This window comes from Eutrigla gurnardus (assembly GCF_963514095.1).
Source record: "Eutrigla gurnardus genome assembly, chromosome: 10".
Classification (NCBI taxonomy): Eukaryota; Metazoa; Chordata; class Actinopteri; order Perciformes; family Triglidae; genus Eutrigla; species Eutrigla gurnardus.
This window is the reverse complement of record NC_139924.1, coordinates 16,770,316-16,827,338: the sequence shown is the minus strand read 5'-3', so window position 1 is coordinate 16,827,338 and position 57,023 is coordinate 16,770,316. Positions and strand designations below refer to the sequence as shown.

The following is a 57,023-nucleotide window of genomic DNA, read 5'->3' as shown; positions in this document are numbered from 1 at the left end:
CGGTCAGAGAAGCTGAAACAAAAATATTTTTTTTAATTAAAATTAAAAAAACATACATTGTTAACATTAAAATAATTGTCAGGAACTGAATGTACATTTTTGTAGAATAAAAAAAAACACAGATGCCATTAAAATATCTTAAATGGTTGTTTTGTGATACTGACAACTGTCATGCTCACTCTTTAATTTGAAGCTCTCACTGAATGTGGACTGCAGCTTCATCTCATCAACAGGCTTTGTGAGTGATGGAAGCAGTGAGAAACAAGAACGAGACCGCCAAAAAAACATGGCACACTCTATGAAGGTACATGTTTCCTGACTGACATCTACTGCAAGACACACTTGACCTTTTGACCCTTGTGTCAATTGTCTTGTTGTGGATCAAATGCCCTTTCGGGACCAAGTGCAATCATTTAATACAGCCCGAATTAAGTGATTGGAGAGCCATATTGCCTGTCTTCCACCAGCTACTATGTTTAGTAGGACTCCATATTGGGGTATATAAATAACATATTTCATAATTAAAGCTGCATGTTGAGAGTTCCAATGTTCTTTGTGTTTGACTAAGATCAACTGTGATGTTACCTGAGACAGTGAGACTCAGTGGCTGGCTCTCAGCAGAGAAGTTATGGGAGAAAACATGGAGGTGATAAATACAGCGGTACTCCCCTCGGTGGGTGGAGTCGGTACTAGAGAACAGGAAATGAGCAGAGTGATTGGCAGCTGGCAGGGTGTAGTTCTGTGCTGTGTTGGAGGTGGTGAAGATGAGCTGGAAGGAGCCTCCTGGATACTGTGGTTCGGTAGAGCATTTGATGGTGAAGTCAGAGCCCATGAGCACCCGAAGCCCCTGCTGCTTGGCCTTGGAGACCCCGTCAGTGGAGGGAGAGAGGGAGATGTTTGGCTGAACCAGCAAATCTGATAGCAAAAAGGGAGATTATTTTCCAAACTAAGCTGTGAAAATAGAGCCCAGAGAACTGAAAGCACACATTTTTAAAGGAATTCATCCTCAATGACAATTGTGAAAAAAAAGCTTGATTTAATCCCTCCTGTCTAAAAAGGGATAGTGACAGTGGACACATACATTATTCATACATCAGGAACAAGACAAGACTATTTAAGACGTTGGTGGTCAGTATTACCTGAGCATATCACTTCACAGCCAGAATAGCTTTCGTTAACATGAGTCGTTATTACACACTCCAACAGTGTAGATGCTGACTGGACACAGGAGGACTTGATCCACCACACAAGTCTCTCTGACAAACTGTCTGCTATATCTGTTGAAACAGCTGAACCACAATCCAGTTGTCTACAGATTGCAGCTGCAGACTTCTGGTCCCATTCAGAATCCCAGTCAACCACTGGTCTCCACTCTCCCTGGTTTTTCATCTCCAGTCTACCAGCGCAGCGGCTGGCCTCTCCCACCAACCTGATATTGTTTGGACCTGAGCAGAGTCGGGAGAATTCTTAGTAGATGAAGTAAGAGAGTACGTCAAATTACAGCTGTAGGTCCTCTTTTACCTAAACAGATGAGTCCAACTTGTGAGCAGGTGTCTCTAGTCGATGCTGAGCTTCTACAGTCCAGGAGAGCAGACTCATTGCCTCCACACTGGAACTCATTGGCCCATACTTGAGCCTCCAGGTCTCCATAGAGTGCACCCTGGAGGACTGAAGGAGCCCCACAGCCAAGCTCCCTGCAGACCACCTGTGCATCCAGCTGGTCAAAGTCATCTTCACACACTGAGGACCACGACTGGTTAGACTGGTTCGGCTTCACCTCCAGTCTGCCTGAACAACGGCTAGTCCCATTCACCAGCCTGACATAGTCTATATGGCGTGAAATGGAATGTTAGTTAACAAAATGTTCTGTACTCTTGTGTTGCCGGAAGACAATGGTGTAAACGTGAGTGAGTGAGAGGAGTGGTGGTGTTGTCAGAGTTGGAGCACAGAAAGCACAGATTTGTGGTTCTAAAAGATTTTCCAGGTTATGGCTTAACACTTGCCGATTTCAACAATGTGGATGTGATACAACAAATTAATGAATAAGGATTCCTGTTAAAGTTGTTTGCCATTTATAGCATTACCTGAGCATGTGACCTCCCAACACTTAGAGGAACGACCACTCCATAGTAATGCACATTGCCTAAGTGCAGATTCAGACTGACCACAGGAATATGAGACCATCCATGAAGGGCAGGAAAGTTCGTCTCTTCTTTCTATTGAAAGAGCAGAGCCACAGTCCAGCTGTCTACACACTACAGCTGCAAGCATCTGGTCCCACTTATAAAAGGATTCAGCCAATGGCTTCCATTCTCCAAGATACTTCATCTCAAGTTTACCGACACAGTGGTTGGTTCCACCAACCAACCGGACATCATCAGCCTCTGAACACATACAAGAGAGTAATTAGTAAGTGAAGCAAAGTAAGTTAGGCTCAAAGTTAAGCAGAATCAAAGCTGCAGCTCCTCTTCTACCTGAGCAGGTGAGTCCAACAGCTTTGCCAGGTGAGCAGGTGTTTCTATCTGAGCCTGAGCTTCTACAGTTCAGGAGACCAGACTCATTGCCTCCACACTGGAACTCTTTGGTCCACGTTGGAGCCTCCCCTTCTCCATAGAGCGCCCCCTGGAGGACTGAAGGAGCCCCACAGCCAAGCTCCCTGCAGACCACCTGTGCATCCAGCTGGTCAAAGTCAGCTTCACACACTGAGGACCACGACTGGTTAGACTGGTTGGACTTCACCTCCAGTCTGACTGAACACAGACTAGTCCCATTCACCAGCCTGACAGAGTCTGACGATAGCCAGCAACAGAAATAATTAAACAATTTTCAGGTTTATTTATTCTCTACAATCAGTTAGTGAGCTCATGCATAGCAGACAATCTCAATCCTCTTTTCTGCTGTCTTCTCCCACGGTGTCTGCTTAGGCTATATAACACTGCAGAGCTTACCCTTGATGATTCTGTACATTTTTGCAGCTTGTTCCACTGGCCCAAAGTGGCCAACAAATCAATTATGGTTCGTTTTTTAATCTATTTCCACTCCAATTGAAACTTCTTTTTTATTATTTTATTTTTGAAAAGCTCATTATTTTACAGAACAGAAACAATTAACAACAGATTAAGTAATATGGTATTGGTGGCTTCGAATACATATTTATATATATTTTAACTAAGAATTTTAAAATTCTTCATGGATATCTAAAAATGACGTCTGATAATTATTTCAAGCAAAGGACATAAACTTCAAGCAGTAGAGCATCAAAACATTCAGCATGGCTTCCTTCAAAATATTAACAACAATGGACTTATGATTAGCTTTCTTCAATGATATAACTCTCACCAATATTCTCATCTCGTTTTCATACCAAGAATATCATTGACAGACTGATCACAGACAAGAAGAGCAAGATACAATCTCTGATGCTACACTGTTTGTCTCTGTGAGAGCCGAGCAGTCCCATCTGGATATGGACCGTGGAGATCTCACTCTGTCTCCTGGGCTCCCGCCCCTTCACTCAGCAAGTCTTCGGCTCCACCAAGGTGATTTAGCCCAATCATTTCCTCTCCTCTTGGTTTCAACCCTCTGCTGACCTGGTGAGGCGTGAAAGAAAATGTCTTCAGGTAACAAAATGATGACATTTGCCTTTTTATTCCTGTTGCTTTCACGCTATCGTCAGTGGAACAACTGCATTTTCCAGATGTTTCAAATTAAAAGTACTATTTAAGAGAGGAGTGAACCACTAGCCATGCTTTTAATGTGGAACATCAGTGTTAAGTGTGATACATGCAGCTTCTTTTCCCCGCAGTATTAAACACATATCAAATTCTTGTCCCAAAGTATATTAAACACAGAATTTTCTTCCACTGATGTGTACAGTACCTTGTAAAACACGGCAGCACTGAACACCACCATCAGCACCAGGACAACCAGTCTGATGATCAGATGTGTGACAGAGTCTGAAATAGATTCCCAATCATCACATAATTTCATACAGCAGCTGAAGATGCTTTATTAAAATGATTTACTGTGCTGCAGTTTTTAGGCCCTTTTCACAGCAGCCATTTTGACATGGCGTTGCAGGGTACACACAGGTGTAATTAACTGACATTGATTATGGCCCTGTTCCATTTAGGTGCATCAGGGCCCTATTGTGCACGTTAGCTCACTGGATTGGCTGACACTAAATAGAAGGGCATTTCAAATTGGCTGCTGTGAAAAGGGCCTATTAGCTCTCTAGCCTGAAACTGACATTAGCAGCACTTATCCCCCAATGAATGTGTGTTTGGTGACTCGCTAAACAAGCTAAGGTGCAGGGCAAGATGTGTTCATGTTGGTTCTTTAGAATGAAGGCTAATGTGGTTGTTGTTCAGAGTTTCTAGCTACGGTGTTGTGTCGATGCAGTGTGTGTGAGGTATGATAGTGTTGACGTTACTGCCTTATGCAAATGTGGTTTATTTCACTGAAGGTGCACTTCTCATCCTCTGTCATATTTAAAGAGCCCTTGGTAAAGTGATCCACTCTATAGTCTTGGACAAAAATCACAAATCAGCAAACTGCTGGTTTTCTGAATGGAAGTGAAGACTTGTGATTAACACTAAATGTGTTGCCGTGCAACACAGTGGCATGACAGTATGTGAAACTAAATTTAATCTATTGGTTTCATGCTGAGTGACAGGAATTGTCCTTTTTTTCACGTTGCTCTGCAGCACTTTTTTTTCTGTCTAGACAACATTACACATCAAAAAAAAGTTTGGTTCAGGCAACAAAACCTCTTAGTTAGATTTAGGAAAACTGACATCAGACAGATAATACTAGTCTGCATGTGTTGTCAGTGTCACATTCCCTTTTTTGACTGGATTGTCTGTGAAGTTACCTGAGACAGTGAGAAGGAGCGGCTGGCTCTCAGATGACAACATATGGGAGAAAACATGGAGGTGATAAACACAGCGGTACTCCCCTTGATGGGTGGAGCCTGCACCAGGGAACAGGAAATGAGCAGAGTGATTGACAGCTGGCAGGGTGAAGTTGTGTGCTGTAGCTGAGGTGGTCAAATTAAGCTGGAAGGAGCCTCCTGGGAGCTGTGGCAAGATGGTGCAGCTGATGGCGAATAGGGACCCCAGGAGCACCTGATATCTGTGCTGCGTGGCCTCAGAGAACCCGTCAGTGAGCGTAACAACGGAGATGTTCGGCTGAGCCAGGAACTCTATTAACACAGATGAGAAGTTAAAAGGTATTTTCCATATTTTTCAAACTGGCCCCCTATTTTCCTATGTTTTTGTGTTTAAGTGAGTAACAGGGATGAGAGTGGTTAAATTGGTCTACGGCTGCAATGTCATCGCTCAGACCCCACCATCAAAGTTTGTATATCTCGTGGGGGGCATTTGAGGGTTTTGGCAACAAAACCAGTTGGTGATTTTGAGGACAAATATCCTGGTTGGGCTTAAAATAAGTATGTAAACTTAAAACATAACACTAACATAACTTTAAAATAACTCTTTGGTACATGAACACCAGCTGTGAACAGCAGTCGTCTGGTTGAAAGTCCTGAGCGTAGCATATTCATACGTTAACATTGCAGTCAGTGAAAACTACATGGCGTGAAATGGAATGTTAGTTAACAAAATGTTCTGTACTCTTGTGTTGCCGGAAGACAATGGTGGAAACGTGAGTGAGTGAGAGGAGTGGTGGTGTTGTCAGAGTTGGAGCACAGAAAGCACAGATTTGTGGTTCTAAAAGATTTTCCATGTTATGGCTTAACACTTGCCGATTTCAACAATGTGGATGTGATACAAAAAATTAATGAATAAGGATTCCTTTTAAAGTTGTTTGCCATTTATAGCATTACCTGAGCATGTGACCTCCCAACAGTTAGAGGAATTACCACTCCATAGTAATGCACATTGCCTAAGTGCAGATTCAGACTGACCACAGGAAGAAGAAACCATCCATGAAGGGCGGGAAAGTTCGTCTCTTCTTTCTATTGAAAGAGCAGAGCCACAGTCCAGCTGTCTACACACTACAGCTGCAAGCATCTGGTCCCACTTATAAAAGGATTCAGCCAATGGCTTCCATTCTCCACGATACTTCATCTCAAGTTTAGCGACACAGTGGTTGGTTCCACCAACCAACCGGACATCATCAGCCTCTGAACACATACAAGAGAGTAATTAGTAAGTGAAGCAAAGTAAGTTAGGCTCAAAGTTAAGCAGAATCAAAGCTGCAGCTCCTCTTCTACCTGAGCAGGTGAGTCCAACAGCTTTGCCAGGTGAGCAGGTGTTTCTATCTGAGCCTGAGCTTCTACAGTTCAGGAGACCAGACTCATTGCCTCCACACTGGAACTCTTTGGTCCACGTTGGAGCCTCCCCTTCTCCATAGAGCGCCCCCTGGAGGACTGAAGGAGCCCCACAGCCAAGCTCCCTGCAGACCACCTGTGCATCCAGCTGGTCAAAGTCAGCTTCACACACTGAGGACCACGACTGGTTAGACTGGTTGGACTTCACCTCCAGTCTGCCTGAACACAGACTAGTCCCATTCACCAGCCTGACAGAGTCTGACGATAGCCAGCAACAGAAATAATTAAACAATTTTCAGGTTTATTTATTCTCTACAATCAGTTAGTGAGCTCATGCATAGCAGACAATCTCAATCCTCTTTTCTGCTGTCTTCTCCCATGGTGTCTGCTTAGGCTATCTTACTCAACGCTGCAGAGCTTACCCTTGATGATTCTGTACATTTCTTTAGACAAAAACATATGTGAAATGTGAATGTGTGTGCATTCTATAGCTGATTTATTTACTGGTGTTTGTTACCTGAGCACTTGATCATCAAGATGTACAGAGACATTTCTGCAGTCTTTCTTAACATGCACTCCCTAAGTGAAGACTTGGATTGAAGACAAGTTGATCTAATCATCCATACATTAAAGTAATAATTTATTTGTTTCCGCCTTATTGAAACAACAGAGCCACAGTCCAGTTGTCGACATATTATGTCTGCTGTGTTCATATTCCACTCAGGCATTGTTGCATCCACAGGTCTCCACTCTCCCTGTAGATTCATCATCAGTTTACCAGCACATCGGCTGGATCCTCCCACCAACTGGATATTATCTGGCTCTAAGCAGACAGGATTCATTGGTTAAAACAGATAAAGTCACATTTACAGACCCTTTTAAAGTCATCCAGACAATTTAGAAGCTTTGAACATTGAACTAAAAAAGTTACCAGCATCAAAATGTGTGGTAGTTCCATGTTCAGTTGTCAGAATTGATATTCCAAGAGCGGACTCAAGTTATACACAATTCTGACAGGATGACGACCGTTTCAGAGCAACAGGGTGTTTCAGTTTAATTTGTGATCGTATTAACTGGTGACTTTCAGCCGAATGCATCCGTGGTTGCTCATATTTCCTTAGTTGTAATAGATAATAAACACAGAGGAATGTGTAATTAAAATTGATTAAGGCTTTTGCAACGACACATACATGTTCTCTTGGTATTTCAGCAGCTGTCACTACAGGCAACCACGGACGCATTTGGCTGAGACTCACCAGTTAACACAGTCACTCCTACCCTGGTGGCGTCTATGGCTGCAAACCACTAAATGTATTGAGTACCATTGGACTGTTAGTAGTGACATTTTTAAAACTAAGGTCAAAACTCTGAGTCAATGTCATGGTATCATGTTATAGCACACCGTTCTGGAAAGTAATTTGTTTAGGTTGCATCTTCGGTGGATAATGATCTTGTATAGCTTGACAAGCTATTGCACTCCACCATACTTCCATAACCAAACTGTGTGCACACACTTAACGTATGTCATCATTGTAAAAAGGGTCTATAGAAATTTAAAAACCCTAATCCTAAAACATAGCTAAGCTCCAGCTCCTCCTCCTACTTCTACCTGAGCAGGTGAGTCCAACAGCTTTGCCAGGTGAGCAGGTGTTACTATCTGAGCCTGAGCTTCTACAGTCCAGGAGGGCAGACTCATTGCCTCCACACTGGAACTCTTTGGTCCACGTTGGAGCCTCCCCTTCTCCATAGAGCGCCCCCTGGAGGACTGAAGGAGCCCCACAGCCAAGCTCCCTGCAGACCACCTGTGCATCCAGCTGGTCAAAGTCAGCTTCACACACTGAGGACCACGACTGGTTAGACTGGTTGGACTTCACCTCCAGTCTGCCTGAACACAGACTAGTCCCATTCACCAGCCTGACAGAGTCTGACGATAGCCAGCAACAGAAATAATTAAACAATTTTCAGGTTTATTTATTCTCTACAATCAGTTAGTGAGCTCATGCATAGCAGACAATCTCAATCCTCTTTTCTGCTGTCTTCTCCCATGGTGTCTGCTTAGGCTATCTTACTCAACGCTGCAGAGCTTACCCTTGATGATTCTGTACATTTCTTTAGACAAAAACATATGTGAAATGTGAATGTGTGTGCATTCTATAGCTGATTTATTTACTGGTGTTTGTTACCTGAGCACTTGATCATCAAGATGTACAGAGACATTTCTGCAGTCTTTCTTAACATGCACTCCCTAAGTGAAGACTTGGATTGAAGACAAGTTGATCTAATCATCCATACATTAAAGTAATAATTTATTTGTTTCCGCCTTATTGAAACAACAGAGCCACAGTCCAGTTGTCGACATATTATGTCTGCTGTGTTCATATTCCACTCAGGCATTGTTGCATCCACAGGTCTCCACTCTCCCTGTAGATTCATCATCAGTTTACCAGCACATCGGCTGGATCCTCCCACCAACTGGATATTATCTGGCTCTAAGCAGACAGGATTCATTGGTTAAAACAGATAAAGTCACATTTACAGACCCTTTTAAAGTCATCCAGACAATTTAGAAGCTTTAAACATTGAACTAAAAAAGTTACCAGCATCAAAATGTGTGGTAGTTCCATGTTCAGTTGTCAGAATTGATATTCCAAGAGCGGACTCAAGTTATACACAATTCTGACAGGATGACGACCGTTTCAGAGCAACAGGGTGTTTCAGTTTAATGTGTGATCGTATTAACTGGTGACTTTCAGCCGAATGCATCCGTGGTTGCTCATATTTCCTTAGTTGTAATAGATAATAAACACAGAGGAATGTGTAATTAAAATTGATTAAGGCTTTTGCAACGACACATACATGTTCTCTTGGTATTTCAGCAGCTGTCACTACAGGCAACCACGGACGCATTTGGCTGAGACTCACCAGTTAACACAGTCACTCCTACCCTGGTGGCGTCTATGGCTGCAAACCACTAAATGTATTGAGTACCATTGGACTGTTAGTAGTGACATTTTTAAAACTAAGGTCAAAACTCTGAGTCAATGTCATGGTATCATGTTATAGCACACCGTTCTGGAAAGTAATTTGTTTAGGTTGCATCTTCGGTGGATAATGATCTTGTATAGCTTGACAAGCTATTGCACTCCACCATACTTCCATAACCAAACTGTGTGCACACACTTAACGTATGTCATCATTGTAAAAAGGGTCTATAGAAATTTAAAAACCCTAATCCTAAAACATAGCTAAGCTCCAGCTCCTCCTCCTACTTCTACCTGAGCAGGTGAGTCCAACAGCTTTGCCAGGTGAGCAGGTGTTACTATCTGAGCCTGAGCTTCTACAGTCCAGGAGGGCAGACTCATTGCCTCCACACTGGAACTCTTTGGTCCACACTGGAGCCTCCACTTCTCCATAGAGTCCCCCTTTGAATACCGAAGGAGCCCCACAGCCAAGATCCCTGCAGACCACTTCTGCATCCTGCAGGTAAAAGTCATCGTCACACACTGAGGACCACGTCTGGTTGGACTGGTTAGACTTCACCTCCAGTCTGCCTGAACACAGACTAGTCCCATTCACCAGCCTGACAGAGTCTGAAAGAGGAAGAGAGAGTGAGAAAGACGAAGGAAGACAGAACAACTTGAAGACATAGGGCCCTAGTTTCGTAGACCAGCGCAGGGCGGCGCAGGGTGGCGCAGCCGGCGCAGTGCAAGTTTCGACCCGCGCAGCCTTGCGCACCGTCAGTTTGGCAGTTTGGTGGATCGCCTGCGCCAAGATGGGTGTGGCGGCGCAGCAGGGGGAGGCGTCACAGATTCAGCTTGGCGTAGCGGAAGTTTCGTGGCAAAAAGCCTCGCCGAGACTGCGCTGAAAGCTCGCCAGCTCCGACCTGGTCTACTTTCGGCGCAAGGCGCAAGGCGTAAATAAAGTCCATTGATTCAATGCGAATCACAGCTGGCGGAGTGGAAGTTTGGCTGACGGCGCGCAGTGCGTACACGTCACCGAGACCTCACAGGCAGGTTTCCACAGTTCCAGGCACATTTAAATGCAATAAATAATCACAACAAACACTATTTAATGCAACTCATTGAATCAACACGTGAATTTATATCTATATAGATTGTCCCGTCACATCTGACGTCAGATCAAAGGCGGATGGCACGCGTAACGGAAACTCAGCCTCTCGGACCAAAACATCTCCCTCTCTCTCTCCTGTTTTTTATAATATGGGCATTTTTATTATTATGATACGCGCGCACAGCGCGTGATGAGCGTTGTGGGAACGCCGGCGCTGCTTCTGTCATCGGGTTGTCAAGTGACGGAACTTACACTGAACCTCCCCTAACGCATTAAAGGAGAGGAGAGGAGCTCATTTGATTGGTGAAGATCTGAATCGGCTGTATTAATCCCAGTCCACGCCTCGTCTCCTCCTCGTCTCCCACTCACGCCTTCTTCTCCTCCCTCTTTCCCACTTGCGCCGGTGGGCGAGACGAGAGGTGTGCCTCCGCGAGCCTGCGCGGTGCACGAAACTTGCAAAGTCCAGGCGGACACACCCCGTCGGCGCGGCGCAGGTGCGCTGAAAGCTGACTGCGCCTGGTCTACGAAACTAGGGCCCATAGAGTTAAACGTTACACATCAATGAAGGGATTCTTCAGTGTATGCCTGTTTGGTGAGTAGAGTTTTTGTTGAGGTTGTGAGAGGTGTTCATTCAGTAACTTTCTGTTTGTCAGTACATCTGTGAGCACTCTTCCTTGTCCTGCATTTGACATATACTTGACCAAATTTTGAGACATTCTGAGTGACTGTGTATCAATTGTACTGGAGATGAGTGGAAGCAGGCCAATTCAGTGACTGCTGTAAGAGGAATATCAGTATAGAAGGTTTGAAGCCATGAGCCTTCGTTATGAAGCGTGTTGATGTGTTTTTGTTTTGTGGTTACTAATGTTGTTACCTGAGCAGAGTATCTCCAATCTGGAAGGAAAACTTATGGACCTTTTTTTAAAACATTTTATCAGTCCATCTTTAGACTTAAGACAGGAAGGTATGGCAAGTAAGGGCCCAAAGACTTGTTGGTATGTTGTTGTGACAGAAACCACAGAACCACAGTTCAGATGGCTACAAACTACATTTGCTAACTTCAGGTCCCAGTTATCCTTGTCCACTTCTGTCCAAACTCCCTGCTGCTTCACCAGCATTTTACCAGAACAGTGACTGGATCCTCCAGACAACAGGATATCATCAATCCCTGAGCACAGGTAAGAGAGTAATTAATAAAATAATCAATAGTAGAATTCTCATTTTGTATATGTTCTCTGTTTACCTTTGAAAGTATCATTTGCTTCTGCCTGGAGACGTGGGAGATAACGGTAAGGGTAAGGGTATCCTAAATACAAGAAAGAATGAGGATCATGATTGTCTTACTCTGGACAGGTCTTGCAGAAAGGTTGCAGTAGAAGCACTCCTTCAGTTTTTTATTTTTTTATGGAACTATGACAAAACAGAGAACATACTAACTAGTGGCTCAAACTTCAATCTGACCGGATTCAATTCAAAATACTTCATTATTTAATGCAGGGGCCAAATGGGTTGGTTGGGCTTTCTTGCTAGACCCCACCAGGATCAGGTCAGGTTGCTTGGAGGACTTTGTATTTGGCTCCAATCTCTTCAATTGGAGAAACATTCCGAGACGATTCCTTTAAAGGAGAATATATCACCCTCCTTTTCAGGTTTGTGATTGTATTTTTAAAACATCATGTTGTCTGTCTGAATAACTTTATTCACCCCATGTCTCGGTTTTAGCACCTGTCTCTTCAAGCCTCAAAAATAACATGCAATGCCTAATTAAATGACCCCCAAAGTGCCTCTTTCTTTTAACGGTGTCAAAATAAATTAAGGACTCATTCTCACACATTTAATTTCACTTCATAGATTATGCCTACAATAATAAAATGTCATGACAACAGAAGGTCCGTTTTCTTGCTCAGCCTGCATAAAAAAGTTAATTTGTTCTTTAAGTACTTTGATCATCATTTCAACCCCAATATTGAAATAGCCTAATATTAACTGACAATATAAAGGGTTTATTGATTTGATTGAGTTGTAATTGAACAGCCTTTTTTTCATCATTTAACGTCATATGATATATATTTTATAACACGTAAAGTTTCAACACATTGTCACATTTATCATAGACAAAAAAGAAACAAACAAATAGAATACAAATAACAATTGAATTTTCAAAATTAGTTAAAAGAATTTACAAGATTAGTCAAACATTTGCACTCAAATAAACAGTTTACACTCCTGAATCCTGGATGTAATGGAATTTATCATGGACTTGAATACATTCAGAGATACCAGACTTTGGAGTTTGAGCTCTGACTGCAAAATGTTCCATGTACTCGGAGCAGAAAATCTAAAAGCTTTCTTCCCCATTTCTGTTCTGACCTTAGGAAAAGTAAAATGATAAAAGTCCTGAGAGCGGAGACTGTAAGCCCTATTATTCAAAATTAAAAGGGATGATAAATAGGATGGAATCATCCCAAGAATAGCCTTATAAATCAGCACATACCAATGGCCGATCCGGCGCACATAAAAGGATGGCCAATTTACATTCCTATATAAGACACAATGATGAGTTACACAGTTTGTAATAAACCTCAGTCAGAGCCCCATGATACACACTATCCAGCATGTGGAGGCATTCATATATAACCATATAACCATAATCAATAATTGGAAGAAAGGTTGACTCCACCAGCTTCTGTTTCACCCTAAAAGAAAAGCAAGACTTATTTCTAAAATAAAATCCAAGTAAAAGCTTCAGCTTCTTAACAGCATACTGAATATGTGCCTTAAAAGACAAGTGGTCATCAATCAAGAATCCCAGATATTTAAAAGTAGATACAAGTTCATTTTGTTGACCATTCCTGGTGTCAATGACAGACTTGATTTAGAATGAGAGAAAAACATAAGTTTTGTTTTATCTGCATTTAGAACAAGTTGCAGTTGGCAGAGTTGTTCTTGTACTCTATTAAGTGCATTTTGCAGATATGCAAACACTTCTGCAGGCATGGGTGCAAAGCAATATATGACTGTTGCTGTGTAACAGAGCAGGAAACACATGCATCTGCACATATCCACATAAAATACATAGCTACACATGCATACACATACATATATGCATTGCCACACAAGCATACATAAACTGCACTACACTTGCATGTCTATGCATATTCTGCATTAGTGCCCATTCAGAGAAAAGAAGAAGAAAAAAGGACGAGATTATATTATTTACATTGTTTTATTCAGGGCAATAATTTAAAGAATTAAACCAGAGTCCTACCTGAGCTCCAGAGTGACAGAACCACAATCAGCACTCTGTGATCCATGTCCACTCAGTTTGTTTGCCTTTTCATGTGTCTTGTCAAGGACAGATGTGCACAAAGATCTTGGAGCCCTTTTGAAACTCAGGAGTGACAACTTATCAGATCTGCTGTTCTGTGCAGTTTCCTGTCTATCTTTTAATCTTCTCATCCGGCTTCGTGTGGATTCTCATGAAGATACCAATTAAAATCATATGCTGTACTCTTTAAAATGACTTACTGGGACTGGACTTTGTGTCAGCTAAATTGTGAGATTGTCTCTTCCATTTGGGAAGGGGAAAATATTACAATTTGAACTTAACACCATGTAAAGTTGTAATTTAGATTTAGAATGCATTTTAAAATCCAGTCCAGACACCACAGTAAATCAGTCAACTTTTAATTTGCTATGATGTCTAACACAAAAGGAAAATGTTTGCTACGTTTAGCAATTTGTCATCATGTTCTCTAATCAACAGTCTGAGCAATGGAACTCCTGTTTTTGAACTGCGGTTGAGTTGATCAGTGGGTAGAATGGGTTGTCCTTATTATATATTAACAAGTCATACTGATCAAGCAATAAAATAAAGCGTAACATTTTGTATTAAAGTTTATACCCAAACAAACAAAACAACATAACTACGTCTACACTAGTGATCAAATATTATTTTTTATTTGTGATCAAGCACATACATTTGTTCTGGAGAAGAAGAAAAACATTATAGATACAACACATCAGAGATGTAAAGATTACATTTAGCATATACAGCCTTTCAACATTTTTTCGACAAATTTCTTTTTCAGTGGATCTGACATTGAAGACAACCGCTGTCTAAAATCTTTCCTTATGTTTACATCTGAATGTGAAACGAGCTCCTTGGAGATACTCCTCTTTCCTGGAACCATCAAGAAGTCCTTAACCTCCATTCTTCTCTCATCCTGACTTCTGGAAAGACATCACAGCCACTGTGGGTTATTAGTGATCCAGTAACTGGCCTCTTCTATCCAAATATATCACACCAATACTCTCAGTGAAAAAGCCAGCCTTCCTCTGAATAAAGATAGTACCTTAGAGCTGAAGCAGAGGGCAGCAATGAGTAACATCATACCCAGCAGAAGGACAACGAGACGGATGATCAACTCGGTCAGAGAAGCTGAAACAAAAATATTTTTTTTAATTAAAATTAAAAAAACATACATTGTTAACATTAAAATAATTGTCAGGAACTGAATGTACATTTTTGTAGAATAAAAAAAAACACAGATGCCATTAAAATATCTTAAATGGTTGTTTTGTGATACTGACAACTGTCATGCTCACTCTTTAATTTGAAGCTCTCACTGAATGTGGACTGCAGCTTCATCTCATCAACAGGCTTTGTGAGTGATGGAAGCAGTGAGAAACAAGAACGAGACCGCCAAAAAAACATGGCACACTCTATGAAGGTACATGTTTCCTGACTGACATCTACTGCAAGACACACTTGACCTTTTGACCCTTGTGTCAATTGTCTTGTTGTGGATCAAATGCCCTTTCGGGACCAAGTGCAATCATTTAATACAGCCCGAATTAAGTGATTGGAGAGCCATATTGCCTGTCTTCCACCAGCTACTATGTTTAGTAGGACTCCATATTGGGGTATATAAATAACATATTTCATAATTAAAGCTGCATGTTGAGAGTTCCAATGTTCTTTGTGTTTGACTAAGATCGTCTGTGATGTTACCTGAGACAGTGAGACTCAGTGGCTGGCTCTCAGCAGAGAAGTTATGGGAGAAAACATGGAGGTGATAAACACAGCGGTACTCCCCTCGGTGGGTGGAGTCGGTACTAGAGAACAGGAAATGAGCAGAGTGATTGGCAGCTGGCAGGGTGTAGTTCTGTGCTGTGTTGGAGGTGGTGAAGATGAGCTGGAAGGAGCCTCCTGGATACTGTGGTTCGGTAGAGCATTTGATGGTGAAGTCAGAGCCCATGAGCACCCGAAGCCCCTGCTGCTTGGCCTTGGAGACCCCGTCAGTGGAGGGAGAGAGGGAGATGTTTGGCTGAACCAGCAAATCTGATAGCAAAAAGGGAGATTATTTTCCAAACTAAGCTGTGAAAATAGAGCCCAGAGAACTGAAAGCACACATTTTTAAAGGAATTCATCCTCAATGACAATTGTGAAAAAAAAGCTTGATTTAATCCCTCCTGTCTAAAAAGGGATAGTGACAGTGGACACATACATTATTCATACATCAGGAACAAGACAAGACTATTTAAGACGTTGGTGGTCAGTATTACCTGAGCATATCACTTCACAGCCAGAATAGCTTTCGTTAACATGAGTCGTTATTACACACTCCAACAGTGTAGATGCTGACTGGACACAGGAGGACTTGATCCACCACACAAGTCTCTCTGACAAACTGTCTGCTATATCTGTTGAAACAGCTGAACCACAATCCAGTTGTCTACAGGTTGCAGCTGCAGACTTCTGGTCCCATTCAGAATCCCAGTCAACCACTGGTCTCCACTCTCCCTGGTTTTTCATCTCCAGTCTACCAGCGCAGCGGCTGGCCTCTCCCACCAACCTGATATTGTTTGGACCTGAGCAGAGTCGGGAGAATTCTTAGTAGATGAAGTAAGAGAGTACGTCAAATTACAGCTGTAGGTCCTCTTTTACCTAAACAGATGAGTCCAACTTGTGAGCAGGTGTCTCTAGTCGATGCTGAGCTTCTACAGTCCAGGAGAGCAGACTCATTGCCTCCACACTGGAACTCATTGGCCCATACTTGAGCCTCCAGGTCTCCATAGAGTGCACCCTGGAGGACTGAAGGAGCCCCACAGCCAAGCTCCCTGCAGACCACCTGTGCATCCAGCTGGTCAAAGTCATCTTCACACACTGAGGACCACGACTGGTTAGACTGGTTCGGCTTCACCTCCAGTCTGCCTGAACAACGGCTAGTCCCATTCACCAGCCTGACATAGTCTATATGGCGTGAAATGGAATGTTAGTTAACAAAATGTTCTGTACTCTTGTGTTGCCGGAAGACAATGGTGTAAACGTGAGTGAGTGAGAGGAGTGGTGGTGTTGTCAGAGTTGGAGCACAGAAAGCACAGATTTGTGGTTCTAAAAGATTTTCCAGGTTATGGCTTAACACTTGCCGATTTCAACAATGTGGATGTGATACAACAAATTAATGAATAAGGATTCCTGTTAAAGTTGTTTGCCATTTATAGCATTACCTGAGCATGTGACCTCCCAACACTTAGAGGAACGACCACTCCATAGTAATGCACATTGCCTAAGTGCAGATTCAGACTGACCACAGGAATATGAGACCATCCATGAAGGGCAGGAAAGTTCGTCTCTTCTTTCTATTGAAAGAGCAGAGCCACAGTCCAGCTGTCTACACACTACAGCTGCAAGCATCTGGTCCCACTTATAAAAGGATTCAGCCAATGGCTTCCATTCTCCAAGATACTTCATCTCAAGTTTACCGACACAGTGGTTGGTTCCACCAACCAACCGGACATCATCAGCCTCTGAACACATACAAGAGAGTAATTAGTAAGTGAAGCAAAGTAAGTTAGGCTCAAAGTTAAGCAGAATCAAAGCTGCAGCTCCTCTTCTACCTGAGCAGGTGAGTCCAACAGCTTTGCCAGGTGAGCAGGTGTTTCTATCTGAGCCTGAGCTTCTACAGTTCAGGAGACCAGACTCATTGCCTCCACACTGGAACTCTTTGGTCCACGTTGGAGCCTCCCCTTCTCCATAGAGCGCCCCCTGGAGGACTGAAGGAGCCCCACAGCCAAGCTCCCTGCAGACCACCTGTGCATCCAGCTGGTCAAAGTCAGCTTCACACACTGAGGACCACGACTGGTTAGACTGGTTGGACTTCACCTCCAGTCTGACTGAACACAGACTAGTCCCATTCACCAGCCTGACAGAGTCTGACGATAGCCAGCAACAGAAATAATTAAACAATTTTCAGGTTTATTTATTCTCTACAATCAGTTAGTGAGCTCATGCATAGCAGACAATCTCAATCCTCTTTTCTGCTGTCTTCTCCCACGGTGTCTGCTTAGGCTATATAACACTGCAGAGCTTACCCTTGATGATTCTGTACATTTTTGCAGCTTGTTCCACTGGCCCAAAGTGGCCAACAAATCAATTATGGTTCGTTTTTTAATCTATTTCCACTCCAATTGAAACTTCTTTTTTATTATTTTATTTTTGAAAAGCTCATTATTTTACAGAACAGAAACAATTAACAACAGATTAAGTAATATGGTATTGGTGGCTTCGAATACATATTTATATATATTTTAACTAAGAATTTTAAAATTCTTCATGGATATCTAAAAATGACGTCTGATAATTATTTCAAGCAAAGGACATAAACTTCAAGCAGTAGAGCATCAAAACATTCAGCATGGCTTCCTTGTTGAAATATTAACAACAATGGACTTATGATTAGCTTTCTTCAATGATATAACTCTCACCAATATTCTCATCTCGTTTTCATACCAAGAATATCATTGACAGACTGATCACAGACAAGAAGAGCAAGATACAATCTCTGATGCTACACTGTTTGTCTCTGTGAGAGCCGAGCAGTCCCATCTGGATATGGACCGTGGAGATCTCACTCTGTCTCCTGGGCTCCCGCCCCTTCACTCAGCAAGTCTTCGGCTCCACCAAGGTGATTTAGCCCAATCATTTCCTCTCGTCTTGGTTTCAACCCTCTGCTGACCTGGTGAGGCGTGAAAGAAAATGTCTTCAGGTAACAAAATGATGACATTTGCCTTTTTATTCCTGTTGCTTTCACGCTATCGTCAGTGGAACAACTGCATTTTCCAGATGTTTCAAATTAAAAGTACTATTTAAGAGAGGAGTGAACCACTAGCCATGCTTTTAATGTGGAACATCAGTGTTAAGTGTGATACATGCAGCTTCTTTTCCCCACAGTATTAAACACATATCAAATTCTTGTCCCAAAGTATATTAAACACAGAATTTTCTTCCACTGATGTGTACAGTACCTTGTAAAACACGGCAGCACTGAACACCACCATCAGCACCAGGACAACCAGTCTGATGATCAGATGTGTGACAGAGTCTGAAATAGATTCCCAATCATCACATAATTTCATACAGCAGCTGAAGATGCTTTATTAAAATGATTTACTGTGCTGCAGTTTATAGGCCCTTTTCACAGCAGCCATTTTGACATGGCGTTGCAGGGTACACACAGGTGTAATTAACTGACATTGATTATGGCCCTGTTCCATTTAGGTGCATCAGGGCCCTATTGTGCACGTTAGCTCACTGGATTGGCTGACACTAAATAGAAGGGCATTTCAAATTGGCTGCTGTGAAAAGGGCCTATTAGCTCTCTAGCCTGAAACTGACATTAGCAGCACTTATCCCCCAATGAATGTGTGTTTGGTGACTCGCTAAACAAGCTAAGGTGCAGGGCAAGATGTGTTCATGTTGGTTCTTTAGAATGAAGGCTAATGTGGTTGTTGTTCAGAGTTTCTAGCTACGGTGTTGTGTCGATGCAGTGTGTGTGAGGTATGATAGTGTTGACGTTACTGCCTTATGCAAATGTGGTTTATTTCACTGAAGGTGCACTTCTCATCCTCTGTCATATTTAAAGAGCCCTTGGTAAAGTGATCCACTCTATAGTCTTGGACAAAAATCACAAATCAGCAAACTGCTGGTTTTCTGAATGGAAGTGAAGACTTGTGATTAACACTAAATGTGTTGCCGTGCAACACAGTGGCATGACAGTATGTGAAACTAAATTTAATCTATTGGTTTCATGCTGAGTGACAGGAATTGTCCTTTTTTTCACGTTGCTCTGCAGCACTTTTTTTTCTGTCTAGACAACATTACACATCAAAAAAAAGTTTGGTTCAGGCAACAAAACCTCTTAGTTAGATTTAGGAAAACTGACATCAGACAGATAATACTAGTCTGCATGTGTTGTCAGTGTCACATTCCCTTTTTTGACTGGATTGTCTGTGAAGTTACCTGAGACAGTGAGAAGGAGCGGCTGGCTCTCAGATGACAACATATGGGAGAAAACATGGAGGTGATAAACACAGCGGTACTCCCCTTGATGGGTGGAGCCTGCACCAGGGAACAGGAAATGAGCAGAGTGATTGACAGCTGGCAGGGTGAAGTTGTGTGCTGTAGCTGAGGTGGTCAAATTAAGCTGGAAGGAGCCTCCTGGGAGCTGTGGCAAGATGGTGCAGCTGATGGCGAATAGGGACCCCAGGAGCACCTGATATCTGTGCTGCGTGGCCTCAGAGAACCCGTCAGTGAGCGTAACAACGGAGATGTTCGGCTGAGCCAGGAACTCTATTAACACAGATGAGAAGTTAAAAGGTATTTTCCATATTTTTCAAACTGGCCCCCTATTTTCCTATGTTTTTGTGTTTAAGTGAGTAACAGGGATGAGAGTGGTTAAATTGGTCTACGGCTGCAATGTCATCGCTCAGACCCCACCATCAAAGTTTGTATATCTCGTGGGGGGCATTTGAGGGTTTTGGCAACAAAACCAGTTGGTGATTTTGAGGACAAATATCCTGGTTGGGCTTAAAATAAGTATGTAAACTTAAAACATAACACTAACATAACTTTAAAATAACTCTTTGGTACATGAACACCAGCTGTGAACAGCAGTCGTCTGGTTGAAAGTCCTGAGCGTAGCATATTCATACGTTAACATTGCAGTCAGTGAAAACTACATGGCGTGAAATGGAATGTTAGTTAACAAAATGTTCTGTACTCTTGTGTTGCCGGAAGACAATGGTGGAAACGTGAGTGAGAGAGAGGAGTGGTGGTGTTGTCAGAGTTGGAGCACAGAAAGCACAGATTTGTGGTTCTAAAAGATTTTCCATGTTATGGCTTAACACTTGCCGATTTCAACAATGTGGATGTGATACAAAAAATTAATGAATAAGGATTCCTTTTAAAGTTGTTTGCCATTTATAGCATTACCTGAGCATGTGACCTCCCAACAGTTAGAGGAATTACCACTCCATAGTAATGCACATTGCCTAAGTGCAGATTCAGACTGACCACAGGAAGAAGAAACCATCCATGAAGGGCGGGAAAGTTCGTCTCTTCTTTCTATTGAAAGAGCAGAGCCACAGTCCAGCTGTCTACACACTACAGCTGCAAGCATCTGGTCCCACTTATAAAAGGATTCAGCCAATGGCTTCCATTCTCCACGATACTTCATCTCAAGTTTACCGACACAGTGGTTGGTTCCACCAACCAACCGGACATCATCAGCCTCTGAACACATACAAGAGAGTAATTAGTAAGTGAAGCAAAGTAAGTTAGGCTCAAAGTTAAGCAGAATCAAAGCTGCAGCTCCTCTTCTACCTGAGCAGGTGAGTCCAACAGCTTTGCCAGGTGAGCAGGTGTTTCTATCTGAGCCTGAGCTTCTACAGTTCAGGAGACCAGACTCATTGCCTCCACACTGGAACTCTTTGGTCCACGTTGGAGCCTCCCCTTCTCCATAGAGCGCCCCCTGGAGGACTGAAGGAGCCCCACAGCCAAGCTCCCTGCAGACCACCTGTGCATCCAGCTGGTCAAAGTCAGCTTCACACACTGAGGACCACGACTGGTTAGACTGGTTGGACTTCACCTCCAGTCTGCCTGAACACAGACTAGTCCCATTCACCAGCCTGACAGAGTCTGACGATAGCCAGCAACAGAAATAATTAAACAATTTTCAGGTTTATTTATTCTCTACAATCAGTTAGTGAACTGATGCATAGCAGACAATCTCAATCCTCTTTTCTGCTGTCTTCTCCCATGGTGTCTGCTTAGGCTATATAACACTGCAGAGCTTACCCTTGATGATTCTGTACATTTCTTTAGACAAAAACATATGTGAAATATGAATTTGTGTGCATTCTATAGCTGATTTATTTGCTGGTGTTTGTTACCTGAGCACTTGATCACCAAGATGTACAGAGACTTTTCTCTAGTCCTGCTTAACATGCACTCCCTAAGTGAAGACTTGGATTGAAGACAAGTTGGTCTAATCATCCATACATTAAAGTCATTATTTCTTTTTTTCCGCCTTATTGAAACAACAGAGCCACAGTCCAGTTGTCGACATATTATGTCTGCTGTGTTCATATTCCACTCAGGCATTGTTGCATCCACAGGTCTCCACTCTCCCTGTAGATTCATCATCAGTTTACCAGCACATCGGCTGGATCCTCCCACCAACTGGATATTATCTGGCTCTGAGCAGACAGGATTCATTGGTTAAAACAGATAAAGTCACATTTACAGACCCTTTTAAAGTCATCCAGACAATTTAGAAGCTTTAAACATTGAACTAAAAAAGTTACCAGCATCAAAATGTGTGGTAGTTCCATGTTCAGTTGTCAGAATTGATATTCCAAGAGCGGACTCAAGTTATACACAATTCTGACAGGATGACGACCGTTTCAGAGCAACAGGGTGTTTCAGTTTAATGTGTGATCGTATTAACTGGTGACTTTCAGCCGAATGCATCCGTGGTTGCTCATATTTCCTTAGTTGTAATAGATAATAAACACAGAGGAGTGTGTAATTAAAATTGATTAAGGCTTTTGCAACGACACATACATGTTCTCTTGGTGTTTCAGCAGCTGTCACTACAGGCAACCACGGACGCATTTGGCTGAGACTCACCAGTTAACACAGTCACTCCTACCCTGGTGGCGTCTATGGCTGCAAACCACTAAATGTATTGAGTACCATTGGACTGTTAGTAGTGACATTTTTAAAACTAAGGTCAAAACTCTGAGTCAATGTCATGGTATCATGTTATAGCACACCGTTCTGGAAAGTAATTTGTTTAGGTTACATCTTCGGTGGATAATGATCTTGTATAGCTTAACAAGCTATTGCACTCCACCATACTTCCATAACCAAACTGTGTGCGAACACTTAACCTATGCCATCATTGTAAAAAGGGTCTACAAAAATGTAAAAACCCTAATCCTAAAACATAGCTAAGCTCCAGCTCCTCCTCCTACTTCTACCTGAGCAGGTGAGTCCAACAGCTTTGCCAGGTGAGCAGGTGTTTCTATCTGAGCCTGAGCTTCTACAGTCCAGGAGACCAGACTCATTGCCTCCACACTGGAACTCTTTGGTCCACACTTGAGCCTCCACTTCTCCATAGAGTCCCCCTTTGAATACTGAAGGAGCCCCACAGCCAAGATCCCTGCAGACCGCTTCTGCATCCTGCAGGTAAAAGTCATCGTCACACACTGAGGACCACGTCTGGTTGGACTGGTTAGACTTCACCTCCAGTCTGCCTGAACACAGACTAGTCCCATTCACCAGCCTGACAGAGTCTGAAAGAGGAAGAGAAAGTGAGAAAGACGAAGGAAGACAGAGAACAACTTGCAGACATAGAGTTAAACGTTATACATCAATCAAGGGATTCTTCAGTGTATGCCTGTTCGGTGAGTAGAGTTTTTGTTGAGGTTGTGAGAGGTGTTCATTCAGTAACTTTCCGTTTGTCAGTAAATATCTGTGAGCACTCTTCCTTGTCCTGCATTTGACATATACTTGACCAAATTTTGAGACATTCTGAGTGACTGTGTATCAATTGTACTGGAGATGAGTGGAAGCAGGCCAATTCAGTGACTGCTGTAAGAGGAATATCAGTATGGAAGGTTTGAAGCCATGAGCCTTCGTTATGAAGCGTGTTGATGTGTTTTTGTTTTGTGGTTACTAATGTTGTTACCTGAGCAGAGTATCTCCAAACTGGAACGAAAACCTATGGACCTTTTTTTTATACAATGTATCTGTAGATGTCCAGTCTCGATACAGGAAGGTATGGCAGGTAAGGGCCCTAAGACTCGTTGGTATCTTGCTGTGACAGAAACCACAGAACCACAGTTCAGATGGCTACAAACTGCATTTGCTAACTTCAGGTCCCAGTTATCCTTGTCCACTTCTGTCCAAACTCCCTGCTGCTTCACCAGCATTTTACCAGAACAGTGACTGGATCCTCCAGACAACAGGATATCATCAATCCCTGAGCACATGTAAGAGAGTAATTAATAAAATAATCAATAGTAGAATTCTCATTTTGTATGTGTTCTCTGTTTACCTTTGAAAGTATCATTTTCTTCTGCCTGGAGACGTGGGAGGTAACGGGAAGGGTATCCTAAACAAAAGAAAGAATGAGGATCATGATTGTCTTACTCTGGGCAGGGTTGCAAAAGGTTTTTTTTTTTTTTTTTATGGAACTATGACGAAACAGAGAACATACTAACTAGTGGCTCAAACTGACCGGATTCAATTCAAAATACTTCATTATTTAATGAAGAAGCCAAATGGTTTAGTTGGGTTGGTTCTTGCCCCACCAGGATAAGGTCAGGTTGCTTGGAGGACTTTGTATTTGGCTCCAATTTCTTCTATTGGAGAAACATTCCGAGACGATTCCTTTAAAGGAGAATATGTCACCCTCCTTTTCAGGTTTGTGCTTGTATTTTAGATTTTCAAAACACCATGTTGTCTGTCTGAATAACTATTCACCCTATGGGCCCTAGTTTCGTGGCGCAGCGCAGGGCGGCGCAGGGTGGCGGAGCCGGCGCAATGCAAGTTTCGACCCGCGCAGCCTTGCGCACGGTCAGTTTGGTGGATCGCCTGCGCCAAGATGGTTGTGGCGGCGCAGCAGGGGGAGGCGTCACACATTCAGCTTGGCGTAGCGGAAGTTTCGTGGCAAAAAGCCTCGCCGAGACTGCATTGAAAGCTTGCCAGCTCCAACCTGGTCTACTCTCGGCGCAAGGCGTAAATAAAGTCCATTCATTCAATGCGAATCACAGCTGGCGGAGTGGAAGTTTGGCTGACGGCGCGCAGTGCGCACACGTCACTAAGACCTCACAGGTTTCCACAGTTCCAGGCACATTTAAATGCAATAAATAATCACAACAACCACTATTTAATGCAACTAATTGAATCAACACGTGAATTTATATCTATATAGATTGTCCCGTCAGATCAAAGGCGGATGGCACGCGTAACGGAAACTCAGCCTCTCGGACCAAAACATCTCCCTCTCTCTCTCCTGTTTTTTATAATATCGGCATTGTTATTATTATGATACGCGCGCACAGCGCGTGATGCGCGTGGTGGGAGCGGCGGCGCTGCTTCTGTCATCGGGTTGTCAAGTGACGGATCTTGCACTGAACCTCCCCTAACGCATTAAAGGAGAGGAGAGGAGAGGAGCTCATTTGATTGGTGAAGATCTGAATCGGCTGTATTAATCCCAGTCCACGCCTCGTCTCCTCCTCGTCTCCCACTCACGCCTTCTTCTCCTCCCTCTTTCCCACTTGCGCGGGTGGGCGAGACGGGAGGTGTGCCTGCGCGAGCCTGCGCGGTGCACGAAACTTGCAAAGTCCAGGCGGACACACCCCGTCGGCCCGGCGCAGGTGCGCTGAAAGCTGACTGCGCCTGGTCTACGAAACTAGGGCCCCATGTCTCGGTTTTAGCACCTGTCTCTTCAAGCCTCAAAAATAACATGCAATGCCTAATTAAATGACCCCCAAAGTGCCTCTTTCTTTTAACAGGGTCAAAATAAATTAAATGCCATGCTGTTTTATTTGACTTTATTAACTCTTAATAAATAGTAACAGTAAAACAACAAAAAATAGTGAAATGTTGTTCCTACTCTAGAATGGACTTACGGTAATAGCACTCAAAAATATAGTTTACATATTATTGTTATTGTGTAAGTTTTATTAACACACAAATCATGTAAAAATGAAATCCTAATACAATAATAATGAATCGTTGAGTAATTGTTTTGGGCTTTTACACTTTTAACAGCAAGGACTCATTCTCACACATTTAATTTCACTTCATAGATTATGCCTACAATAATTAAATGTCATGACAACAGAAGGTCCGTTTTGTTGCTCAGCCTGCATGAAAAAGTTATTCGTTCTTCTTTGATTATCATTTCAACCCCAATATTGAAATAGCCTAATATTAACTGACAATAGAAAGGGTTTATTGATTTGATTGAGTTGTAATTGAACAGCCTATTTTTCATCATATCACATCATATGATATATATTTTATAGCACGTAAAGTTTCAACACCGTCACATTTATCATAGACATAAAAGAAAAAAACAAATAGAATACAAATAACAATTGAATTTTCAAAATTAGTTAAAAGAATTTACAAGATTAGTCAAACATTTGCACTCAAATAAACAGTTTACACTCGTGAATCCTGCATGTAATGGAATTTATCATGGACTTGAATACATTCAGAGATACCAGACTGGAGTTTGAGCTCTGACTGCAAAATGTTCCATGTACTCGGAGCAGAAAATCTTAAAGCTTTCTTCCCCATTTCTGTTCTGACCTTAGGAAAAGTAAAATGATAAAAGTCCTGAGAGCGGAGACTGTAAGCCCTATTATTCAAAATTAAAAGGGATGATAAATAAGATGGAATCATCATAAGAATAGCCTTGTAATTCAGCACATACCAATGGCCGATCCAGCGCACATATAAGAATAGCCAATTTACATTCCTATATAAGACACAATGATGAGTTAGAGCTCCACAGTTTGTAATAAACCTCAGAGCACCATGATACACACTATCCAGCATGTAGAGGCATTGAACGGAGGCATTCATATATAACACATCACCATAATCAATAATCGGAAGAAAGGTTGACTCCACCAGTTTCTGTTTCACCCTAAAGGATAAGCAAGACTTATTTCTAAAATAAAATCCAAGTAAAAGCTTCAGCTTCTTAACAGCATACTGAATATGTGCCTTAAAAGACAAGTGGTCATCAATCAAGAATCCCAGATATTTAAAAGTAGATACAAGTTCAATTTGTTGACCATTCCTGTTGACAGTGACAGACTTGATCTTACTGATTTAGAATTAGTGAACAACATAAGTTTTGTTTTATCTGCATCCAGAACAAGGTGCAGTCGGCAGAGTTGTTCTTGCACTCTATTACGTGCATTTTGCAGATATGCAAACACTTGGCATGGCTGCAAAGCAATATATAACTGTTGCTGTGTAACAGAGCAGGAAACATATATGCATATCCACATATGCACATAAAATACATAGCTACACATGCATACACATACATATATGCATTCCCACACAAGCATACGTAAACTGCACTACACTTGCATGTCTATGCATATTCTGCATTAGTGCCCATTCAGAGAAAAGAAGAAGAAAAAAGGACGAGATTATATTATTTACATTGTTTTATTCAGGGCAATAATTTAAACAATTAAACCAGAGTCCTACCTGAGCTCCAGAGTGACAGAACCACAATCAGCACTCTGTGATCCATGTCCACTCAGTTTGTTTGCCTTTTCATGTGTCTTGTCAAGGACAGATGTGCACAAAGATCTTGGAGCCCTTATGAAACTCAGGAGTGACAACTTATCAGCTCTGCTGTTCTGTGTAGTTTCCTGTCTATCTTTTAATCTTCTCATCCGGCTTCGTGTGGTTTCTCAGGAAGATACCAATTAAAATCATATGCTGTACTCTTTAAAATGACTTACTGGGACTGGACTTTGTGTCAGCTAAATTGTGAGATTGTCTCTTCCATTTGGGAAGGGGAAAATATTACAATTTGAACTTAACACCATGTAAAGTTGTAATTTAGATTTAGAATGCATTTTAAAATCCAGTCCAGACACCACAGTAAATCAGTCAACTTTTAATTTGCTATGATGTCTAACACAAAAGGAAAATGTTTGCAACGTTTAGCAATTTGTCATCATGTTCTCTAATCAACAGTCTGAGCAATGGAACTCCTGTTTTATAACTGCGGTTGAGTTGATCAGTGGGTAGAATGGGTTGTCCTTATTATATAGGACAACCCATTACTGATCAAGCAATAAAATAAAGCGTAACATTTTGTATTAAAGTTTATACAGAAACAAACAAAACAACATAACTACATCTACACTAGTGATCAAATATGATTTTTTATTTGTGATCAAGCACATACATTTGTTCTGGAGAAGAAGAAAAACATTAAAGATACAACACATCAGAGATGTAAAGATTACATTTAGCATATACAGCCTTTCAACATTTTTTCGACAAATTTCTTTTTCAGTGGATCTGACATTGAAGACAACCGCTGTCTAAAATCTTTCCTTATGTTTACATCTGAATGTGAAACGAGCTCCTTGGAGATACTCCTCTTTCCTGGAACCATCAAGAAGTCCTTAACCTCCATTCTTCTCTCATCCTGACTTCTGGAAAGACATCACAGCCACTGTGGGTTATTAGTGATCCAGTAACTGGCCTCTTCTATCCAAATATATCACACCAATACTCTCAGTGAAAAAGCCAGCCTTCCTCTGAATAAAGATAGTACCTTAGAGCTGAAGCAGAGGGCAGCAATGAGTAACATCATACCCAGCAGAAGGACAACGAGACGGATGATCAACTCGGTCAGAGAAGCTGAAACAAAATGTTTTTTTTTAATTAAAATAAAAAAAAACATACATTGTTAACATTAAAATAATTGTCAGGAACTGAATGTACATTTTTGTAGAATAAAAAAAAACACAGATGCAATTAAAATATCTTAAATGGTTGTTTTGTGATACTGACAACTGTCATGCTCACTCTTTAATTTGAGTGATGGAAGCAGCGAGAAACAAGAACGAGACCGCCAAAAAAACATGGCACACTCTATGAAGGTACATGTTTCCTGACTGACATCTACTGCAAGACACACTTGACCTTTTGACCCTTGTGTCAAGTGTCTTGTTGTGAATCAAATGCCCTTTCGGGACCAAGTGCAATCATTTAATACAGCCCGAATTAAGTGATTGGAGAGCCATATTGCCTGTCTTCCACCAGCTACTATGTTTAGTAGGACTCCATATTGGGGTATATAAATAACATATTTCATAATTAAAGCTGCATGTTGAGAGTTCCAATGTTCTTTGTGTTTGACTAAGATCAACTGTGATGTTACCTGAGACAGTGAGACTCAGTGGCTGGCTCTCAGCAGAGAAGTTATGGGAGAAAACATGGAGGTGATAAACACAGCGGTACTCCCCTCGATGGGTGGAGTCGGTACTAGAGAACAGGAAATGAGCAGAGTGATTGGCAGCTGGCAGGGTGTAGTTCTGTGCTGTGTTGGAGGTGGTGAAGATGAGCTGGAAGGAGCCTCCTGGATACTGTGGTTCGGTAGAGCATTTGATGGTGAAGTCGGAGCCCATGAGCACCCGAAGCCCCTGCTGCTTGGCCTTGGAGACCCCGTCAGTGGAGGGAGAGAGGGAGATGTTTGGCTGAACCAGCAAATCTGAAAGCAAAAAGGGAGATTATTTGCCAAACTAAGCTGTGAAAATAGAGCCCAGAGAACTGAAAGCACACATTTTTAAAGGAATTCATCCTCAATGACAATTGTGAAAAAAAGCTTGATTTAATCCCTCCTGTCTAAAAAGGGATAGTAACAGTGGACACATACATTATTCATACATCAGGAACAAGACAAGTCTATTTAAGACGTTGGTGGTCAGTATTACCTGAGCATATCACTTCACAGCCAGAATAGCTTTCGTTAACATGAGTCGTTATTACACACTCCAACAGTGTAGATGCTGACTGGACACAGGAGGACTTGATCCACCACACAAGTCTCTCTGACAAACTGTCTGCTATATCTGCTGAAACAGCCGAACCACAATCCAGTTGTCTACAGATTGCAGCTGCAGACTTCTGGTCCCATTCAGAATCCCAGTCAACCACTGGTCTCCACTCTCCCTGGTTCTTCAACTCCAGGCTACCAGCGCAGCGGCTGGCCTCTCCCACCAACCTGATATTGTTTGGACCTGAGCAGAGTCGGGAGAATTCTAAGTAGAGGAAGTAAGAGAGTACGGCAAATTACAGCTGTAGGTCCTCTTTTACCTGAACAGATGAGTCCAACTTGTGAGCAGGTGTCTCTAGTCGACGCTGAGCTTCTACAGTCCAGGAGAGCAGACTCATTGCCTCCACACTGGAACTCATTGGCCCATACTTGAGCCTCCAGGTCTCCATAGAGTGCACCCTGGAGGACTGAAGGATCCCCACAGCCAAGCTCCCTGCAGACCACCTGTGCATCCAGCTGGTCAAAGTCATCTTCACACACTGAGGACCACGACTGGTTAGACTGGTTGGACTTCACCTCCAGTCTGCCTGAACACAGACTAGTCCCATTCACCAGCCTGACAGAGTCTAGAAAGACATTTTGGGGAGGCATAGGGCTAAGCAAAGTAATCTAATGTCACATCACCATTACCATCGGTCAAAATTACCTGTGCAGGTGACTTCCAGGCTGGAATGGCTGAGGGCAGCCCGCGTTGTCACACATTCCTTCAGTGTGGAGTTGGACTGGGCACAGGAAGAGGTGATCCACCACACGGATCGTTCTGAGGAATGCATCTTCTTACCTGTTGAAACTGATGAACCACAATCCAGCCGTCGACATATTTCAGCTGCTACCTTCAGGTTCCAGTCAATGTCCCGGTGATCTACTGGTTTCCACTGTCCCTGGTGTTTCAACTCGAGTTGACCAGTGCAACGGCTAGCTCCTTCCACCAACCTGACAGCATCAGGGTCTAAACAAAAACAAATGAATTAATTGTTAGGGACAGAAGGAGAATGACTCAACATACAATAGTTGTTAAATCAAAGCTGCAGCTCCTCTTCTACCTGAGCAGGTGAGTCCAACAGCTTCACCAGGTGAGCAGGTGTTTCTATCTGAGCCTGAGCTTCTACAGTCCAGGAGACCAGACTCATGACCTCCACACTGGAACTCTTTGGTCCACACTGGAGCCTCCACTTCTCCATAGAGTCCCCCTTTGAATACTGAAGGAGCCCCACAGCCAAGCTCCCTGCAGACCACCTGTGCATCCTGCTGGTCAAAATTATCTTCACACACTGAGGACCACCACGGGTTGGACTGGTGGAACTTCACCTCCAGTCTGCCTGAACACAGACTGGTCCCATTCACCAGCCTGACAGTCTGAGAGTCTGTGAAGTGACAGAGACAGAACAACTTTATTGATATTGCACTATGAATATGGAAGCTGTAGCAGCTGACACAGCAGGGAGTAAGACAACAAGTTGGTATTACTTGTTTGAAGCTGCTTTGAAGCTTTTGTGCCCATAAAGCACACTTTGATATTTGGAGTTGAAATGGAGTGAGATGCAGCGCCAGGTTTCAGAACTGATCCAGATTTGGATTTAGTTCCGGTTAAAGGCACCCAGAGGAGATTTCTAGCACTCAAATAAAAGTTTAATTAATTAAAATGCAGTCATCATCCATTCTTCTTTGTTGTTTTTGTTGGCACGTTTGAGCTTATTAACTGTGTGTGTGTGTGTGTGTGTGTGTGTGTAATAAAAGCTTTACGTGTATGGCTCCTTATCACAATCGATCAAGATGGCCGAAAGAATATCTCCACATAGGGTGTTGGAAATTATTTTAAAAGATAGAGAGGATTGGAGATAGTGAAGAGGGCTATTTATTTAGATATTTAGATATTTCAGAATTTAAGTATCACATATCTGACAATTCAGAGACTGACTGAGTTGGAAAAGCGGGACCAGGATCAGACACCCTCAAAATAAAGCCTTCATCAGGTAGCCACAGTACAACAGGAAGACGCAGTTTAATGCATCACACACACACACAGAAAAACTCTGCCCCTCATGTGTTGTATAACCTATGTTCATGGGGACTGCATGAAATATATTAAATCTGTTAATCTGTACACTACATTTGTTCACTAAATATCAGTAGTGATGAAAAACCTTGTTTCATTTATATTTGTTCAAGATAAGCCTAGTTTATTTCACTCATATTTTTTTTTTCAAAAATTACATTTCAATCTCGAAACAAATTTTATTTATAAATATGATCTAACAGAGGTACATGTCCAATATTGACCATATTAGCTATCTATATTGGTTTTATGGCTGTATTGATTTTAAGAGCTAATAATGCGGTGGGTCCACAGGACCCGTGAACATGGTTGTGTAACAGAAATATGAACACCAAACAAGGGTTAATGAACAGTACATATTAGTATTTTATGTTGGGGCGGATCTCTTTGTATGATTGTCAACTAAAAAGGCTCTGTCAGGTTTTTATATTTTTAACGTCTCATTTAAACAGTTCAAACAACTAACAGATGTGTGACAGGTTATAATCATTAGGTGTTACCTGAGCAGGTTACCTCTAGAAAAGTAGAGGTATAGTAAGATTGTGTAAAACATTCCACAAGTGAAGATGCATCACAGTCAGATTCTTTTCCCCAACTCTCTCTAGCTGAGGCCTCTGATCTCCCCGTGATAGAAACAGCAGAGCCACAGTTCAGTTTTTCACACATTACGCCTGCTAATCTCAGGCTCCAGTCCGTGTCATCCACTGGTTTCCATTCGCCCAGTTGTTTCATCTCCAGCATGCCCTCACACTGGTTGGCACCTCCGACTAGCCTGACACCAGCAGGTTCTGTGGAGGAACAAGACTGCAGCTTTTACCACCATGACCACCATGCATGCTCACATTCGCACCCCTCACATTGGCTTTTCTATTATTTGTATCTTTATATGTTTTTTTTGCAGGTATACTTGCATGTCTATATGCCTGTATATGTGTGTGTGTGTATATATATATGCACAGCAAACAGATGGAGCATGCATAGGCATATTCTGCATCAGTGTCCATGTATATTTTGCACTGGAAATTGAAAAAAGAAGATGAGGCAAGTAATGTTGTAAATCTGCCCATCAATCTGGGCCATGGTCTCCTGGGAGGGTGTGTGTATGGAGTAGGGGTGTGAATCTTTGGCTTCACAGCGACTCGATTCGATTAACAATACAGTAGAGTAGAGTACAATTTATTTTTCAATTGTTTGTAGGATATCATAACACCTAAAGTCCCTTGTCTTTCCCATTTCTCATTTTGTAATGATTTGTCTGTCACCATAAAAGTGCTGTAATACCACAATGAGTTACTGGATGAATTGTGTCCGTTAAAATGTAATAAGTTATGCAGGATTCTCAAAATATTGATTTAAACTCTTCTAATGTTCTCTTCTACCTGAGCAGGTGAGTCCAACAGCTTTGCCAGGGGAGCAGGTGTTTCTAACTGTGCTGTCACAGTCCAGGAGGGCAGACTCATGACCTCCACACTGGAAGTCTTTGGTCCACACTGGAGCCTCCACTTCTCCATGGAGCGCCCCCTGGAGGACTGAAGGAGCCCCACATTCAAGCTCCCTGCAGACCACCTCTGCATCCTGCTGGTGAAAGTCATCTTGACAAACTGAGGACCACGACTGGTTAGTCTGCTGGTTAGATGGGTTAAAATTCACCTCAAGTCTGCCTGAACACAGACTAGTCCCATTCACCAGCCTGACAGAGTCTGGAGGGAGAAAGATTAACTCACTTTAGTGCATAGCAGATCAAATAACAGAACCAAATGAGACACATTCTTAATTGTTTAATTAAATTGTTTGTGACTTTAGAGCTGTTTTTTAAAGGGATCCATCCCTTCAATTAAATGTATTGTCAAGGAAGTGTAGAGCACATGCAAGATAAAACGGGTCTACATTTTAAAACTACATTAATGTTGACATGAAAACATTAAGTCAGGTTGCCAGAGGATTTTTGTGAGAAACAGCTGAAGATTATTTTGAAAAGGTTATTCTTGCATGCTATGGACCCATATCTACAAGCCATAATTATCCAAATGTTTCATAAATAATGCACATCCCACATTAGGCTAGGTAACCCTGGAGGATTAATCACATCCATCAGTGCATACTATTATCAGATAAGTCGTTTGTAACAGTTTTAGAAGGAACTGAAAATATTGTCGTCCTCGCAAAGGGGGATCAGATCAGAAACTGTGCTGTGTACAAACAATATAATTTAACCCCTCACCAGTCTTTAATTGTTCCAGTTTATTTGTGCTCACTTGGTTTTTATTCCTTCCTTCACCATAGGAAGGACATTGAACTGTGGTAGTAGCTGTAAATTTAAGACACTGACCTAAACAGGTGACCTCCAATGTGGAAGACTGGCGAGGCTTCATAATGAAACGGTCCATATAGGAAGGCTGGAAGATGTTGTGTATTTTCTTCATAACAGAGTGCGATGGCTTTCGTAATGAAACAAAAGAACCACAGTTAAGCCGTCTGCAAACTTCAGCTGCCGATGTCGGCTGCCAATGCTTCCAGTCCTGGTTGTCCACTGCTTTCCACTCTCCGTGGAGTTTCACCTCTAGTCTACCAGCACAATGGCTGGCTCCCCCCACCAACCTGACATCATCGGGCTCTACTGAACAGGGACACAAGTAAGCAGAACGTGAAGTGAAGTTGTTATATAACAAGACTTTGGTTCTCAAATGTGTTCGTATTTCTCATTTACCTGAAATATGTGTGTCTGCGGTGCAAATCCCTGAGGAGATGAATAAGCACACACACATGCAAATACAAATTATTAATTTAGGTTGCAGGAAGTGGCAGCTAAAAGGTGATTATTATGTCTTTATGTCTTTATATCTTTTTGTTGTCTCATAGAAATGTCATCAATTACTGTGATGCAGTACAGATATTGAAACCACAAAGAGTATTTTCTGTTGTCTCTCATATTGGAATATATATATATATATACACCCGCCAGAAAACACGGATGGTGAACCCGGCCACAACTTCAGAGAAAGCCCAGAAGTATGGAGCTAGAACAGTCTCATAATTCATAAATGCACACAGAAATTCATAAATGCACAAAAAAGATTTACAAATGTATTTGGGGATTTGTATATACATGTGACTCAAAACACAAATACATTTTCAATGCACACACAAATATGTTTCATTTCATATGTAAGTAAAAAATATTCACATATAAAAAACAAGATTCATAAACATATTTCCAATGCACACACAAATCTAAAAAAAATCACAAATACATGAATGTTAAAGTATTTGCAATCTTCATCAAATACGCATTTGGGGCTTGTTACATTCATATATGAACTGTTGGACCTGTATTTACAAAGTGCTTTTAATTTGTAAACCTCCCTGCATTTGTGTGTGAAACTTTTGAGACTCCCCTGACGTGACTCTGATCCACAAATGCGTTTTTTCTAAGAGGAGGTTGTCTGTAGCCAATCAGATGTCTCCCTCCTTTACAGCCAATCACGTGAGTGCGTTGCGTTGGAGGGATATGGGTGCTAGAGCCAGAATCGACCTTATTTCTGGAGATAATTTCCCTTCTTCCTGTGCTCCCTGTCTTTATGCTGTATAGATTAGGTGTACAGTTATATAAATATCTATTTTTCTTTTATAAAGAAGCATTTTATGGAAGTAATGTATTCCCTCATTCTGGGGAAGATGAACCGGTGCGGGCGGAGTTGTGTTTTAGACTTTTGGGGGAGACACTGTAAAATGTATTTGTGTTTTGAGTCACATGTATATACAAATCCCCAAATACATTTGTAAATCTTTTTTGTGCATTTATGAATTTCTGTGTGCATTTATGAATTATGAGACTGTTCTAGCTCCATACAGAAGGATTCCTATTTGGTCGCTCAATGGATTGCTAAAAGTAAAAAGCCACACACAATCGCACAAGAACTCATACTTCCAGCGGCGGTTGAAATGTGCTTAATCTGTGTTACGATTATGAGGGGAAAATGTTCTCCCCTGTAAGGGGTCCCTGAGAACCCCTGATCTAAAGGACTGCAGGCCTCACTTGCTCCCAGTTAAGGTCGGTGTTCAAGATCCCACAATAAGAAGGACATGACTGCTGTCCATAACAAACACAAAGGCTCGTCTCACATTTACCAAAAAAAAACCTTGATGACCCCATAAGACCTTTAGGAGAAGATTCTATGGGCCGATGAGTCAAAGGTAGAACTTTTTGGAAGACATGGGTCTCATTACATCTGGTGGAAATCTAACACAGCATTCCACAATTAGAACATCATACCAAAAGTCAAACATTGTGGTTTCAGTGTGATGGTCTGGGGCTGTTTTGCTGCTTCAGGTCCTGGACAACCTGCCATTATTGATGGAACCATGAATTCTGCTCTCTACCAGAAAACTCTGAAGAAAAATGTCCACCCACTAGTTTTATTATGACTCCTCCATAAGTGATTGCACATACACATGCATATTTATGCACCTTTGTATGGTCTCTGAATGACAAGGAATTAGAATAAGAACCAGAATGTTTCTTCAGTAAATCCTTTTATGTGATATAACAATAATATATAATAGTAGCATACATTCTGATGTAGCTGCTGACAGTGGGATCTAACACAGTATGATTCTCATGTCATATAAATATTCTTGTGCATCCCGACTAGAGGTTCTGCACAGATCTCTCGCTCTCTGTCTCTGTCTCTGTCTCTCTCTCTCTCTCTCTCTCTCTCTCTCTCTCTCTCTCTCTCTCTCTCTCTCTATATATATATATATATATATATATATATCTTTTAATTGTTTCAAATGGCCATTATTAAAACAGAGTCCTACCTGAGCTCCAGAGCCACAGAACTGCAATCGGCACTCTGTGATGCATGTCTACACAATGTGCCTGTCACTGTGTTCCCTGTCTCTTTATCAGGCCAACAGTCAAGTTTTTTTTTTTTTTTTTTTACCCATTTCCTCTTCAGGTCATCACAAAGCTGCAATTTGAGCTGTTTTCTTTCAGGAGTGAAAATGGTTTGGTGAAATATGTAAATTCAAATAACGCATCATTTTATTATTATAGTCACACTTAATACAAAGATGTACCATCAATGTTCCTCATACACAATATATGCATCAATATATAAAATCAATACTATTATTATTATTATCCTGAAAAAAATTCACAGATTCCATTGAACTGATTCAATCAGTTCACACATTCGGCCTTATTCTTCACTGGTTGACCTAAAAAACAAACAAAAACAAAGTACATGAACTGTCCAGTGACAAAAGAGCATTAAGGAAGCTGTAACATGTTTGACTTTGAGTGTTCTGAAAATTATTTTCAGAATATAAACAGTCATCTTGGCTCCCTGTATGTCAGAGGATGGATTTCAAAATCCTCCTGCTCACATATAAATCACTACATGGTCTAGGGCCGAAGTATATCACTGATATGCTCCCACTACATAAGCCTTCTAGACCACTAAGATCTTCTGAGACCAATCTGTTAGTGATTCCCAGAGTAAACAACAATCACGGGAGAGCATCATTTAGTCACTATGCAACAAATGGCTGGAATAAACTTCCTGAAGATGTAAGACTTGCCCCAACTCTGACCACTTTTAAAACTAGACTGAAAACTTTAATGTTCACCATAGATTTCTGCTAAATATTTTAATGTCTGCACTGTTTTTAATTATTGCAAATAGGTTTTTATTCTCCTTTTCTTTCTGTAATGCATTTTTAATTTTGCGTTTATTTTCTTTTAATTCTTTTTTTTTTTTCCACTTTGTTGTATGATGTGAAGCACTTTGAGTCTGCCTTGTGTATGAAATGTGCTATACAAATAAAGTTGCCTTGCCTTGCCTTGCCTTAAACTGAAACTGTTGAACCTTCAAGGCACGTCGTTCTGAGGATTTTATGAGTGAGTTACGGCAAACTCATCAATCTTGTTTGATCAACTTTGCTTTTGATGGAAACATCTGAAGGGTCACAAGATGGGAAAACAAGAATATCTGTTATGCAAAATTATATAAATTGTTTAACCAATGTTTGCCTTTTTATTGGAAATAAAATCCCTTCATATTAACCAGCCCTCAAAGGAAAACCCATTCTTTAGTTAACCTGCTTGTCTAAACTGAGTCCATACCATGTAATGAGGGCAACATTTAATACTTTCTGCCAGTTTGTTCTTTGCAGCTTCTGATATTATTAATATTTGTAATAATAATAATAATAATTGTCAGTCTGTGATGGCTCAATGTGAAAAAGACTGTCAGGAAATAAGTGAAGTAACGCCTTTCGTTTCAACATCAGCTTAGATGTGCTGTTTCCTGGCCCTCTTTTAATCATCTCATCTTTTGTATGTGGTTTTTGCTCACTGGTCCAACGTTTCGTGCTGGATGTCTAGATATATAGCTGCTGATTTAAACTGCATTTAACATAATAAGTGATATGTCCATGATTTAATTTAATTTCAGGCATCCAGCAAATTATTGGACCTGGCCATCTGGGGTGTAAAAACTCATCCTACCAACAAGGTGAAAAAAGTCAAATCAAATCCACAGTAAGACCCCAATTGACAGCCTTCTGTGTATTTATGCTGGTATACTGAGTGATGTTTATCTGAATTAATGTGCAGCACTATCAGTAGTTAGTGGTCAGGTTTAATGCTGCCTTTTGACGTTGATTACTAGATAATTGGTTTTGGCAGTATTCGTCAGTACAGAGATGTGGATAAGACTTGAGTTATTTTTAGTCAATTTAACTGGAAATTGATAAAATAATACAAACAGACTCATTTATCATTGTATACATGCCCAGTATCAAGTGCACTGAATGTATGCACTCTAATTTGTAAAGCACTTTGTGACTGTTGTCTGTGAAAGGTGCTATATAAATAAACTTCTATTCTATTCTATTCTATACTCCTAAACTACACTGAACAAAAATATAAATGCAACACTTTTGTTTTTGCTCCCATTTTCATGAGATGAACTCAAAGATCTAAAACATTTTCTATATACACAAAATAATAAAAAGCTGTAGTCAAATTGTTCCAAAAGATAGCATGTTGAAACAAGTAAAAACAAAAGGGGAATAGTAGAGCATATCTAACTCATTTACACACACAGCGATGGTGCGATGGTGTAGCATCGCATTGGGTGTTCAGTATCTTGCCCAAGGGTACTTCGGCATGCCGACTGGAGGAGCCAGGATTTGAACGTCCCATCTTGTGATTGAAGGACTGTTAGCTCCAGCATGTCGAAATTTCACAGAAAAGTCACTGGATAAAATTGATTAAAAATATTGTAAAAGATGGTTAAAAAGTCATAAACAAGTCATAAAAAGTCATAATCAAATTTTTTTTGGGGGAAAAAAGTGTATCATAGTATAGCATGTTGAAAATTCACGCAAAAAGTCACTCGATAAAATTAATAATATATTGTAAAAAATGATTGAAAATTCATAAAAAAATCCCTGGTATCGTACATCAAGCATAGTCAGAATATAGTGAGTCTAAAACAGCCATAAAAAGTTATAGTCAAATTTTCATAGGCCAATTTTTCGGGGGAAAATAAATAGTATAGTATGTCGAAAAAAGTAAAAAATAAAAAATAAAAAAAATAAAAATTGTCATAGCAGAGTATATCTAACTCATGCACACTCACTGATGGAGCAGCATCAAACTGGGTATTCAGTAACTTGCCCAAGGATATTTCTGCATGGAGACCTGAGGAGCCTGGATTTAAACCTCTGAACCTCTGATTACAGCACTACGCTCTCCACCCCTGAGCCACAGCCACACAAGTATTGTAGGGTGAAAAAAAGCAGTCCACCATGTCGAAATTTCACAGAAAATGTGAGACAACAAAATTAATAAAATGTGGTAAAAAGTTAATAAGTCATAAAAAGCCACCGTGTCATACGTCAAGCAAAGTGAGCATGTAGTACATAAAATATAAAGCCATAGTCACATTTTTTAAATTTAATTCAACATATACTGTAACATATACTATATTTGTTAACACACACTGTACTATAGGGGCTTCAAGGTGGTGTCCAAAGACATGCAGGATGGCCCTGCGATGGACCTGTCCAGGGTGAACCCTGCCTTCACCCAATGTCAGCTGGAATCGGCTCCAGCCCCCCCCCCCCCCCCCCCCGCGACCCTGAATACAGGATAAGCGGTAGACGATGGATGGATGGATGGACACTGTACTATAACTTTTTTGATATGGTATAAATTGACTCGGAGCCAATCCCAGCCAACATTGGGCGAAGGCAGGGTAAACCCTGTACAGGATGGCAGTTCATCGCAGGGCAACATGAGTATTTAATGTAATTAGGAATGAATCACGTAAGAGAAAAGAGAGAATATAGATTACCAGATTGTACAGAACTGCCAACAATTAAGTCATTTCCAAACAGTTTTCTCTTCTTTTTATAATGAAGTCTTTATTGTAAGGCTTTGGTTGTTGGGAACATCACATAGCCTGGTTTGAGTAGCAGAACGTTACAGTTGGTCAGAGAGTGAATTGTAAGTAAGAAAATTGCATCATTCATGTTACTATTTTGGGCAGCAGAACATACATACTTACATGTTTCTGGGCTCAGATGTTTGTCCTAATGTATTGGTGATAAATCTGACACAACGCAAAAGATAATGGGGTCTTACAAATCTTTGCAGTTAAGTCAAGCTCATTCTGGATTAAATATGTTATCAAATTGCATTGACAAAGCGATCTGAGGAATTCACCGTTTCACCACAGTATGAGTTCTAAGTGGCCTTAATTTTGTAACTGGCAACAACAAAAATATTCAACATTTTCATTCAAAAACATCCTTAGCCAGCACATTCTGCCATTTTGAGCAGTTTCCTTTTTTTGAGTAAATCATTTTCTTCACCAGTAGTAAGTTCAATAAAAATGAAATTGTGTTTAAATCATTTATTATTATTAATCTATCAAAGTAGTTCATAGTTGCATCACATCAGAGATTCCAACAGTCCAATATTAAGATGGTGGCCGGAGGGATGCTCCCTCTCTGATGTAGAACTGGCTCTCGATCTTAAAACACAGAGTTAGTACTTTTATATCCTACTGACACATTACAGTTGCTTTGTTAATTTCCTCTCATTCATTGAGCCAGTTGAACAAAGTGTCCCAGTGCACTCAACAAGTAAAAATCGAGTCCGTTGATCTCAATTTGAGGACATTTGTAAAGAGGTGAAGATTTTAGCAGCTCAAAACACCAACTTTAAAATGTCAGTTAAGTCTGCAACGGACAAACAGTAAATATAGAATGAAAAAAAAAACAAGATTCAGTCTATGAGAACCTGGCCTGCAACTCCATGTGTTTGTGCCGCTGGGCAAACATAGTGGCTCCTAATATCAAACATCAGCCATCGCTTTTATTTTACCAACAAGATGGATGTTTATCATCGGGAACACTCCACATGTAATCTTCTCCCATTGCCACAATTTACCTGCCCAGGTTTATTCTCCATCTTTCAGAAGTGTGCGGTGGGTTGATGATGTGTTGTCAGTTGACCACTGTTGCCTTTGTCTCTCAACATAGTCAATGCTGTGTTGGAGAAATCCCTCAGAATGTCCACTGTCTCCCTCTGCAGCAGCAGAGACTCCTGCACAAACTCCTGCTGGCTTTCCACCAGTAGCTGGACAGACTGAGCCAACATCTCCAGAGACTGAGACACCGAAGTCAGAAGCATCCTGCTAGCTCGCTGCTGCTGGAGACTCTGAGAGGCCATCTGTGACACATGGTCTTGGGATCTGCGGGAAGACGCTCCGGCCGGGAGAGGGTCAGACAGGTTTGAGCCTGATGTGGATGAATTAGTGGGTTGGAGGACAGAGGAGGAGGGAGAAGGTACATGAGATTTGGATGAGGAAGTCGCAGTAGAAGCAACAGAGGAGGAAGATGCAGCAGCAGTGTTATTGGGAGCACTAGGAGGTGGTGGGATGGAGGAAAGGGAGGGTGCAGAGTGAGTGGTAATGGTATTGCTTCCAACAGATGGAGAAGAAGAGGAAGGAGGGGGAGTGAGTGAGGAGCAAGGAGCAGGGACGGAGGAGCCAGTCATGTTCAAGTTTGTGGGGGACTGCGACGGGGGAGGCGCAGCAGAGGATGAGGGGTTGTCTGAATCGGACACTGAAGGGAAAACAGAGGAGGTGGATGCCACAGAGGGAGATGGTCCGGGTGGAGGTCTGGGGGAGGTGTGGTTCTGGCTGTTTCGGGAGTAGGTATGGACTGGCCTCATCCTCAGCAAGACCTCAGGCAGGGGATCCAGGGAGATAGAGGAGGGTGGGTGATTTGAGGATGGTTGGGAAGAGAACATGGAGTCGTCGTTTTCTTCCATGTCCAGGGTACATTCTAGCAGATCACAGAGGGACACGAAAATGTATCAGTCAAGCCACAGAAGTATAGACAGTAGTATATCATAAAAACATCAAAGTGTGCCATAAAAAGTTAAGACTAAGACTTTCTAAAGGCTTTATCAACTGTTAATACTTGAGATCCCTGAAGAATCTGTATTCCCACTGTGTGGGTCCGATCGGATCATTCTTCAGTGTAACAAAATAAAGCTGTTACTTCAAAGTTAAATGTGAATAGACACTTCATTCACCATGATTATGGATGTGCTGAATTTAATTAGGAGGGTTAGGGCTTATACAATCGTTATGTACTAAATTCTTGGATAATTTGAAAATGTAGTAAGGTCCCATATCTTATTTAATTAAGATTGAAGAAAATGGTAATTTGCGTCTTTCTGCAGGGAGGAGAAATCACCAACTGTATAAAACTAAGGTCTTACCTCCATCGTCAGCCAGGTCAAAATCAGAGGAGGACTGGAAGGGATCGCCTGTAAAACATTGTCAAGCAGCTGTAAGAAATGTTGCAATGCCAAAATGTAGAATACCTCAAACTTGAAGCTAATATAGTAGGAAACAAATTCAACTTTTCAATTCAATTGTATGATTGTATGAACTGTAAGACACAGACTAATCTCACGCTTTAACTCATGATTTACAAATTAGACAAGCTTTATTTGGTCGTCTTGACAAATAAAGTTTTTTTCCCCACTGCTTGGGAATTGTGTCCCTTTCTCCTTCCTCTTGTGCAGCTCAGAAACAACCTTGACCTTTAAAAATCCTCAACTCACTATACCCACTTCAAAACGTGTGGGTGAACGGTGAAGAAAGCTGTATGGAAATTGTGCACCATGTGGCAGTTTAAAAGCCACAGTTCTGATTTTTTACATGGGCTTCTATGAGGTACTTTTCCACAGTCAGAGTATTACCAGGAGTACCAGCACGGGAGCAAAGCAATGTACTGACGTGGATGGAGGCAGCAGCATAACGTTACATAAAAAAAGGCCCACCTATCATCATTAACAGTGTAGGCTATATTGAGATAGCCTTTTCCGACAGGGGGCTGAAGCCGTTATATCCATCTATGCTGTCCACAAAGCCATCAGACTCTTAATTTAGAAGTAATTTTATCTTGCAAAACATGGGAGTTGCTGGTCTACTGCTGCCTCGATCAGTTAGTTTGAGTCATTGTGAGTTTGGTGTTTTAAAAAGCTTAGTTCAGATTCACCAAAGTCACAACAAACAAACTGACCGGTTCGAGCAGCTGTAGACAAGCACAGCTCACTATTTTCTTAGTTGCATATCAGGGAAAACAGATTATTAATTATCTGCCCTTTCACTGTCTGATGCAGAACCATTGCCCTTCTTATTATCCAGATCTTCTTACCACTAAGTTCTTTTTCTGGTGAGGAGAGGGGAGAAATGTCGAAGGAGACTCCTCCAGGTAGAGAGTGGGAACTGTCTGTCAAGCTGAGGTAGGAGTAGGATGGATGGTTGGGGGCTGGCCCTTTACTGTAAGCCTTTGAAAAATCCTCATCTTCGCCAATGTCCACGTCACTGTCGCCACCTGAAAACCAACAAGAAACTACTTAATTAAGATGAAGCAACACCTGTTCTGCTCTCCTGTGCATTTCCATATACTATTGTATTTTGCATGCAAGCTGTATAAACAATATAAATGCAAGAAATGGACGCTATAAACAAACAAACAATGTAAACAGTATCAATCATATTTACAGATATGGTGATCAATAGAGTGCAGTCTATTGTCGTTCTTGTCTGGAGAAAATTAACACCCTTTTGCGAGATCTGGCAACTAAAGTTAGCGGATATGTCTGTCAGCTATCTGATTATCTAATGTTAGCAAAAGAAAACTACGAAAACATTATGCAAATATAACGCAATTTGCTTTTATTCATCAAACAAGCAATAACCACACCCACTTTAGGAGACAGGAAATTGGCTGAGCTTTGAAATGAGTTATTAGACACAGTATAGAGGAGATGGTGGTTCTCCAAACTGGGGACATGCCAACTGCCATCTACACCGACTATGCATGCACACCGACAACAAAGGTGCTACCATAAAACCAGATTTCACAGACACCCCGCCCTTCGATTGCTTCTCCTCACCTCCTCTAGGACTCATCATTAGTATCTTATTGACCATCCTCTCCACAGGACCCATTTTCTTCTTCCTCAGGTTACTGCCATTGGGGCCCCGGAGGGCTACGGCTCGTCGCTTTCCATCACATTTGAGGTCAGCCCATTTCTTCATGATCTGACGCACCTGTGAGAAAATGAAACCTCCTTTAAAAATTCTCCCATGATGATACAATATTTTTATTGAAAAATCCTACATATGTACGTGTATGAGCCTGCTACTATTACAGCTCTTTCCGATTGCTAAACGACAGCGGGCACAACTGAAGCTACATGTGCAAAACTCTAACCACAGTCAGTTCATGTGGACCAAACTCTAGCTCGTCTTTCATTGCTTGAACACAGTTTCCAAAACTCTACACACTTCTCTCCTGACTTTGACCACAACCTGCACCACACTGTGGCTTTACAGCACGTTGTCGCCGTCACTCAAAACTGTAAACCACACACACCACCAAGACTTTCTGTATTGCAATTATAGAATATTTACGTAACAGTTTCTACTGTAAAATATATTTTTACAATTGGACATTGTTCTGAGTGACAGTGTGTGTTGTTGTCGCCATGACGATTGTTCACAGTGTTCGCTGCACTGAGTCTGTTTTGCAGTGGATGTGAACAGTTTAGCTCAGGTGAGTGTTGGTGATGCAGACTGTGTTAGAGTTTTGCACATGTAGCTGCAGTTGTGTCCGCTGTCGTTTAGCAATCGGAAACATCTGTATGACAACCTCTACTAATGCTTCAAACTACTGCTGAAAAGTGCTGAAACAATAAGTGGATTAGATTGGACACTAATTGCCAGCCATTTTGATTATAAATTAGTCATCTAGCAACAATACAACCCGGTTCAATACCACACGGTAGTAAATTGATTAGCTTTAAATTGGGCATCACCTTAGGCTCTGATAAATATGGGGGGTATTTTAACTCTCTTCAAACTTGATTAATGAAAAAAGTAATACTACTACAATTGCTTATCCTTCTATAAGCAAGATAACCTGATAACAGGATAGAAAAAAATATATTTCTGCAAGACAATCCCCCCCCTAATTTTGGCTGCTGTTGTGAATTAAATATTAATACCTATAATAATTTGTATAAATGACAAAAAAATAAATAAAAACAATTTAAGAGGATGAATCAGTCTTTGGTTTAACTGGTCACAACTAGGGATGTGAATCTTTGGCTTCATAGAGATTCGATTAACGACACAGTAGTTGGCGATTCGATTCGAGGACAATTTTTTTCTTTTGGAACGATTCCATTCGATTCAGTAACTTGTAACGAAAATTCTATATCCATGAAATAAACATGCAATAATGCGAGGGAGACTATCTGTATTCTTCTGAAAGGTGAAAAATAAACAGACCACAGAATTACTTATTTAACACATTTATTCTATAAAAAAGTAGTCCTGCATAATATTTTATGCTGAATACAAAAATGTAATGCTCAGTTCTTTTTTTTTTTTTACATTTTTCAATAGACTACATGCTGGATGAGGAGAGAGTGTCTTAAAAAAAAAATCATAATTAAGAATCATGATTCATACGATTAAAACGCATTTATATCGATTATTGGTGAAGCCAAAACGATTCATTCTATTTATTTATTTTAGCAGATCGATTTAGTTGAATCGGTAGGACTGACAATCGATCCATCGATGCAGCGAATGCAACTAGACTTAAACCTCTAGTCACAACCGATTGATAAAAGCAATGATTACAATTACAAACCTCTCTGTGATTCTCTCCCAGACTGTTGATCTGATTGGTGATTTCAGCCCAGGTCTGTTTCTTGGCTTCAGCCGAAACACCTTGGTTAAACTTCCCTACAGGGAGTGAGATATATGAAGTGAGACATCAGTCCTGGTCATCTTTAAATATTCTATACGATGGTGGTATTGGAGGTCAAACATCTGACATGCAGTAAACTAGGGCTGGACCAATGATAATGGAACAAACATAATAGAATGCGTTGGGTCGCACTATGCAGAAAATAAGTCTTTCAAAATGCCACCTTCCAGCTTATTTGGAAGTTGTAAGCAGTTCGTAAATGCGGAAAACTAAATGACTTTGTTTCTTCGTATTGACGTCGCGGTGTAAGATTCTATGTTTGCAGATGTGTGTCTGTCATATTGGAGAGAATCTAAACAGCTCTATGCCAAAACATTCACCCGAATATTCACAACTTCCTCGGGGAAATGCAGACTCCAATGTATGAACAGGCAACCATCATTTAGAATTTCAACCTTTGCAAGTTTCTAAAAAAAAAATTATGTTTCTATATCTAATGAACACAATGACAATTTCAATCATTTACAGGCCTGGGAAACACTTTTTCTAATTTCATTACTTTTCCAGGTATTTTATGACCGAGGGAACCCTGTCCTGGCGTTATAATAATAATAATAATAACAATAAAACACTAATTACATCCTTTTTTCTCTCCAAGGAAGATAATTGATCATTACTTTTCAGTAATGTATGGTGGATACACTCCTCAACAGGCCCACACCAATAAAGATAATCTGCTTCCGAAAGCAACACACAGTCCTTTCTACTCACTGAGGATGATGTATCTGTTCCTCTTCACCGCCTCCAGCAGCAGTTTGACCTCAGTGAAGGAGAATCTTGGTTTGAGTCTCGACCCTCCTCTCGATCCCCCCACCTTAAACTCCTCGTCATCCTCACGCCACGAGGTCGACATGGTTCCACCGTTGCTCGTCCACTCCTCCTCTTCTTCTTCTGACGGCCTACTACAACTCAGCTCGGTACCGAGTGCAAATCCACCGTCCTCCAAGACTGTCTGGTTCTAATCCACCTGCCAGTCCGGACAGAAGAACCTGCAACAAATGAGAGACCGAGAGGAAACATTAAGATGAGAGCGAGACAGAGAACACACAATGTTTAAAGATGAACTAACTAAAAAGAAATAAGAGCTCAGCTTCTGAAACACGCAATGCACCAAACATTGCACTCTACTACAGACCAACTTGGCACCATTATTGCTTTAGTGCTGTGCTTTTGACTGTGAATATGTCATAATATATATTATATATGAGAATAAGCAATAACCGATCGAGCTATTTCACTGTTAATCCGAGTCATTTAAGGGAATATCTGCCATTACAGAGTGCAGATGCAATACTTCTAATTTCCTAGATAATACAGCTGCACAGTGCACACTTCAGTTATTAAAATCAATCTGATGTATATGAATTGAATAGCCCTGCATTTCATTAAGAAAACAATTACCTTCATCTAAATTGTTCTTTAATGGGTTTTTCTTGCAATATTTGCATGAAAGGGTACTTAAGGGATTAATCAATTACCAAATGAGTCTGCAATTATGTATATGTCAATCATTTCTCATGGTACACTCACAGATATACACACATAGAATATATGGCAATAACAGAGGTGAATGAAGAGGAATCTTAATGTTTTCTGGGAGTTTCGATCTTCCAGATGGATATGAGGAGGGCCAATTTTGCATGTGTATCATAGGTCTGTCATTCAGTGTGAGATTCGAGATCTCGACTCGGTCTCGTCCTGCCTTGGACTTGACATGGTCTCAACCACTCAAGTCTTGCTCTTGCCTCAATAAACTTGAATCTAGTTCATGACTTGGTCTCGGGTTTCTTGACTACAACACTGCCTAACACAACAGCTGCTCATGTCGGCTTCGAGTCATAAGTTTCCATTGTGAAGAAACCTTAACCTCAACAATGGAGAAGAAAATACCATGACGGTGGTCGGAAATCTACGGAGAAAAACACTAATAGCAGTCGTTGAAAATCCACATATTTGAGCAGTACACTTCTGTAGAGTTGACTGGAGTCGTTTTTTGGGGCATTTACCACGGAAATCTAGTTTTTTCCCTTCAGGTTGTGGCCCTATACTGCCTCCTGCTGGTTGGATTTTATAATAATAATAATAATAATAATAATAATAAAAAAAAACCTTGTGGAGAATTACAACCAAAGATGCATTATGATTTTGTTATATTGTGATAAGGGGGTCAAGCTTTATCAAATGAAAAAATACACAATGAATCTGCTTTTTAGAGTTTATACTTAGATAGGGGTTTTTATGACAACATTTCCTTCTGTAACACATGCCCTAAAACACCTGGATTACCATTGAAACGTTTTTAATCACTTGCCACCAAAGCTTGATTGTATCCAGTCAGATGTCTGAGAGGACTATTTATATCTGAATGGTCTTTGATACTTTTAGAAAGTCCTCTTTACAGAGTGTTAGTCTGGGTCAAGCACTAGTGGCATATCAGCTCAACAAACTATGGAATGATAAATTACTGTTTAAACCTCTTCAATCTAAACACTGAGTGGACTAACTCAATATTTAGAGCCCCATTGCACCGTTGTGGGTCAATAATGATCGAAAGTCACTGGACAAACAAGCTTTTCTGGACTGGAAAATCAACACCCAAGTCCCAACAGTATTCCCCGGTTACTGTGGGGACATCGACTACATGGAAGCTTTTGGGGACAAGACTATTTCAAATCTGAATAACAAATTTGGTGTATGACTTAAATAGACCTTAAATAGTATGACTGTTAAGATAGTAATTATTGAAGGAAAGAAGAAAACCTCAATATAAAAGCTGGTTCACGTCATCATTTGATTTTATTTTGTCTGTACCTTGCCAACTTATTAAATTTGTTTATTTTGGGGGGTTCATTCCGCCACTTCTCTGTTATGTTTTGTAATATATTCTGGCACCGAAAGCCTGGACCTATATCTACAACAAATAAATCTCAAAATACTATGTTGGGCTAGTCATGCGTCTCCCATTAATCTGACATTAGTTTTATTATATTCCCCCGTTTTTTCTTGTTATTTGTTTATCCAGTTTAGAACAACAGGCCAGCTTACAAACGCAGTCAAAATGTATGATACGTTCAACTTCTGAGAACTCATTATGAACTGATTTGAATAACATTGCGTTTTCTCAGACCACGTGGCCCGTCTGAGCCAATCAGCTGCGATCTTCTCGTGTCTTTGTTGAGCTCGTGCCTGCCTCTCCCCCTACTGCTCGTGCCTAGCGGCACAAGGAGCAGCCTCGACCCGTTCCGCCATCTCTGTCAGCTACACGTTGTTACGTCAAAACAGCGGAACACAATCTACGGCGAATTTCGGTAAACGTGTGGATTTATCGACGGTGCGAAACGCGCGTTTGCAACGCAGCGTGTTTTGTTTGTGCGCCGAGTAACGTTAACGGCTAACGTTACGCGACAATCGGTGGTCGAGATCGAGTACGAAATGTCTCGCTCCGGCGCTACGCTCGTTTTTCGTATTGTAGCTACAAATGCTACCTGCATTTCTACGCTGAATTATACTGTTGCCGATGTTATCGATGATTAATATTGATGTACGGTGTGAAAGGGCTGAATATGTTGAAAATAATTACCAGGAAAAATGGCGATGTTCTCTCCCTCCCCTCCTTCCTCCGAGGTTCTCCCGAAAGTTCGGAGTGTCGAGAACAACGGAACTGCGCAGACTCCGATTTTTTTTTCCTCCCTTGAACGCGCAACATTTTCATGCTGCTGCGCGCCCCCAGCTGCCCAGATACAACGTGCACCAATCACTCCCATTCTAAAATAAATCAAACGCATAACTCAGAAATTATGCGCAATTAACAATATTTCTTAGTATTTAATGAGATCAAATCTCCTCACGATGCTGATAATTGCTCCAGACAACCTCCCACTATTGACCTAATTAATAAGTCCACAGCCATACATGCCATTTCTTATTCATAACGGGTTTAGCATTTGATCACTGTACACGCTCTCTGGTTGCGCAATTTTATCTTGGTAGTGTTAAACCTGCTGCGTGAAACGCATTGAGGGCTTCTTGGGTCAATAAAGGTCATCAGCTTAATTATACTAATATATTACTAATAACCACACCATTAAACATCATAGTATCTGAATTCCACATTTGGGCTACTCCACACCAATGTTGGCTGCCAACGCATCCATGGTACCTAATGAAACACTGTCAACCAAACAAAAGTATGTAATTGGCTGTAATTAAAAATACATACAACCACAATATATTTGCATTTAATATACAAGAAATTATGTGATTCATATGAGATTTGACGGTGTCAGCAAAAACCTTGATGAGATCAGATTCCCTTGCAGATGTTGGAATAAGATTAGAGAGACAGCAACAATTCAGCGTCATTTCACCACCATTTTATATCCACATAGAGAATAAAGAAGATGGAGAGACCAGGAAGAAGAGCAGGTTCCACTTCTGTCCGCTTGGTGTCGCCAGAGATCTTCCTCTGGTGACAAATACGTGTTTCCTTCCTCTGCGCAATACCCAGCAGCGCCTGCAGAGGGCACCATCATGCACGTGTTTCATTCTCTGGACTTGAGAGAGGGGGGAGGGGTGTGTTATACAATCATGTTTACATTGGGTGAAGGGGGGTTTCTGATAGTTATGCTTTTTTTTAGAATATCGGACACATATCCTGCACACAAGGAGTTGTTAGAGTTTTGTTTTTCAATTATCTGCCCGATAGAAGTAATAGGCCATTTATTGGCTTTAGATGCACGCCCTGGCCCACGGACCCGTCTTTGCTGTGTTGTTCTCCAAAGACGGACCCGTCTTTGCTGTGTTGTTCTCCAAATGTTCACTTTTTGTGAAATTACTTCTTGATTTGTCTGATTCTGCTCTCTGCTGCTGCTGCTGGTGGTGATGATGCCGCTGTAGTGACCTGGTTTCCCCACAGGGATCATTAAAGCTTCCAATGATATCACTAACTGAGTGGCGGCAGAGGCCACCTTGAGAGGGAATACGGAGTGTGGAATGTAAAGGGACAAGCACCTTGCTGTGAAATTGTTGGTTCATTTCAAAATGATAATGTCATATTACTATCTCCCCTACTATCACAATGAAAAAAAAAAAACAGGAACATGAGATAAGACATAATTAACACGTCACTACTGAGAATCAGTCTCTATAGGAGTATCACAGCAATAATATTACACGAAGGAATACATGACTCTAAAAATGGCCTATGGACAGTAGAGAATAACAGCAGCAACACGTTGGCACAGAACGCAGAAGCATAGTAATTGCAAGTAGGATCAATTAGTAGAAAAAGAGTGTTATGGAAGTGTGCTCCTTCTATCGTTTCATGAGGTTGTTGGCTTTCTGGTTGGCAGCATCGATGCGGGAAACGTTGAGAATAGCCTAGAGAGAGACAAAAAAGAAACAGGAAGTGTAAATAAGAACCTGAGTGATGGCACCACTGGAGCTCTCTCAAGTTATAATGGCTTGGCTAACCAAGGCTCCCCAAAGCATGCTGTGCAAGCCGCCGAACCAAATAAATAAAAGCAATGGTAAGATTTGTTGCATGGTATAAATATATGAAAAACAAATTAGTCAGAATAAACTATGTATTTCTTTGCGTCTCTTACCACAGGAGTGTGCTGCTTTCATCTCTCTATTTCTTTTGTTTGCAGCTCATCATAACACACTAACATGTGCAAGAATAATGGACTGAAAGGATGAATGAAACAGATTCTGTTCATATTTGGTGTCATACGATGCTACGTGGTAATTTTTTGTGGCCTATTGTGCTGTTTGTCTATACTTTATGAAACTTGCCAAGTGTTGCAATGTGACAGCAGTACCTTTCCCTGTATGCGATCGATCTGCACGTTCTGCATGTCTATCTCGTTGCCCATGTCCAAGGCCATGCTCTTCAGGTTTCCGATGATGCTGCCGACATGAGTCAGGTTCTCCTCCATCTCGTCCTCACGAGCATCGTTAGTCACCCTGAGATGGAGCAAAGAGTGTGTGTGTTTGTGTCCTGCGTTTGGTCAGCTGCCGGTATGACTGATGACTGGTGGTATTACATTACATTACACAGCTGCTTCTCCGAACAGACAACCAACCTACAATAACACACTTCATTAATCAATCTCTCTCTCTCTCTCTCTCTCTCTCTCTCTCTCTCTCTCTCTCTCTCTCTCTCTCTCTCTCCACCTCCGTATATGTCCTCCACTCATGATCATTTGCTCCCTCTCATCAACGACTCGAGACGACGGCGGCTGATTGGACACAACGCCATCCTGACCGGAGCCTCCGCCCCAAACGGCTTTGTATGCGCCGCTCTCCTCAAAGGCCTTCAGTCTGAGAGAGAGAGAGAGAGAGAGAGAGAGAGAGAGAGAGAGAGAGAGAGAGAGAGAGAGAGAGAGAATGACCTTATGAATGTCTTTCTATCGTCCACCCTGTTAACCACACTGCACTGATACTGGTAACCAGCTGCAGCACAGTCAAGCATGGTACCTTTCCAGTATGGGTACAGCAGTGGTCCCTTTATTCAGCAGAGATGACAAACATGTTGTACGATGATATCTAACCAGCAGAAAATACAGCAACGTAAGCATGCAACAAAAGAAGCAAGTCATTCACGAAAAAATGGTTTACCGCATAATCTGACACATTTATTCAAGTGTTTCTCAAAATGTTGACTGCTTTCTTCTGGGGGGAATCATTATATACTTACCTCAGAATGTAGCAGTAGAGCAAACACACACACACACACACACACACACGCACACACACACACACACACACACACACACACACACACACACACCTCTACCTACTTATCACAGGAGCAGAGGCCACAGCACTTGCCCAGGTCAGTCAGGTTTTTCTCTGCCTCCTTCATATCAGAGTTGATCTGTTCCAAGCCCTCCTCTATACGCTCCAACTGCTCTATGGGAGGAGAAGGTGGCGGCGGAAGAGGATGATGCAGGAGTAGGCAGGAGGAGAGGAAGAAAGGCAGAACAAAAGTGGACATGGAAAAGGAGGGGAAGGACGAGGGGGACGTGAAGGTGAGGCGAGATTCAAAGTGTGAGTGAAGTGGGAAAGGAGGTGGGAGAGGAAGGTATAAGGGGAGGTAGAGTATGTGGCCGTAGAGAAGAAGGAGGTAGGTGGATGGAGGTGAAGGGAAGAAGAAAGCAGAGAAAGATGTAAGCAAAAGAGTAGAAGGAGAAAGGAAAATAGAAAGAATGGAGGGAGAGGTGAGGAGGGTGGAGGGGAGCAGCAAAATAAAATCAACAACTATTTCCTAAAGCTCCACGGCTGAACTGAAAAAAACACCCAGCAGCAAAGTAAAAACCTAAGAATCCACTCACAAATGATAAAAACGTCACTCTCCACTAACAAACAGGGTCAAGCTAAGCCATATTGTGCGTTGATGTGCCGGCTGTTTGCACCCTGACCTCAGTGCCCAGTTCTATCGTCCATCTCAATCTGTTTCTGGTTGATTGGTAAAATGTTTATCGAAGATTGGACCTGAGGAGGTTTGATTGCAGCGTTTGCAAATCTTCTTATTGTGGAACCAATGAAAAACCCTTATTTTAGGCTTGTTTAATGGAACTGGGCACCAGTATGTTTTATTTGGGCCACCAGTTGGGTGAAGGTGCAGATCCCGAACACCAAGACCTACTTCCTGATTGGCCAGATACACAGGCCACAGCACTGGGCCATGTCTGTCAGGTTCTTCTCGGCCTCTCTCATGTCTCTGTTGATGGAGTCCATGCCTTCCTCAATACGCTCCAACTGCTCTGTTAGGAACAGGAGCTCGGCTTTATTGTGTCGTAACAACAGAGATGGACAGTATGCTACAGATGGTGTGAATAGGACTGATAGGATTGGTGAAGGGCATGTTCACACCAACATATCCACACCATGCTGACAATCCCCATCAATTAAAGCTCAAATCTGAAGGAATGTGAAGCTAACTAAAACAGGGGTGTCCAATCTTTGTGCTAAACTGGGTTTAACACGTCACAGAACAACTGTAACGCTATTGAAGAGATTAATATAATATTGATCTCTAGATATCTACATATTGAACTCTCTCCCCTTTTTTGGGGAAAACAGACCTTTCTAATTTAACATGTTGGACAAGGCTAAAAAGAGGAGGATTGAAAGAGTGATCCAACAGAAGTGATTACCTCCTTGTTCATCCAACATAACCACAGCTCTGATTCCAGCATCTTTACTCTGCAGGAAGAAGCAAACACATAAGTACTGAGTACACATTACTAATAGCTGTTATGCCCCATGATTTCCCTTCTTCCAGGCAGCCAATGGTTTCAGCGCAATTGTGTGAAAGTCAGTGTGAAAAAACGTGCAGAGAGATTATATAGTGATGTATACAATCAGTACAAAGTGATGTTTGGCTATCTGGATGACAGACTTTGGGTATTTACTGGCCAAACCATTGTACATGTATCCAAGACTGTCTAACAAGCATGCAGCTGTGTCATCCCAACTCTCCCCTCTTTTGATTTCAATAATGTCAAAGCACAAACTTGCCTTCAAACTTGCATCTTACAGTCACTCACATCCCAGAATGTGCCTCGTTTAACAAATATGTTTGGGTGTTTCCTCTTGTGGAAACAACAGTGAAAGGATGACTAAGGTAAAGAAGATGATGCTAACATGCTGCTGTATTTACATATATATTTGTGTGTTGTATATTTACCTCCTCCACCAGCTGCATCATCCGCCTTGTGCTTTCCAAGGACTGAAAAATACAAAAAACATCCAGTACGATCAATATACAGTCAGCTCAACATGCAATCATGGACAGTTTGTCTACAGGCCAGACTTATAAAATAAAGTATTGTCTAAAAATATGTTCCTTTAAAGGAGTAAATAATGAACAATGAATTGCATTAATGCACAAAAGGTTTAAACTTCCGTTTACGTAAAAGCCAACGTAAATAGACAATTTATAAAAACTGTATTATATATACTGTAGCTATATGGTAAAACAATTGGACCTTAGAATACTGTTTTGCTTAACTTAAGGAAAAGCATTAAGAAAGTTAAAACCCAGAAGTAATAATGACCTGCGATTATCCTTAACTTTATTTCAATCACATACTTGAAACATGACATCTGGATTTAAGCCATCCTAAGCATTTAGTGGGCTGCTGTAAAGCAACCTGGGCTTCAGTGTCTCGCTTAAGGATATGTCGACACACAGAGAGTGGGAGCCGGTGATCGACCATGCGCAAAAGGACATCCCGGTCTACCCCCTGAGCTACAGCTCTCGCACACGGAAATTCTCTCTCCAGTCTTTTTGCCCCATGCTGTGTCTGTGTGTGTGCAGGTGTGTGAATATATTGTGTAAATATCATGTTAATCCCTGGGGACTTCCCCACCGAGGGGATGATGAGGTGATAAATAGCTTTGACCTGCAGTAACCTTTAAAGCCCAATGGTGTGTGGATGTGTGTGTGTGTGTGTGCGTGTGTGTGCGTGTGTGTGTGTGTGTGTGTGTGTGTGTGCGTGTGCACAGGCGTGTGTATTTAGCTCCACACAGACTATATGACCTCATCCCTGCCTGTTGTCTCTCTGCAGGCGGTGTCACTGGGAGACCAGTTGTCTCTATGACAACCAGGTGAGCCAGGTATCCTCACAGGGACACTCCCCTCAGGCAGATCACTGTTCTCTGTGGCTCACAAGAGGTTGTGACACATCAATAACACTAAGCAATCACTTTGGACTGTAGGTTGAATAAATGTCTCCTTTGGCTCTGGGAACCTGTAATGTGCACTTTTTAGAATGTTCTTACATTTTGAATAGTAAGTTCACTAATTGACAGATCACTTAATAATGAAAATAATCTTTAATTGCAGCCCTTGGTTTATATGTTCTACTGTGTAATAATATGAATTGAGGGAAAGTTAATTGCCAATGAGCAGAATTGATAAACTGATTGTCTGAGGGCTAGGCTGCAAAATATACATACTTATCCAAACGCACAATGAGGCCAGAACACAGTGAGGGAAATCAAATCTGTGGATTTGTGAGGTGACAATCTATTACAAGGTCTGTGTTTATCTGACACCTTAATTATTCTCAATGGGGAAATCCATCTTGTAAAAGAGTTTCTTCAATCATTAATGAAGTAATTGAACCACTTGGAGGGGAACCTTCTAGATGTTCTGGGAAAATATCCATTCCTTACCTCATCTGTGACCTGGTTGGCTCTCCTCTGCTGCTCCTGCTGCTCCGTCAAGATGGGCGGGTCTGACGCCATGTCGGCCATCCGTACGTGTGTGTGTGTGTGTGTGTGTGTGCGTGTGTGTGTGTGCGTGTGTGTGTGTGTGTTCAGTCCAATGTGACCAGATTAGGCTGCAGCATCAGGTGGTTTTGGCACCTGGAGAGCAGAGTGACACCAAGTTGATTTGTAATGACTGACTACATAATTTTCTGTTTAAACTGTTTGAACATCTCAATCAATTCATCTTCCCTCAACTGTAACAATAAACAGTTTGATTGCATATGTTTGAAAAAGTAAATACCGGTAGCTACTCAGCCGATATTTTCCCAAGCTGTTTCCCAAGTCCCTGTCTTTCGAGAGCACTGGAAATCAGCAAGATAATTTCCCTTGTTAGCGCTGGAGATGTAGTTTAACAAAACATTTTGAGACCAAATGTTAAACAAACAAAGTCTGAAACAAAAGTCTGAGTGATGTTGTATAACCAGATTTCCCAAATCAAGACTTCAAAGTGTTTGGCCAGAGTTTATGTGACAATCCAGTTGTGACTCTATTGTCTTTTTGAAGGACACTTTTTTAATTTTCCAGGGCAAATTCAAGACTTTTAGCTTTTAGTGTCCATCTAGCTACCAAATTGCAAACCCAGAGGTATTCAATGTTGACAACAATGTGAGAGAAAATACTTATATTTGATGTAACCAGCAAATGTTTGGTATTTGTCTGACTGACTGACACAAAATCAGTTTAACTATAGTATCAAAGCACTAATGAAGACACTCACAGACGTGCCTTCAGCCCAAAAACACCCATTGTGATCTCTAAATGTATTTATGTAAATGCAGCAAGTTATTTCACTAGTTCCAGGTGTACTGAGTGTAACTGTGTACTTGAATGTATGTAATAATCAGTCTGCTCTAAGAACATCCAATTTCACATCTGTCCTCCTGCAGATTTTTAGACAGTCAAACAGATGTTTGCATGTTTGTGAGTAATATTTTTGCCACTAACAGTGGAGAAATGAAGCAATAAGCAATCACCA

General features: G+C 41.4%; 5 protein-coding genes and 1 long non-coding RNA gene across 8 annotated transcripts in view; all 6 read right to left on the bottom strand.

Moving 5' to 3' along the window:
- Positions 1–2,905: 2,905 nt before the first annotated feature.
- On the bottom strand, positions 2,906–13,750 carry LOC311019320 (scavenger receptor cysteine-rich type 1 protein M130-like). 2 transcript variants are annotated; one of them, XM_084018646.1, is made up of 12 exons: positions 13,632–13,750; positions 11,607–11,669; positions 11,238–11,531; positions 9,568–9,882; positions 8,476–8,781; positions 7,902–8,216; positions 6,810–7,115; positions 6,236–6,550; positions 5,846–6,145; positions 4,874–5,203; positions 3,880–3,956; positions 2,906–3,590 (listed from the first exon to the last, which is right to left on the bottom strand). In XM_084018646.1, exons 1-12 carry the CDS (start codon positions 13,675–13,677, stop codon positions 3,483–3,485), a joined length of 2,775 nt encoding a protein of 924 aa, XP_083874772.1. In that variant the 5' UTR covers positions 13,678–13,750; the 3' UTR covers positions 2,906–3,482. The 2 variants fall into 2 exon arrangements, with proteins under 2 accessions (XP_083874772.1, XP_083874773.1); XM_084018647.1 differs by having other exon boundaries at positions 5,927–6,145.
- An 878-nt stretch (positions 13,751–14,628) lies between these two features.
- LOC311019323 lies at positions 14,629–16,935 on the bottom strand. Of its 2 annotated transcripts, none has more exons than XR_014597796.1 (3): positions 16,877–16,935; positions 15,378–15,707; positions 14,629–14,804 (listed from the first exon to the last, which is right to left on the bottom strand). It is a non-coding gene; the product is annotated as an uncharacterized lncRNA (long non-coding RNA). The 2 variants fall into 2 exon arrangements; XR_014597797.1 differs by lacking the exon at positions 16,877–16,935 and adding an exon at positions 15,932–16,067.
- Positions 16,936–17,730: 795 nt separating this feature from the next.
- On the bottom strand, positions 17,731–36,242 carry LOC311019322 (scavenger receptor cysteine-rich type 1 protein M130-like). The gene is made up of 12 exons (XM_084018650.1): positions 36,200–36,242; positions 34,089–34,118; positions 33,711–33,998; positions 32,761–33,081; positions 31,882–32,169; positions 30,369–30,689; positions 21,599–21,904; positions 21,030–21,344; positions 20,721–20,939; positions 19,668–19,997; positions 18,674–18,750; positions 17,731–18,384 (listed from the first exon to the last, which is right to left on the bottom strand). The coding sequence occupies exons 3-12, from the start codon at positions 33,802–33,804 to the stop codon at positions 18,277–18,279; spliced, it is 2,379 nt and encodes a 792-aa protein (XP_083874776.1). The 5' UTR covers positions 33,805–33,998; positions 34,089–34,118; positions 36,200–36,242; the 3' UTR covers positions 17,731–18,276.
- Positions 27,646–30,098, bottom strand: LOC311020428 (uncharacterized protein; the record flags this gene model as incomplete). The annotated part of the gene is made up of 6 exons (XM_084020450.1): positions 27,646–27,919; positions 28,042–28,127; positions 28,651–28,980; positions 29,204–29,509; positions 29,586–29,804; positions 29,972–30,098. The coding sequence occupies 6 exons, from the start codon at positions 30,096–30,098 to the stop codon at positions 27,908–27,910; spliced, it is 1,080 nt and encodes a 359-aa protein (XP_083876576.1). The 3' UTR covers positions 27,646–27,907.
- Positions 36,243–39,558: 3,316 nt separating the features above from the next.
- Positions 39,559–49,968, bottom strand: LOC311019402 (uncharacterized protein). The gene is made up of 7 exons (XM_084018784.1): positions 49,344–49,968; positions 46,475–46,752; positions 45,644–45,738; positions 43,878–44,034; positions 43,133–43,312; positions 42,189–42,236; positions 39,559–41,746 (listed from the first exon to the last, which is right to left on the bottom strand). Exons 2-7 carry the CDS (start codon positions 46,614–46,616, stop codon positions 40,872–40,874), a joined length of 1,497 nt encoding a protein of 498 aa, XP_083874910.1. The 5' UTR covers positions 46,617–46,752; positions 49,344–49,968; the 3' UTR covers positions 39,559–40,871.
- A 146-nt stretch (positions 49,969–50,114) lies between these two features.
- The window catches only part of LOC311019403 (synaptosomal-associated protein 25), a 9,327-nt gene continuing 2,418 nt past the window's right edge, over positions 50,115–57,023 (bottom strand). The window contains exons 2-8 of the mRNA XM_084018785.1: positions 55,952–56,143; positions 54,459–54,500; positions 53,926–53,974; positions 52,567–52,678; positions 51,941–52,087; positions 51,586–51,730; positions 50,115–51,142 (exon numbers count right to left, since the gene is read on the bottom strand). Coding sequence (XP_083874911.1) covers positions 51,077–51,142; positions 51,586–51,730; positions 51,941–52,087; positions 52,567–52,678; positions 53,926–53,974; positions 54,459–54,500; positions 55,952–56,032 — 642 coding nt within the window. The 5' untranslated portion in view covers positions 56,033–56,143 and the 3' untranslated portion in view covers positions 50,115–51,076. The remainder of the gene's footprint in view (positions 51,143–51,585; positions 51,731–51,940; positions 52,088–52,566; positions 52,679–53,925; positions 53,975–54,458; positions 54,501–55,951; positions 56,144–57,023) is intronic.

Bases quoted from the DNA above. Each gene is read 5' to 3' on its own strand.
- LOC311019320 (XM_084018646.1), bottom strand. From the start codon at position 13,677: ATGGATCACAGAGTGCTGATTGTGGTTCTGTCACTCTGGAGCTCAG. The intron at 11,670-13,631 runs GTAGGACTCTGG...TCTTGTATTTAG, and splicing joins TCTGTCACTCTGGAGCTCAG to GATACCCTTACCCTTACCGT. The intron at 7,116-7,901 runs GTAGAAGTAGGA...CTGTCTGCTTAG, and splicing joins TGTTGGACTCACCTGCTCAG to AGCCAGATAATATCCAGTTG.
- LOC311019322 (XM_084018650.1), bottom strand. From the start codon at position 33,804: ATGAAGAAAATACACAACATCTTCCAGCCTTCCTATATGGACCGTTTC. The intron at 32,170-32,760 runs GTAGAAGAGAAC...GTTCCTCCACAG, and splicing joins TGTTGGACTCACCTGCTCAG to AACCTGCTGGTGTCAGGCTA. The intron at 20,940-21,029 runs GTAGAAGAGGAG...GTATGTGTTCAG, and splicing joins TGTTGGACTCACCTGCTCAG to AGGCTGATGATGTCCGGTTG.
- LOC311019402 (XM_084018784.1), bottom strand. From the start codon at position 46,616: ATGTCGACCTCGTGGCGTGAGGATGACGAGGAGTTTAAGGTGGGGGGA. The intron at 44,035-45,643 runs GTTTGTAATTGT...ATTTTCTCACAG, and splicing joins TGGGAGAGAATCACAGAGAG to GTGCGTCAGATCATGAAGAA. The intron at 41,747-42,188 runs GTAAGACCTTAG...GTGATCTGCTAG, and splicing joins TGACCTGGCTGACGATGGAG to AATGTACCCTGGACATGGAA.